At 39.3% G+C, this 51,336-nt stretch overlaps 2 protein-coding genes across 2 annotated transcripts; one reads left to right on the top strand and one right to left on the bottom strand.

Moving 5' to 3' along the window:
- Window positions 1-15,622: 15,622 nt before the first annotated feature.
- LOC148850932 (outer envelope pore protein 24A, chloroplastic-like) lies at window positions 15,623-23,582 on the top strand. The gene is made up of 3 exons (XM_088944130.1): window positions 15,623-16,227; window positions 16,327-16,686; window positions 23,307-23,582. Exons 1-3 carry the CDS (start codon window positions 16,030-16,032, stop codon window positions 23,385-23,387), a joined length of 639 nt encoding a protein of 212 aa, XP_088800256.1. The 5' UTR covers window positions 15,623-16,029; the 3' UTR covers window positions 23,388-23,582.
- Window positions 23,583-41,791: 18,209 nt separating this feature from the next.
- On the bottom strand, window positions 41,792-44,878 carry LOC148850933 (putative indole-3-pyruvate monooxygenase YUCCA9). Its single transcript, XM_088943177.1, has 4 exons — window positions 43,674-44,878; window positions 43,060-43,308; window positions 42,487-42,609; window positions 41,792-42,118 (listed from the first exon to the last, which is right to left on the bottom strand). The coding sequence occupies exons 1-4, from the start codon at window positions 44,286-44,288 to the stop codon at window positions 41,921-41,923; spliced, it is 1,185 nt and encodes a 394-aa protein (XP_088799303.1). The 5' UTR covers window positions 44,289-44,878; the 3' UTR covers window positions 41,792-41,920.
- Between the last annotated feature and the right edge of the window lie 6,458 nt (window positions 44,879-51,336).

Below are 51,336 nucleotides of genomic sequence, written 5' to 3' on the forward strand. Positions count from 1 at the left end.
GCCCCCCGACAACGGAGGTATGCAAACTTTGCGCTATCTGGTATTACCTTGCTTTTGAAGGATTCTAACTTGAGCTTCGGAGCCTCTACACCGGGTTCCCCCCGGAGCTTCCCCATCTCCTCCGTTTCAGGTTCCCTGCTACCCCATTCGGAAGCAAGGCCACGGACAGCTAAGACCGGCCGGATCGCGCTCCATCAGATAGACCAGCAACTACATTCCCCTCTTCTTCTCATACAGGTTAGGGTTCTACCCTACCCTTCAACTGGGATTCTTTTTCATTCTTCACCGGCGGTCGCCGGCCTGTGCATCTAATACCAGAAATTGAACTATTAATATTCAAAGTCCACATGTTCATTTTGGACTCTCCAACATTTAGTTTCTTCAGATTGGTCCAGCCAGAAATTTGTTCTGTTCAGATTGATTTCAACATTTTGCACAGGAGTTCATTTTGAGATGCCAATATATCGGTGCTGTTGGACAAAATGGCTGCAATTTTAGCTTGCTTAAAATGGCTGCAATTTGAAATGTATTTGTCATTTGATAAAAATAAAGTGATTGCATTCAAATGCATCAAATGTGTAGACGCTGCAACTAAGAATCGTTGATAGGCTGAGTTTTGTTGATCCCGACTTTGGATGTTAACCAGTGGTCGGTTGAGGGTAGGAAGAACCTTAACCTGACGAGGAAAAAGAACTAAGGTTAACCTTAACCTTAACATTGCCGCTTGCCGCTGCTTACCGCTTGCCGCTGGTTGCCACTGATTTAGAGTTAGGGTGCTGCTTGCCGCTAGTTGAATGATTCACCGCCGATGGTCGGTGAATCAGTGAGGATGCCGCCGGTTTCTGTGTTCTTGAAATAAGGCTCGGGTGACTTGAAAATGGGGGAGAGGAGTTGAAACGATGGGAAATATTCTCCCTCTCGATTGATTTTGTTTTCGTCCCCTCCTGTTCCTGCCCGGTTCACGGTTATTTAACCTAATGGCGACGAGGGATACTCTCAGTTTCGAAGGGGCGATGTGCACGCCTACTATTGGAGGGTTCACGTGCCCCGTAAACCTAGGGGTCCATTGAATATGGACTCGTGGTAGTTATTGACAGGTAATCCGTACTCTTAACACAATCATCAGCTGCGAGTTCAGATCTGTCCTCACAGAATGCGCCCAAAAAACGCCCCACATGCACATCTCAGTGTGCATTGAAAATATCTTACATATTTATCATTGGGAGAGGTGTTTTCAATAAACGGTTAAAATGTGCTGTGAGACGTTTTTTGGGGCAGATTTGAGCTCATCAGCTGCAGAATCGCAACTGAGATCACCAACATTGATCCAAGGTTGTTCTTTTAATTATTTTATCATTTGTGGCGTCAACACTCTGCCTCTCTGATCAAGAGATGTATACATCTTCTTTTATCAATTGAATACCACTAAAGAAAGCCAGACGTTTATAGAACACCAGAGCATGATACCCAAAACATGTAAAATGTCATTCCATTTGCTTTATCATGGATCAGAGCGAAGAGAGCATAGAGCTTATGCTTACATTAAATTCATACAACACATTAAGCTAGACTTCCATGATCTACATATTCTTTAGTATAGCATCACTTACATCAACCACAAATTTGTTCACTAGGTCTACGAAGAAACGGTTTCTGATCAAGGAATAACAAATTAAAACTTCCTTCAAATCGACAACTTGGTCCAACTCGCTTGATTCCATCTCAATTATCCTCCCCAAAGTCTCTGAGCAAGTTATCAACCTCACCTCTTTGCCTTCTACGTCTTCTTTGTCCTCTTTCTTGCTTTCTCCAATCACTACATCTTTCAGTTTTTGGTTCTGATTAGATGCATTCTGAGTGCTTTCAAGGCTTGCGGTTGCATTGACGACGATGTCGTCCACATGCTGACTACTATTATCTCTCTCAGCTTCCATCGATGCCGTTTCTTCGATATTATTGCTTCCTCTTTGGATAATCTTGGTAGGGTTTTCTTAGCGTTGCTTGTTCTGATTGTCGGCGTCCCTTTGGTCTTCCGCTCGCATGCATCGGTGGAAGCAATACAACCCAAGTTTATGAAGAGTATCCATAGAAACCTCTGTACACGCTTTTGATCTGCTTGCAGTTGCAGATAAGCTGGGGCTCTTGGACGGAATTTTCATTCTCGACATTGCTATCCTGTCTGTGTCTGTGCTTCTTCCCCTTTATAAAAGAAGGCTGGTGTGCATTCTTTATTGCCGTGGGGCTTGGAGTGAAACTCGACACTTTGTCTTCCACCATTCTTTAATCTTTTGAGCTGCTTTTGCTTTAGAAAAGGTAGTTGACTTCGCTGATTTCTGGTCTCAGGCGCGCTCTCAATTGGATTGAAGGTGAAAATGGGGGATTACATTAACCCTAAATCCGGGAAAAAAAGGTAGGCTTGTGGGGTTGACTACTCGAGTGAGTCATAATTCGGCGTTATGAGTAAAAGTAAGGGTGAACATTCGATTTATTTGATAAAAAATCGAAATGAATAAGCTGAAATTATAAAAAATTAAACTTAAAAAATGATAACTGAATCTAAATCGAATTATACAAAAAAAAAACTGAAGAATAATCGAAATCCGATTTTTTGATCAATTTTCAGTTATTTTGATTAAAACCAAATTTCAATAATATATACTATATTATATATATATATATATTATAACATATAATATGTATTATGAAATCAAATTTTGTTATATATTATATATTATGTAATAAAGATTGGTTAATTTATTTTTTTCGATTAATTGAATTTCTAATTCTAAAAAAACTAAAACTAATAATTGATTCCAGCTTGATCGGATTAACTCTTTAGGCATACTCTTTTTTTTTTTTTTTCGCTTGGGGCTATACAACAGGAGTGGTCTATTCTTTACCAAAAAAAGAGGCTTTTATTTCCACCAAAAATAAACCATAACCCCCTACCTTGGTGGGGGCAGGATTTGATCTTTAGTGAATTTCATGTATCCATACCAATGAAACAATGTAAACACCGTGCCAACTAGTTTAGTTGGTAAGGGTCTCATGCTGGTTGTAGCGGAGACTTAGGACAAATTTGGCTTGCACCTGGGATGGAGGTTATGGATTTGGGTTCCCCCTGCTGTGTCGTATCGGCTCATGTTAGAACTTATTTTATTGGGAGCATATCCCAATCCAGGAATCTGATGAATAACCACCTTGGTTGATTAGCATTTTAATGATACAAATAGTTACCATGTACATTGGGGGTAGTGACAGATAGGTGATCCGAACTTTCAATTGTAACACTTGATTACGCTAAACTCTCAAAAATGGACATTTGGGTTTATCCGATAGTATTCTGTTAATTAATCATTACATAATGTAAAAAAATACCCTTATTGTGTATTTCTGATATCATTCTCAAGTAACTGAATGTCTCTCCAATAATACGTTTTCACATCGACAGTAAATAATAAATTCAAAATTTTCGATGATGGCATTCTCTAGTGATGATTTTATTTTGTATACCGATTCCAAAAATATATGAGAATGGTATTTTTATATTATGTAATATTTAACTGACGGATCACTAACATATGGACCCAACTGTCTATTTTTAAGAGTTCAGGGTTCTCAAGTGTTCAATTGAAAGTTTATGGTACCTATCTGTCACTACCCGCAGATTATAGGGCACCTATTTGTAATTTACCTTTTTCAATATCATGTTTTTTCTTGTTTGGTATCATAGTCCAACCTAAATAAAATAAATCTTCATATTGGCATGTGCCTACGACATTTTGGTAGGTGGAAAATAACGTCCACCTTGAAAAAAGTAGTTTGTACCTACAACTGGGTAGGAGCCAAATATTTCACCAAGAAAATTCATTAGCTCTAGGTTCTTTGCAACACAATTTTTGCTATGGCTCAGTTTGGAAGGAGTACAAATGCAATTATGTGGAGTGCAAAACCTTGTATTTTCTATTATTTTACTTGTATTTGTGCTGTACAAATTTGCATTTGTACTCTTTCCAAACTGAGCCTCTAGTGTAAAAGTAGGACAATGCAAATGAGTTGAATGCATATTTTGTTTTGTCTTTTTTTTTTTTGTTTTAAATTTTACATTTTCTTGTTTATTTTGTAGCACAAGTGAAGTAGAATAAAAGCTAAAATAAAGTAAAATAAGTTAAAAATATATTAGAATTTAAGCCCTTTTGATTTGCACTCTCATGTACTTATGTTAATTAATAAAGTGTGCATGTGCTTTGCACATGCTGCTTTTTAATGATGATGATGATGATAGTAAATAATAAGTTTCCATTTTTTCATATTTATATATCTATAATTTTTTATTTGTCATACTGTTGTTTAATGTGATAAATATATGAGATTAGAAACGTCTCCAACTGTTTTCTTCATTTGTTGTATCTTTACACTTTTCGTGCCTTTTCATCTTTTATTATTTTTAGTACTATTATTTATTTTGACATAAAGGGTATACACATTTAACTCAAAAAATGTTGAATTATTGACTCACCACCAATTAGGAAAACAACTCAGATTTTGGATTGGTTTTGAATTTATATTTTATTTACTTCATTAATAAAAATAATAATTATTTTTATATGTATTTTTCTTTAATATGGTTTATTGATACAAAATATTAGAGGTATGTGCACATGTTTTCTACATAATTTATATATTTTTTGTGTTTTTACCTTTTCTATTTTTTTTAATTTAATTATGACTCTGAGGGTTGATACATTTGACCTGAAATGTTGAATTGTTGATTTATCGCCAAATACGAAAACAATCTCACTTTTGGATTAATTTTAAATCTCATATTTTATTTCCATCATCAATAAAAAGTTAAAAGCAATTCTTGTTTATTGAGTTTAAATTTTAATACAATTAATATAAAATATTAGAAACGTGTCAAATGTTTTTTTGTAAAGTTTTTATTGTCAATTTTTGTATTTTTATTTTTATTTTTATTTTTAAATTTTATTGTTTAATTGTGAAATTAAGGGTTGATACATATGATCTAAAAAGATTGAACTATTGAATTGCCACCTGAAAAACAATTTCATTTTTTGGTCAATTTTACATTTTAAATTTTATTTTCAACATCAATAAAAACAACTATTATTTATCACACTTGTTTTTCTTTAATATGGTTAATATAAAATACTAGACAAAATTACTAAATGTTTTTTTTTATACTTTTTTATTGTTACATAATGTTATTTGATGATGTGCGATCCGGCCGGTCTTAGCTGTCAACGACCTTGCTTCTGAACTGAATAGCAGGGAACCTGAAACGGAGGAGATGAGGAAGCTCCGGGGGGAACCCAGTGTAATGGCTCCGAAGCTTAAGTTAGAATCCTTCAAAGACAAGATAAAACCAGATAGCGCAAAGTTTGCATACCTTGTTTGTTGGGGGCAGGGGGCTCTTATAATCACTTCGCGCACTCGCTCCGAGGCCCTTGTCAGGTCGGGTTTGATTACCCTTGTGTTTGTCAATTCGGTCATCGTCCTTTCTACTGGGACAGAACCGTCACTGCCTAACCGTCTCTCTAATTGGAGATGGCGGTGTCAGTGGCGATGGCAGGTGGCCGTTTAGAGTGCGGCCGCCAAGCGTCAGATCCCAAGTCAGTCAGGTGCAGCGCCCTCGGGCACGGACTTCCTCAGTGTCAGGCATGGTACGACTTGTTTGGTTTTGGTGCCCAGAAGGTGATGCAGAGTGGTGAGTGAGGCGAAGTCTTGAGTTCGGAGGTATCTATAGGGCAGGTCAGTTCGACGAGGTGTATCCCGAACTGTTACAAGGCAGGCCAGTTCGGCGAGGTATATCCCGAGCTGTTACAAGGTTGGCCGGTTCGGCCCGAACTGTTACAAGGTTGGCCAATTCGGCGAGGTATATCCCGAACTGAGGTAGGCCAGTTCGGATTACTTTCTGGTTTTGGGCTAAGGGTGAGTTCGGGCCCCCAGTAGGGAGTTCGGTCCGCTGGTGTCTCCCCTTGGTGTTCACGCCTTAGGCTTGCTTTTTTGTCGAGCTGTTGCTTTTGCCACGTGTCGCATAACTGTGAGGTCGGGCCAAATCTTCCTTCATCAATTGCCCCCCCACTCCTCGTGCCAAGGGTCTTGCCCTGGTGCGGGGAGTTTCGCGAGGTGGTAGGTGGATTTGTCCCGTCCTTTGAATCTTGACTGCGCGAGTTGCTTTTGCCAGGGTTCTTCGGTTTTCCGAGAATGCGGGAAACGTGCCTACTACTCATAAATGTTGATGGTTGTGACAGCGCTCGTTTAAAATTTCAAAAATTCGCGCCGCTGGGACGTGATAGCGGGTCATTCAAACTTGAAAAAAGCGTGCCACTGCCGTACGTGCGCAGGCGGCTATTAGGGAGACGTGCGGCGCAGTCAGTTTCAGAAAGACGTGTATCGGCGCGACATCGGTTTCAAGAAGGCGTGGCGTTGTCGTTTCGCTCTTTTCGGAAAGGCGTGCGCCAATCACGTCTCGGCCTCATGGGACGTGTGGTCAGCACAAATGTGGGTCGTCGGATCGTCTTTGATATGCACGGTCGGTTCTTGGTTACTGTAGCTATAAATAGTGGGGGACCCCAGTCAATTTGACACTTCTGCGGTTTGCCTACTGAGCTCGCGTCCAACTTTTCAGCTCGCGTCCAAGTTTTTTCAGCTCGTGTCTAGGCTGGTTACATAGCCTCCAAGGTTTTTTTGGCTTGTTCCCATCTCCAAAGACTTACAAACTTTCTTCCGGTGAGTACCTTCCGGAATCCACCTCCTTTCCTCAATGTCTAGCTTTGATAGCTCAGACGTCTCTTCAAGTAGGACTGACGTAGGTTCTACAAACCGAGTCGTATCCCCCGACTGCCTCAGTGATCCTGAGGTGGAACTCGGGGACTATGAACCAGTAGGCCGAGCCGCTTCAGGCAGTTTGGCGTCTACCTCTCGCCGAGATCGGATGCTAGACAGGTTTGGTCCCTCGACCATGACGCCTGAGGGGCTTCAATCTATACTTATGTCTTACAATCTTCTTGGGGGGTATACATATTTTATTCCTCCGAGTAGCTTTCCTTGGGAACACGGTCCTGATGAGATCGTGATTTTTCGAGAGTAGCTCGCTGCGGGGTTGCGACTTCCTTTCCACCCCCTTCTCGTCTAAGTCATAAACCACTTCGGTGTCACCATTGGCTAACTTCATCCAAACTCTATTCGGAACCTGGTGGGGACAGTTTCCCTTTTTTGCGAGCAGAATTTCCCCTTAGACTTAGAGATATCCTCCTCCATCTTGATGCTTAAGAGACAGGCGGGTTCTCTTCCTGGGGGAAGACGGGCGTATTACCTTTCTCCTCGCCCGGGCTTTAAGCTTCTACACGATCTTCCTAATAAGGTCCCGGCATGGAATCGGGACTACTTCGATGTGCGAAGTGCACAAGGATGGCCCTTTCAGACCAGGTGGGGTGAGGTCGCTCCTGATTCAGGTGTTACTCTTGATAAAGAGACGGTGAAGGGCCTCCGGCAATGGGCACGGCAAGGTTTAAAGTGCCATCACTACTTAACGGAGGCCAGGCTTATTACGGCCGGCCTGAGTTCGGGTAGGTTTCTAGTTATGCGGTTTCTTGCTTGCTTTGTTCCTTCATTTTTTCTGATGTCGAACTCGTTTCTGCAGGTGTGATGGACGCGGAGAGAACTCGTGGGGGAGTCTGTTCCAAGGTATGAAGAGGAGGAAGCGGGTCGTCAAGTGAACTCGTACCGAGCTGCCCCCGGATGAGGAGCCTCAAGTTCCAGACCACACGCTGGAGGATCTGCCCAGGGAGCCCGAGGTGACTCCACCGATGCATGAAGCTGCTGGGGCGCCTTACGCTGAGACCACTTATATGGGCGCTCCTGCTCACTCTGGGTCCGCTCATACGCAGGCTGGGCCCTCGGGTTCGGGAGCTCAAGGGGAGTTCAAGAGTGTGTTGACGCCGAACTACGCTCTTCAGAAGAGTAGGGAGGCTACTTTCCCTGAGGAGATCGCGGCGTGGACCGATCTTCCTTTGAATCAGGTCGCCTGCCGCGCCATAACACATGCTATGGTGGTAAGTCATATTCCGTCAGCCTTTTTCATTTTCTGTCGCTTTTGCTGTTATTGCTCACTTGTTTCTTTTGGTAGGTGAATTCTTCAATTCATGCCTTAGCAGCCCAAGTGGAGAGGAGCTCGCGACAGGCGCGAGCTGCTGAGGCTGCCGCCCATGCTACTGAAGAGGCTTTTCGTGCTGCAGAGGCGAATACTCGAGCTGCCGAAGAGGATGCTCGCGTCGCAATGGCCAGGCAGACAAGGTCTCAGCGTGACGCCGAGGCCATGGGGGTAGTTGTCAAGCACATGGCGGACTTGAAGTTGGATTTGCAGCATCAAGTCGAATATCTTCAGGAGGACATCAGGGAGAAAACACAGATTTTTTCCCAAGGTATTGAAGATGCCAAGAAGAAGGCTGTTGAAGACTACATTGCCTCTCCGCATTTTGACGATCTGATGGTGGATTCTTACAGAAGGGGGTTCAAACTGAGCAGGTGGATGATCCAGAACACGTACCCTGACCTCGATGTTAGTGCCATATCCACTTCACGTATAACATAGGAGATGGCCAATGCTGCCGATGACGAGCCGAACTCTGAAGGAGAGGCAGGGCCTTCGGGTGTTGTTGAAGTGCCTTCTGATGGCAAAGAAGTAGCTCTGAGCATGTAAAGATTTTTTTTTGTACGTCCCTTCTGATAGCCAATGTACTCCTATTTCTTGCAACGGAATAGATAATCTTTTTGCCCAAGTGTTCCTTTTTCTCGAACTGATTCTTTGTCGAACTGAATATGCCACTTTCTTGTCCGGGTTATTATACTTCCGCGACCTGTTTTTCCACGAAGGCTTTTGCAGCGAACTGATTTTTTGCCGAGCTGATAATATGCCCGACTTTTCTTTGCTTGTTTATGCCGAGATTCCTCTTGGCTCTGCATCGTGACCCATAGGACTTGATTTCGTCCACTTCGCTTGGCGGTTTATAGGTAGTATCGCCTTAAGTTCACGATGTTCCACGCTCGAGGTACTTGTTTGCCTTCCAAGGTTTCGAGTTTGTATGCCCCCCCGAGTGCTCTCTTTACTTTATAGGGCCCTTCCCAGTTTGGTCCAAGTTTGCCCACGCCGGGTTCGGGCACCATAATCTTATGAAGGACCAGGTCGCCGACTCGGAAGCTTCGTTGCTTTACTCTAGCATTGTAGTAGCGAGCTACCTGCTGCTGGTATGCCGTTGTCCGGATGTGCGTGAGGTCCCTTACCTCGTCCAATAGGTCAAGGTTGGTACGTAACTCATCTCCGTTTGTCCGATCATCGTATGTTTCTAGTCACAATGTTGGTACTTTGATTTCCGCCGGAATCACTGCTTCAGTGCCGTAGGTGAGGTTGAAGGGGGTTTCTCCCGTGGCGGTTTTTTCTGTAGTTCGGTGAGCCCACAAGACACTTGGTAGCTCTTCGGCCCACAATCCCTTAGCTCGATGCAGACGTGCTTTCAGTTCGTGCAGGATGGCTCTGTTCATTACTTCCGTCTGACCATTTGCCTGCGGGTGCACGACTGATGTGAAGTTTTGCCGAATCCCCATGTTCTGGCACCACTCTTGGAACTTGATATCCTCGAACTGCTTGCCGTTGTCGGAAATTAGTACCCGAAGTAACCCGAAGCAACATACTATGTTCATCCAAAAGAAGTTCTGTATGTTTCGGGCCGTAACAATTGCTAGAGGTTCGGCTTCTATCCACTTCGTAAAGTAATCTACTGCAACGACTAGGAATTTTCTCCCACCTGTTGTTGGTGGGAATGGCCCTAGGAGGTCGATGCCCCATTGTGCAAAGGGCCACGGGCTGGTGAGGTATTTGAGGTCGGAGGCAGGTTGATGGTGGATATTGGCGTGCTTCTGACACTTGTCGCATTTTCTGATGAGCTCGACAACTTCTGCCTTCATAGTCTATTATGTCGTATTTGGCTGCCTGGCGTTGCACCCTCTTGGCCGCATTGCGTTCTGCAGGGAGGGTTCCGTCTATCAAGAAGCTCGCAAGTGGGTCGATCCTGCTCGGCTCTGCTTCCAGGACGGGAGCGACCTCCTCTGCCCCCCCGAGAATACTAGGCCGAGGTAAGTCCTCTATGTACACGGTTCTCATGTTGTTGTGACTTGTGCTGGCTAACCGGGACAGAGCGTCGGCCTCAGTGTTCTCTGACCTCGGGATTTGCTTGATGAAGTGTGACTGGAAGTTGAGCAGGGCCTCTTTTACTTTCGCCAAATATGCGATCATGGAGAGCTCGCATGCTTCATACTCGCCTGTAACTTGGTTGACCACGAGCTGGGAATCACTGCAGATGACCAAGTGCTTTGCCTTTACCTTTAGTGCTAGGTCCAACCCAGCTATCAGTGCTTCGTACTCTGCCTCGTTGTTGGATGCCGCGAACTCAAAGCGTAGTGCGTATTGTAATTTTGTGTCACCCGGGCCGCATAAGACTATTCCAGCCCCGCTGCCTTGCTGGTTCGAGGAACCATCCACGTGAAGGATCCAGGGCTCCTCATCCCAGTTCGCGTTTCGCCTGACCAGGAGAGATGCCACATTGGCTGCTACTTCACGGGGTTTAGACTCTATTGGCTTGGGAGCTCCGGGTTCGCCCAAACTGGGGACCTCAAGCTCGACCTGTAGGGCTTCGTGGCTGAAAGTGCACTCGGCGATAAAATCTGCCAAAGCTTGGGCCTTAATAGCAGTTCTTGGCTTGTACTGGAGGTCGTACTCGCTGAGTTTGATGGCATTTTGTCAGTCGACCGGAAACCTCGGGTTTGAGTAAAACTTGTCTCAGAGGTTTGTCAGTCAGGACGATGACTGTGTGAGCTTGGAAGTATGGGCGGAGTTTCCGAGCTGCTGTCACCAATGCGTATGCTAGCTTTTCTATCTGCGGGTACCTTGTCTCTGCTCCCTGCAAAATTTTACTAACATAATAGATGTGTCGCTGGACCCAATCTGTTTCTTTTATTAGTACCGAACTGACCACCTCGTCGCTTGCCGAGAGGTATAGTTCTAAGACCTCGCCCTCCTCGGACCGGGCTAAGGTCGGCACACTAGCGAGGTAGCCTTTTAACTCGTCAAACACGAGCTGGCAGTCCTGGGTCCACTCGAACCCTTTGCCTTTGATTGCTTTGAAGAAAGGTAGGCAGCGGGGGGGGGGGGGGGGAGGGGCAGAGGAGGAAGTGGTGGTTGGTTCAGTGGTAGTTGGGGGAACTGCTGTTGATAGTGATACTGGGAGATGTTGTGCAGCATTTGGTGCTGGTGAAACTGGTGCTGCTGGAACTGTTGCATTTGGACTTGCATTGCTCGCATTCACTGCATCAGGTCGTCCAACCGGTTTTGGCTGGCTGCCAGGGGGATGGCAGTCGGTTCAGTAAATGTTGTCTCAATAGGGGGAGGAAATGGGATGCTTGTGGCAAGAAGGTTTACGGGCGCCACTGCTTGTGGCGCATTCAAGCCGGGGATCCCATCCACCGAAAGGGGGATGGTGAACTGTCCAACGCACACCACGGGGACTTGAAGTTGTTCCCCGGTGGTGTTTGTCTCCGTGCCATGTCCGGCGTTGCTGGAGGAAGCCATGAGTGTTGGGTTTTTTGAAGAAAAGGGGTTATGAAAGTTTGGAGGGAGGCTTTTTGAAGCGTTCCCACATATGGCGCCAATTGATGATGCGCAATCCGGCCGGTCTTAGCTGTCAACGACCTTGCTTCTAAACTGAATAGCAGGGAACCTGAAACGGAGGAGATGAGGAAGCTCCGGGGGGAACTCGGTGTAACGGCTCTGAAGCTTAAGTTAGAATCCTTCAAAGACAAGATAAAACTAGATAGCGCAAAGTTTGCATACCTTGTTTGTTGGGGGCAGGGGCTCTTATAATCACTTCGCGCACTCGCTCTGAGGCCCTTGTCAGGTCGGGTATGATTACCCTTGCGTTTGTCAATTCGGTTGTCGTCCTTTCTGCTGGGACAGAACCGTCACTGCCTAACCGTCTCTCTAATTGGAGATGGCGGTGTCAGTGGCGATGGCAGGTGTCCGTTTAGAGTGCGGCCGCCAAGCGTCAGATCCCAAGTCAGTCAGGTGCAGCGCCCTCGGGCACGGACTTCCCCAGTGTCAGGCATGGTACGACTTGTTTGGTTTTGGTGCCCAGAAGGTGATGCGGAGTGGTGAGCGAGGCGAAGTCTTGAGTTCGGAGGTATCTATAGGGCATGTCAGTTCGGCGAGGTGTATCCTGAACTGTTACAAGGCAGGCCAGTTCGGCGAGGTATATCCCGAGCTGTTACAAGGTTGGCTGGTTCGGCGAGGTATATCCTGAACTGTTACAAGGTTGGCCAGTTCGGCGAGGTATATCCCGAACTGTGGTAGGCCAGTTCGGATTACTTTTTGGTTTTGGGCCAAGGGTGAGTTCGGGCCCCCAGTAGGGAGTTCGGTCCGCTGGTGTCTTCCCTTGGTGTTCACGCCTTAGGCTTGCTTTTTTGCCGAGCTGTTGTTTTTGCCACGTGTCGCATAACTGTGAGGTCGGGCCAAATCTTCCTTCATCATTATTGTATTTTTTTATATTTTATATTCTTTTATTTAATTATGATATCAAGGGTTGGCACATTTAACTAAAAAATTGAATTGTTAACCTGATATCATGAAAAATAATTTTTAATTTTGGACAAATGTTAAATTTATATTTCATTTCAACATTAATATGATTAATTACTATTTATCATACTCATTTTTCTTTAATATATTTAATATAAAACATTAGAGGTAGATATAGATTTAATAGGGTAATTGAATCAAACAAAAATTCTACATCCTCGTTCACTATTTTACTAATATTATATAATATATAGATAAATAGATATAGATATAATTTTAATAATATTATTGTTGATGCTCAGATTGGCCAAGGACAACAAGGTAATTTTGCTCCCGAGCTTTGGTGGAGATGGCCGAGGGCTTCGAAGGTCCAAAGGAGGGGAAGCTGAGGCCGAGGACTATGTCCGAGGTAGAAGGTCTTTTCAGATACTATAGGAGCCGAAGGTTGGTACCGAGTGCGGTGTGCGAGGGGTCCAAAGTAGGTCCTAGGATAGAGGTGTCAAAGGCCTCGGGTGGGTACCTGAGGTGAGGACACCGATGATCAAGTTAGTACGAGCATAAAGTGAGTCAAAGGTCTAGAGCCGAAGGAACCAGACGAGGACTTAAATAGCACTTAAGTTCTCCAGAGGGAAGTAGTGCTTAGAGATTACTCAAGCTCCAAATCTAGTCCAAAGAGTCTAGCCTCCTACCTTGTGGGGTGGGGGGTGGGGGGTGCTTCGTATTTATAGCTGGAGTCGCCTGGTAGTAGTTGGACCTGGATGGTCCAGATATGAGCTGTACAAGGGCTTGGCGAGATCCTTTGCCAGAGTCATCCAACGCTCTTTGATTGGGTCCGTTCGGTCTGTGCCTGAGCCCCAAGTGTCCCCATGGTACGCTTGGGCTGGCGCCCTCTGATTCGACACGCATCAGCCCCGTACAGGCCAGCCAAATACACCTACATCAATTATAAATATAAATATAGATATAAATAATAAAATTTCATTGCCAGCAAACAAGCTTAACCAACATTTTTGGAGCAAAATATAAAACGGGGGAAATCAATAATAGGGAATGCTTGTGAATAACATGTCTTTGGAAAAAATAATCGTGGTTTTTTTCGGCCTACTATATAGATAATATGGGACCCGTGATAAAACATGTTTAACGTTGTCTTGTACAAAGTTGCACAAATTCTTTCTTTCTCTCCCCAAGTCATCATTGGGCTTTATTTCTTTATTAGCAGAAAATGTTCAGCCCAAATCTGGGTCTGGTTCAGCCATTGGATCTACATCTTCAGTCCGAGCCTAAAGTTTATCTACATAAAAAAGTACTACTTATTGTACAATTTAATAAATTAATATATATATATATATATATTAGTATTATTATATATAATATTATCATGTTAGGGTTGTTTAGTAAAGCTCAAGTTTAGTCCTAAAAATAGTTAGGCATAGAATTATTCATGGGCCGGGTTTGGGTTTGGTTTTACGCTTTTGTTCTCAAGCTTCGGGCCAAGCTTTGTCAAAAGCTCCAAGCTAAGTTTGTTTTTGTTTCCTTTGTTTTTTTTTGGTTCAATTTGGAAAGAGTACAAATATAAATACATATATTATAAATATATGCAAAATAATATAAAATACAAGGTTTTTATACTCATTTTAAAAGGAGCCGTTGGTTTTTTATATTTAATCGCCTGAATCCCCAATTGGTGATGTGGTTTTTTTATTCTTTTGAAAATATCCCAGCATCATACTCAACCATTTTGTGCTCTGCGTATTATTAGAAACTAATATGCCTCAACCCTCCCCAGCGGGTATGGTGAAAAAAATCATGAGAGGATACATTAAGGTTATGTTTGGTTTAAAGGAAAAGTTAGAAAAAATAAGGTTTTCTTACCTTTCCTTTTTCTCTTTTCATCAAACCAAATACAGCCTAAGGCTTAGTTTGGAAGGAGTATAAATACAAATATGTATAGTGTAAAACTTTATATTTTGTATGTATTTACACCATATATATTTGTATTTGTAGTCTTTTCAAACTGAGCCAACGGTCAATCAGTCATTTAAAGAGCTGTTTGTTTCAGCTTATTTCAACAGCTTATTCAGAGTGTTTCAAGATAGCTGAACTTGTTTAATTGAATCGGCTGAATTGCAGCAGTTTTGTCTGTTATAGGGTGAGTCCTACACAGACGCCTTAAGTTATATTTGGTGAAAAAATCGGAAAAACCCTAATTAGCTACTCAATCATCTTTTGACTGTCCGCTTCAACATCTTTTAAGCCTCAAAAATGTTACAGCTCAACCCTTCCAAACGGCACTTAATTGCGTTTTTCAGCTGGCGCCTACTCCATTCTTAATTAAGAATTAAGATGGGTTTAATTTATTCTTATTTGTTAATCAAGTTGGGTTTTATATTAGAACCATTTTTTTTCTTTTCTTTTTTTTTTCGCTAGATAGGTATATTGAAGCTAGACCTGTTCATGGGTCGGGCTCGGGCCGGGCTTTCACTCTGCATTAACAAGTTTTTCTACGGCCTGAGTTCGAGCCTGGCCCGACATCGGGCCTACAACTTGGGCCCGAGCTTGGCCCTCGTAAAAAACCCAAAGGCCCAAGCCCAAAGTCTAGCTCATGCCGCTGCTATTGCTGAAGCGACTGAAGAGAGAGAGAGAGAGAGAAATTATAAAGAAAAAAATGTATATATTAAATTATTAATATATATATTCTAATAAATATTATATATTTTAGAAAATATATAATGCTGAATTGGGCTGGACTTTTTTGACAAATCCCAAGTCCAACCCGAAACACAGTCAGACTTGCTGGGTCAGACCCGCGGGTCTAATTATATGTCCAAGCCCGACCGGGGTGCGGGCTGGGCCGGGCCGGATAGCCCGTCGGCCCATGAACAGGTATAATTGAAGCCACGATTTGCGCCTGCTAATTAATTTAGGTCATGGTTGACAAAAGTTTGATAATTTATTATTTTTCGTGGTCAGAAACAGAAGGAAAGCTGGTGGCTGCTGCAGAATTCACCTACCCAACTGTGACAACTGTAGTCGCTGGATGGTGGATGCGAATATAAAAGCTATCAATCTACGTTTTACTCATTCGTACATCTGTAGATCCACAATCACCAAATAAATCCCCATGTTTCAGATGTTCGAATCCAATGGGTATCAGTCCTAGGAGTACAGATAATTTGTTGCACACCTTTGTTGTAATCCCTTGAAAATTCCGTCCACCCATGACCCAACGTATATTGGAAAGAGCATAACCGGGTGAGGGAGAGAAGAACCAGAGACAGAGAGGGAAGATACTCGTTCCCTTTCCGAACTCAGTCTCGGATTATATAGTACCTGTTTACCTTTTCATACCCTCTCTCCCTCTCTCTCTCTCTCACGAGATGAAGACTTCTCTGAAGGCGAGATACGAAACTGACAAGAGCAGTGCCGCTGCAACTCTAGCCATTAATGCCGGCAATGTGAAGCTCCGAGCTTCTATGACGGATGCCACCGTCGTCAATGGTCCCAGCTTAAATGGTCTCTCTCTCGCCGTGGAGAAGCCTGGCTTCTTCATTGTTGACTACAACGTACCTAGACAGGTAATCCTATTCCTAAAATTCTAGTAACTGGAATCTCTATTATAGAAATACTAGGGTTTTTAGAACCATCTTACTGTTTCTCCTTTCCATTTTGCCCAGGATGTTAGGTTTCAGTTCATGAACACAATTAGAGTTGCAGACAAACCACTGAATCTGACTTACATTCATGGGCGCGGCGATAACCGGACTGTTTTGGACGGAACTCTCGTTCTTGATTCGGCTAACAAGGTCTCAGCTAATTACGTGTTTGGTTCTGGGAACTGCAAGTTGAAGTACGCTTATGTCCATGGAGGCGTGAGGACATTTGAGCCCTGCTACGACCTCACCAAGAATTCCTGGGACTTTGCTGTGTCTCAGAGGGTTTATGGGGAAGACGTGTTTAGGGCTTCATACCAGACGTCGAGCAAGCTCTTGGGGCTGGAGTGGTCGAGGGATTCGAAATTAAATGGGACCTTCAAGGTAAAGAATATTGTTTGTCGCATTGGTTGGAAGATTGCATCTGATGTATTTTGTTGCGTGGCTAGAAGGAAATGTTAGCTGCATACATGATTGAAAACAAGGTGGAAATAATTATTTCTGTTTTGCATTAAAATTAATGTATTTTCTTAATTTAAATACTCAAAGAAACCTTGTAGCTTGTGTTTTTACGCGGTCTGCAACAACTGATGTCACGCATGGGTACCCCCTATACGAATAGAAATATTGATTTTGATCATGACCCAATTATAGATTTTAAGTTATGAATTTATAGAAATCTAATGAAAACAAGTTGGATAATATCAGCATAATGAGATTGCTAGTCCAAATGGATCTTCAAAACATAACTTATCTTCTTCTTCTTTCTTTTCTTTTTTTTTTTTCTTGTGTTTAAATAGTGTTTCCTTCACTTGTTTTTTGCTGGGGAAGGTGACTATAATGGATGTGGAGTTTCTGGACTATGTTTTTGTCCTCTCAAATGCATGCAATTTGACATTAAATAATTCTTTGAGCAACTTAATCTCCTCATATGCTGCCTAGAGTTTTGTGCTTTGAGTCGATGTTCAACAGTCACCCTGCCAACTCCATTCTATCTTGTAATTCACCAATGAGTAAACTACTTTTACTAAGGCTCTCCACTTTCCTGTACTGATCAAAAAAAAAAAAAAAAGAGAAAAAGAAAAAGGAAAAAGGCTCTCCACTTTCCTGAGGAGCTGTCAAGCTGAACCATTTTTTGATCATGATCCTTAACATAACCGGAAGTGTTTTTATTGAAGAAGATGTCACAATTGCTGACAATTCGCCATCCCATGCTCTCTTGGCTTCCCTTGTAAGTGCATCTGATGGATCATTTACTGTTCAAGGTACCCATCTCAAGGTGTTTGCTTCCCCTCAGCAGAGAATTCTAAGCATCCATGATCCATCAACTACTGCTAAAATCCATTCTATTAGGATATGGTAGTCTCTGTCTATTACAAGATTGATCTGAATAGAAATATGAACTTGCTTGAGGCCTTGTAAATTGTAATAGATCAAGAAGTTCTGCTCTCATCTGTGAAGATTGTTTTCCAAGAAGAAGAAGAAGAGAAGAGAAGAAGAGAAGAAGAGAAGAAGAGAAGAAGAGAAGAAGAGAAGAGAGAAAAGATATGAGAGAGGCAAAAAGTAGCTGGTGGTGCCAGCCATTCTATTATATACTAGGGCAATTGAAAAATAAAAGAGAAAAATTACAACAATGCCCTAGTAGTCGACTATGGGAAATCTCTTCATCAAGTAAGCGATTACTAGGACCAGTATACTGATAGTAGTCGACTACTAAGAAAACTCTGTGTGAAGTAGTCAATTACTAGCAACAGAGTATTGCTTTCGGGTACAAGTTTAAGATATTACATCAAAGATGAATAATGGATATTTCTTAGGGAATCCAGGGCTGTCACAACTCAGGAGCTGCAAGAGAAAGCAACAATGGGGAGATAATAGTAGTTTATTCTTTTTTCTTCTAGAAAAGGTAAATTGTGATGTATTTAAAACTGTAAATGAGGAAGAATAATTGTAGTTCATTCTCTGAAAATTTTGGACTATATTCTCAACTGAACTCACAAAACCTAATTCCAACTATTCGTTTGGAAGATATTTGGAACTTTAATCATAAGAGAAACATCTACTTATATATCATTATATATATTTATTTATTTATTTTTATTAGCTTCAGTTAAATTTTGCCCAGAAAAAAGTTATTAGTAGGTATAAAGGGTAGAGTTGTCATTATGGTGCGGTGAAGAGTGCAACTTTGACTATTTGATATGATTGGCAATTTCCTAGCAGCATATTACTGATTGGAAGAAGACACTAAAAACTGCTTGACTGTTATTCTTTGTCTTATGCCCTGTTACTATTTTATATGCCACTATGCAACCACATGCCATCACAAATTCTTAAAGTAACTAGTGTCCTTATATGCTGCTTAGTCTTTTGTTGTTTGACATGACATTGAATGGATATGTTTGTCTCTTGACAACCCTTAGAACCTTACAACTCTGAAACTATTCTTGAGGCCTTTCTCGCTACCCCATATAATATGTCCAGAACGAAGCACATCCTATTTCTCCTATCTTGTAATCCACCAGCGGATAGAAAACTATTTTATAATGCCTCTTCCATCTCAAGGAGATCTCAAGCTGAATTTTGGAGTAATATACCTCAGGAGTCTGTGGCTATCAGGATCTGAAGGAATATTTAGAAGACATGGTGGGGACTGGGGAGACACTGGTGGTTTATTAAGAGCCTATTGTCAAAGGAGAATAATAGTACACAAATAGGAAGGAGTAAACCTTAATGGGGCTTTGACAGAGGAGTGATGTTTTGCTACTGGATTGTAGGATTTAGGAATGATGTGATGTTGATTCACAGGGTATAACAAGCTGCTCTGGGAGTGATTTAGGGATTTGAGAATGACCCTAAACTAAATAATAGCAAATATAAGGTCTAGGTCTCTCCTAGAGTTTTATTTCACACAATCCCTGGGCCTCTAGTAATGGACTTTTGTACCTAGGAATGGCAGAAGGACCTTTTCGTTCCTTAACCTTTTGACAAGGGTGGGGCAGTAAGCTCTCTGCTCCTCCTTAACTTTTTGCATACCTGTGTACATTCTCTCCTGTGGTTGGGATCAGAGTTTAAAATAATTTTTTATCTAAGTAATATATTTTAGGTGGGACTCATCAAATGTTCAATGCTTGTGCACTTGTGCCACATGCAGAGTATTTTCTAAGTCAATGGTATATCATCTAGATGGGACCCCTTCAGTTAAAGGTTAATTCATCAAAATGTAGCAACAAATCATGTGAGGCACATCCCACCAAATGAACCTTGCTCGTGAACCTACCTAAACATCATGAGCCACTCCTTTTACGACAGTGGTCTTTATTTGCACAATTGTTGGAATTCAGAAGATATCCCGTTGCAACTCTAATCATTCTTTTATCTTGTTGTATGACACCTAACAATAATCTAGTTCAAGCCCTGTCCCTATATTGATGTGTCATTCCTTTATTTCTATCTTTTCTCTTTTTTCTTCTTGGATCAATGCCAAGATCAAATGCATATTATGGATAGAGAGGTATCAAAGATGAAGGAAATCATCCTTCATTGCAGCTCAAAGGAAGAAAGATGATATCAAAGACAAAATAGCCACCAAGACTAGCCTCCAAAAGCATGTAATGTGTATATGACTTGGCTTGTCCATGTAAATATGTAATGTTGGGTGCCAGACTTGGAAAATGGCCTAGTAGCCTTATCGAGATTCATTTGTTTTAAAAATTAGAATGTTAGAATCTATGTTTTGAATAATCAAATTGAACCATAGGAAGCACAGTTCTAAATGTCTAAAACAATAGGGGTAGTATACTGCTAAAAAGAGTGAAGATTCCAATCATGAATCTTAATTTTAAATTTTAATCACAAAATGGGGTTGAATCATCTGTTTTTCAATGCCCCACTCTTTCTTTTAAGAGAAAATTGACCTACATGGGTCAGGGATGTGAGGTTCATCTGTTACCAAATGAAGAAGGCTTTCACCATCTTTCCCTTTCTAATAATTTGATTTCTTTGCAATCAAGGAATGTTCATTCTTTTGAACCTTCAGAAAAGGAACTTAAATTAATTGCTCAGTACATGCAGACACCCCTTTATGGAGTAAAGGTCCATAAAGCACTGGCCCTTGCCTAATTACACAATTTGCACAAGGAGGGGAAGCCGAAGGTAGCTTGATGGAGTGGAAGTCCATTTTATGTTTTAAGTGGTGTTTGGGGATATGACTTCTGCTCTCTGGTTATTGTGTTTGGCTGGTTGTTGATAAACATTGTAACAGGGTGGTGCATTGTGGGTTTCATGATCTTCCAATTTAGGTTGCAGTTTTGAATTTTTTAAGTAGGTGATGTTTGTACATGTGTAATGTATTGGGCTGGCGTTGGCAGGATGTGCCTAACTTTATTGTAACCACTTTTTTTGAAGGCGATTCCTTTTCTTTTGTTCCTTTTTTATTTGGTTAGGCCATACTACTAGTATGCATCTTGTATACTCTTCTTTTAATGAACAGTATATTTCTATAAAATTTCTTCTTAAACCTTCTATGATATCCATTTGATTGATGGAATGCTTTGGGCATGCCTTTTTTTTTTTTTTTTTTTTTTTTTTTTTATAAAGGAGGTGCTCCCCTAATCATTAGTCAAAGTAGAGATCTCATGAATTCAAATTATTTAATTCATAGTCAGATTCATATTGGTCGGTCTTTCAAGTTGCAAGGAAGTTGCTTTGATTGAATTGATGTTTCAGCTTTCAAAGAATTGAACAGTGAAATTGATGCCTGGTTGCTTTGATTGAATTGTTCTGATCATGTAAGAATATCAACATCTTTTGTAGTATATCAATTATTAAAGAATATCTTGGGTATTAGGAGGGGTGGACTGGATATAGGCCTAACCTTTGGCATTTCTATTATCACTTATAGAAAAGATGATTGGGTGATGCAACAGGTAGCAGACCTGATTGTTTTGTCATGGTTTGGTTGGTTATTCAGACCAATATTTCCCCAGTAAAGCCATCTGGGGAGCATCAAAAGTCAATTTTTTTGTGTGGGTAGTAGCATGGCAGAAGTGTCTGACCAAGGAAATGCTTCCTAGAGGGGGAGTAAGTTTACCTAACTACCTTTGCCCTCTATGTAACAGGGAGACAATCTCTGAATCACCCATTCCTCTTTTGTGACTATTCTTCCAGAATTTGGCACCACTTTTGCATGGCAATTCCTGTATTCTGGTGTTGCCAGCTTTAGTTCAGAATCTTTTGGCAGGTTGACAAGTTCAAGGCTTTTCTAAGAAAAGGAGAGCTTGCTGGGCGGTTGTGCCTCTAGCAGTGGGCCCTATGGCAGGAGAGGAATGGTTGAATATTTGACCATAAGTCTAACCCTAGGGAGATGGTAACAATAAGGATGGTAATTTGGGTCGTAGAAGCAAATATCCTTAATGAGAATTTGTTGTCACAAACTGGCAAAGATAAGGATGATGATGCTGGCTGTGTGCCTCTCCAGAAATTAGTGGAAAGAGAGGTCGCAATTGGTAAGAGTCTGGGTTTATTTTTTTGGGGGTGGTGAGGAGTTTGCTAGAAGGGCTTTTGAGGAGTTTGAGAGGAGGAAAAGGGATGAGAAGTTGAAAAGAAAAGTTCGGTCAGAAGGAGGTAATGATTGGAATGAAGATGACTCAGGGCAGGAAGATGCAATCATGGATGAAGAATGAATCCTGTCTGTTACGCAAGCTGAGATTTGTTGGATTAGGTGTATAGCTGGTGGTCATCTCAGTTCAAGGGGTTTCTTTTTATTTTCTGGGTTCTTGTGTTGTTCTCCGGCTGATTTGTGAGCCGTAAGGTCTTTCATCTGAGTGTTTTTAGGTCTTATTATGGTTTTTTGTTGTCTCAGTTGGAGTCCTTTGGCTGTGTGTCCATTTCGGGTGATTCCTTATCACCTTTCTATTGTATTTCTTTTTCTTTTTAATGAATTTTCCCTTTATTCTTCAAGAAAAAAGAGTCACGTAATAAAGGAAGCTGCACCTGTCAAGGAATAAAGCTAACTGGCCATAAGAATACAAAGAAACTTTGGTGATTAAAATGTCTTTTAGGTTGCACTTGACCTCTAACTTTGCCACACTAATGGAAAGAGAATCCTGAAGACCATGTATATGTCATGTTCTCCATTCCAGTTTAGTTACTATCCACCTTCATACAGGACAAAACATTGTTTTATCTTTGATCTGCCAAGAGTAATGAGCTTAGATGTTGAGACATAACCCTACCTTTATAGATACTAGATCGAGAAGCACAGTATGCAACTCAAATTATAATTATCTTGGTAGCCCAAGGATGAATTTACTATCCTCAAATTCCATCCTGTTCCTTGCTTCCCAAATAGCCCGAGGAATGATGGACACAAAGGAACATTTACACAATAGTTAGCGTCTTTAATCCAGAAGGAACAAGCATCACAAGCATCCAATTTCTCATAAGGTCCTATTATCAACAGGGAATGCTAACATGATCCCCAAATAAGTGAAAAACTCCAGGGAGAATAACACCATTGTCTGTAAATTGTGGACTACTGGGAGATAACGTTGTTATATAATGGGGCCTTGTAGGATTTCAGCATATTAGATTTATTTATTTTTTGATAAATTTTCAGCATATTAGATTTATAGTAATTGCTTTAGGTTGTCAGGATATTATTTCAGCATATTATGTGATTTTAAATCTAAGAAATTGATTTATGTAGTGCACAAGGGTGTACTTTCTTATCTGCTTCGATTTTGTATAATTAGCGATTCAGTAGCCACTTTTACTTCATGCAAATTGTCTTTGTTGGAAACAAATGTGTCTATCAAGTATCAAAGTAGTATTGGACTTGATGAACATCTTGTCACACATCAACCAATTAACCGACTCCACTCAGGCAGGTCAAATATATGTCATTTCTCTAACAGGGGTTCAAGTTTTTTATTATTTTCAGGGATTTGTATATATTTCCTTCTCGGTAAGATTTTAACCTTTGAATCTTTTGTTTTTCTCAGATTTCAGCATCTCTAAATCTGGCAGAGGAAGTAAAAATGCCAAAAGTAACTGCTGAGAGTACGTGGAATTTTGAGATGTGATTTTTCTATTGAAATTCCTGCAAAGCAAGCAATTTCTATTGGTTGTATTTCAATGCCCCTTAGTGGGCTGCTTCCATTTTTGCTCAATACTGCAAATTATTTATGCTCAATAACCAGATCAGTGGCAGCTAATTAGTTTTTGCTGTGAAATGGAGAATTAAGTTTCTAATTGAGATATGATTGCTTTAGTCCTCATTTTCTGCTCCCTTCTCTATTACTGGTTCAAGAGATGCAATAGAGTGCTTGTGGGATTTAGCCAGTGTTTGGAACCAATGGAGTTTTCTTGAAAAATGGTGCACGTCAGCATCACATCTGAATTTCGTTTTTTCAGACCGTGGCTGATGTTTGGTTACACATTTTTTAGAATATTTTCTCAGACCATACCTGGAAATCAGGAAAGGTATGGTTTGAGAAAACATTCTTTTGGTGTTTTCTTGCTTTTTTACTGTTGCTGGTAACATTATGCTGATGTAACATTAAAAATGCCCATGTGGCAGCAACTAGCATGATCTAAAAAAAAGCCATTTTCAACAGACCAAGATTCCCTAGAATCTTCAATCTCTCCACTGGTCAAGATTCAATTGTTTCCTCTTATATCCCAGTTTTACCTGTCGATAATAACTTGACCCTGAACCTGAGAAGACCTCTAAGGGACACTGAGATCTCAGACCTCTCTTCCTCACCTTAAAAGAAGTCTACACCTCCCCTCATTCCAATGACACCCGAATTTGGACCCTCAACCAAAATGGTGATTTCTCTTCCAAATCTATGTTTAAGGTTCCAATTCCAGGTGATCAAAATTCCTCTTTCCCTTTCAAGAGGGTTTGGAGTAGTCATATTCCTCCAAGAGTTTGCTTCTTTGTCTGGGAAGCATGTCTACAGAGAATAAACAGGTGTGATCTTCTTCAGAAAAAAAAAAGCCTGGGAAGGTCATATATTCCTCCTCATGCATGTGTGCTCTGCCTAAGAGAAGGGGAATCTACAGATCGTCTACTCATTCATTGCACTTTTTCTCAAAATATTTGGTGGCATTTCTTAAACCTGACTGGATATAGTCGGGTTTCTCCAAAGCATATTCAGGAGTTCCGCAATCAGGGGCATGGGTCAGGCTTGAGCAGAAGAGGTAAAGTGTATTGGCAAACTGTGGTACATGCAGTATTGTGGGGAATTTGGGAGGAAAGAAACAGGCGCATATTTGAAACAAAATCAGATCTCTAGAAGAATTAATTTCAGATATATTCTTTTGTTGTAATTTTTGGGCTGTTAATTCTGAGAGGTTTCAAGGCCTCTCTCTCAATGATCTTAACAGAAATATCTATATGATCTTGCTTCTCCCAACTTACCCTCAACCAACCCAAAGATTACAGATACCGCATATTGAAGAAGGGATGATTCTAAACTTCGATGGAAGTGCCAGCAGGCAATCTGGGAAAGCTGGGATAGGTGGTATTTTGAGGGATAAACAGGGGATTATCTGTTGGGCTTTCAGTGGCCCAATAGGTAACACAGACTCAACAAAGGCTGAAGTGATGGCAGCGCTCACTGCAACCAGAATAATAAAAAGTTTGGGCATTCAGAAATTATCCATTGGAGATTCTGCTAATACTATCAAATGGCTGAAAAGACAAGGAGGGGGGATGGGGGAGGGGGGGTCCTTCGAGGTTGAGTCATTATTTGACTGAGGCAAGAGACTCCTTGGAAAATTTAAATGTAAATCTGTTGCAAATCTGGTTAACTTTTTTCTCAAAAAAAAAAGCCATTTTCTGAAAAATCAGTATATCAATGCAGCATCGTTTTTTCAAAAAACGGCATTGGTTCCAAACATGGCTACTAATTTGATCCATCCCAGGGGCAAGATTTTCTAAGTGGAGATTCCCCTAGTCCATATATTAATGGTTAGCCTTGTGATTGGCAATAAAATCAAATAGTAAATTATTTAGAATCCATACTTGGATACGGAGAGGGAAGAGTCATAATTATTTAGAATCCATATTTATTTGAACGGTATGAGCATGGGCTTGCACTGACCAAAGCCGATTTCTTGGGGAGTTTGGCTTCATTCAGTGCAACACCTGTTCGAATAGCCTTTACAGCCTTGCATTGGGAACTTCTCTATACTCATGTGTTTTATTTTATGGGGAGATATTTCCAATGCAAGGTTGCACGAGGTTATTTGAACGGTGTGAGCATAGGCTTGTACTAACCAAAGTCGATCTCTTGTATTTGCTAAGTGCTATCATGAGTTTACTGTTAAATTATCCCCTTCTTAATTCCCTAAGCTTAAAAAAAGAAACAAAAAAGAACTATTAAGGCCATGTTTTGGAGTGCTTAAAAACAAGTGCTTATTTGAATAAGCACTTATTAGCATTTGGCATCCAATTTTTTCAAGTGCTTATTTTTTAAAATAAGCACTTATTTCATATTAGGCGTTTGATGGTCATTTTCCCTAATTAGCATTTAAATAAGCATTTCTGACTATTTTGTCCATTTTCTTTCAAATTTTCAAAATATACTTTTTGAAAGCACTTTTAATAAATTATTTTTATAAAAACACTTCATAAAAGTACTTTCTGAAAAGCATTTTTATAAAATCACTTTTATGAAAGTACTTTTTATAAAAGTAATTTTATGAAAGTACTTCTATGAAAGCACTTTTATGAAAGAATTTTTATAAAAGCACTTTTATGAAAGTACTTTTATGAAAGTAATTTTATGAAAGCACTTTTATAAAAGTACTTTGTGCTTTCATAGAAGTGATTTTGTAGAAGTACTTTTATAAAAATGCTTTTGTAAGGGTATTTTCTTAAAAGTGTTTTTGTAAAAGTACTTTTATAAGTGTATTTGTAAATTTTTTTTATAAAAGTGCTTTTGTAAAAGTGATTTCATAAAAGTATTTTTATATAAAAGTGTTTCATAAAAGTACTTTTATAAAATTCAACTAGGGATAATTTTATAAGTGATTTTTTAAAATTCAACTAGGGATAAATTTGAAAGAAAAAATTGAATAAGTGCTTATTATATAAGCACATAAAAATACTGGAAATTTGAACTTAAAAATAAGTTTTTATTTTTAAAATAAGCACTTATTTCGGATTTATTTCTCAAATACCAATAAATGCTTAATAATCCAAATAAGTACTTATTTTTAAGCACTCCCAAACATGGCCTAATTCCCCCGCCCCACCCCAGCCTAGTCGAGATGGAGGAGGCCTGTAACAAGGCTGTTAACTTGCCTCAAGGGAGTACGGTTAGCGATTGAGTGTTGGTTTGTTAATAGTTATTTCCAATACCCTATAGCACTGGGTCTTGGCTCAGCTGGATGTGTGATCCAAATTCAGCATTGCCCTCTAAAAACATTTTAGTTTTGTAGTTGGCAGTTAGGATGATTCTTAGAGGTGTAAAGTGGGCCGGGCCGGGTCGGCACAACACGGTCCGTGGGGGGGCCGTGTCGTCCTCTTCGGTGGAAATTTTGGGGGTTGACCCGGCACGACCCATGGCCTAGGCCCAAGCGGGCCCATGCCGTGCGTGCCGGCACGTGGGCCTGGGTTGGGCCATAGCGTGGGCCTTGGGCCTAGGCTGAATCGGGCTGCACTATTATTATTTTTTTTGAAAATTTTGATTTCTTTTCTAAGTAAAGTTGTAACACTAAAATATTTAACTTTCTTATGAACTTTGGGAATTAGGAACTATTTAAAAAATTAAGAAATGAAAATATAAGTTATTTAATACATAAATGAAAAAAAAAACTTAACCAAATTGAAATAAGAATGATGGAATAACAAATTGGAAGAAAAATAGGAATTTTATTTCATTTAAATTTGAATGGTACAAATTAGTGAATTACAAATACAATGATTGGATCATTGCATACTTCTTCGATGAATGAAATATAAAAATGGAATAAATTAATAAAATAAAAAAAATACAATATGGTTACAAATTGAAAATACAAAGTTACATTATTAAAAAATAAAAAAAAGACATCAAATAAATTAAATAAAATTCAAAACTTTTACAATAATTTGAAAAAAATGAAAAATTCTACAAGTAGTTAAATTCACGAACCATCATTCATGACTTTCATCATCTGCTTTGGGTGAAATGTCCAATGTTGTATCTTGCCCTCCCTTGTCTTGTAATCAATCTTCTGCGTCTAGCCAATCCTTGAAGTAGATGCACATCTCTATGCTCTCACCATGCATGCAGCTTCTTTTGTCATCCAACACCCTGGTATCTGCACTAAAATAAGACTCCGATGGAATTGTAGACACCGGAGGGGTTAGTAGATCACGTGCCATAGCGGCGAGAACTAGATAATTTTTCGAGTGTTTACTCCACCGGGCTAAAATATCAAAATTATTTGATACTTCACCTAAAAATTTGCTTGCAAATAAAAATAAAGTTCAGTAAATGAACTTGTTGTAGAATTAGCAGATTTCTGCCTTCTACATATTAAATAAAAAAGCTTTTCTCTTCTACTATTGGGCTCAAAGTCAGAAGGAGAAAAAGAAGAAGATGAACAAGTTGTAGGAATACAAACTATACATTTAAAATAATAAATTATTAATTTCTTCTTTTTTATTTCCTATATCAATATTCATATTTTCATAATATATTTCAAGTAAAATATCTAAATCATCTTTCCTAATCCTAGGGTCTAATATTGTAGCTAAACAATAAAGGGGAAAATTGTTCTCCCAATATTTTTTAAATTTATTTTTCATATTTCAGTAAATACATTGAAATTGTAGATTATTTCTATATTTGGAAAAAAATCACTAATTACCATTAATTGATACGATAAATTATAACTAGTTGGATAATGAATTCCAAATAATTCATTTGTTGCATCATAAAAATGTTTTAAAAAATCTCTTATACAGATTGCCATTTCCCAATCTTTCTCAAATATCATATCATTAGGCATTTTTAAATTATAAAAATCTGAAAATATTTGTTTATGAGATATACAACTTTCTAACATAGCATAGGTAGAATTCCACCTATGCTTTACATCTAATATAAAGTGTTTATATTTTAAACCACAATTTTGGCATAAATATTTAAAATCTTGTTTTCTTGCTCCTGAATATATATATAATTTCTAATTTTTGAAATATGATTTGAAATAATATTCAAAGAATCTTGAATACAAAAATCTAATATGAAACAATTTACCATTTAAGCATGGTTTTAATTGAGATTTTAAAATATTTATTGCAGAATCATTATTGCTAGCATTATCAAAACTATTTGTTTTCTATTCCATAAGCATGCAAAGTATTTAAAATACTTGCAGCAATAGCTGGGTCACTATGTGGCCATTCAAGCCTAGTAAAACTTAGAATTCTTTTGTTCAAAAGCCAATTTTCATCAATGAAATGATCAGTAACACAAATATAACTAATATTAAATTTGGATGTCCAAACATCCGAAGTAATTGCAACTTTAGAATTAAGATTTGCTGACAAAGAAATTAAATTTTGTTTATATAAATAAAAAATTTTTAAAGCCTTAGTTCTTATACTATTTCTAGAAACTTTTTTATATTGTGGGTTTACAGAACTATGCAACCATTTTTCTAGCTTTGGATCTTCAGCTAACATAAATGGTTGTTCTACATGTACAATATACTTAGGAAGTTCTTGTCTCATTTTCTCTCCCTTCATCTTCTTCTTGCTCATGTGTGAGCAGATGTCTGCTCAAATGACCCATACCACCCTTGCTACAATAATTAAAGTCTTTCCTACATTTTTGGCAAATGGCCATTTCCCCCTTCCCCTCAATATTCTCTACTTTGAAAACTTTCCAAACTGGGCTACTCAACTTGAAGCCCTCATTTTTTCCCTAATATCACAACTACTAGGGGTGAAAGTTCCACTTCCATCAACATCAAATGCATCGGCATCAGTGTTAACACTAATACTATCGTGATGCGATTGAATGCCATCCAAGGTGAACATGTTGGGGAATCGGTTTTGAGAAGGCCGACCATTTTTTTTTAATTCTAAAAAGATAAAAATTAATCTAATTCGACTTACCCGAATTGTTGGTTTAAAATCCCAACTTGATTTCAACGATTAAAGCCTTTCAACGTCCAAGCCTCCCAAATTGAGATACTTGAGCTGGTTGAGCAAGCATTCTTCTTGTTGAAAGTCAAAACTTCGATAAAGTTGAGACTTGAGAATTAGAAAATGTAGAACGAAACAATCGCTAATCAGAATTTCTCATATTGCAAATAATTGAGAATGTATGAGTATGAGAGAGAGAGAGAGAGAGAGAGAGAGAGAGTTAAGAGAATTGTTGAATTGGTATGATGAGAATAGTGGAGGATACAACTATTTATAGGAAGTGAACATAATTCAATTGTCCAAAATACCTAAAAAACGATGTTATTTAGTTGTTAGAAGGGGTATTTTGGTCATTGTAAAGTTACTTATAACTTTACCCAAAATGCCCCCTTAAACTAGTTATATAACTGTTGGAGTGGCATTTATGTCATTTTTTCAACCCTCCATAAGCAAAATATAGAAATACCCCCCTAATATGCTATTTATAGCTGTTGGGGGGAGGGGTATTTCTGTAACCACCCCCCTAAAGATGAAACTAGCCGTTGGGCCCCTTTGGGAGGGGGGCCTAACAGCTATATTCCCGGATGGGCCAAGCGCGGCCCATTACGGGCCTGGCGGGCCATCCTTCATGTCGTGCTATACCGGCCCATGAACCTCGAACCCCTGACTGAGCACGGCATGGACCTCCATATTGGACCTGGCACAACCCGTTGGCCGTCATGCCATATAGTGCCAAGCCAATCCAAAATCGTGCCAGGGGACAGCCCGACCCGATTTACACCTTTAAATTGATTCTTGACTAACTCGCCATGTTTGAATGTAATCTTACAAGCCAAGTCTGCTGGGAAATGAATCTTAGAAGACAAAAGATAATGCATTTATTAGATCAGCTGAACAGAGTAGAGTTTCATGTTTCACGTGGGGCGGTTTATGCGGTATCGACAGGCTAGTCTCTAGTCTGGAGCCTGGAAGACTTCACGTTAAATTGGAATATGTATAATAAATTGGTAGCCATTGTTGAACTGCTGGCATCCAAAATGGTGGATAATATTTGGAGACTTTTCTTTCAAGACATTCAGAAATTGATGGAACACAAAAATCTCTCTCTCTATGTGGCTCAAATGGTGGGGTTCTTCCAATTAATTAATATGGCTGGTAAATGTGCTGAACGTTGACGAATCTGGGATTATATAGTAATGTTTTGGGCTTTATTTTTTGTTTTGCTTTGTCTGTTTTATCCGTCTGGTTTTCTTTGTCTGCATATTCTCTATTTTGTAAGATCTATTACTATGTATGTATAGTTGTACAGTATTGGTTACAGTAGTTCCACCAAAAAATCTTTATTCGTAATCATTCCACTTGTTCACAATGGAAGAATCCAATTCAATAATACTGGATATGGGCTTGCACGTGGTCATTTCGAGGATGATGCCGCAGTGGTAATTAATGCGAGTGGATAGTGACCATATATGACGATTTAAGTATTTTTGTTTGATGGATTCATCTTATGGCGGGGGCCAAAGGCTGAAATTAGAAATGGTGGTGCGTGCTTTTGTTCGTAGGACGACTGGATGATGATGCAGTCTGCTGGGCCATGGTACGTACTGAGAAATGGAGATCGACAGAAAAAGGAAGCAAATTTCTTTGTTTCAGATCATCCCTCCAGATAAGAAATTAAAGACTGATTTTAGAAAAGGACGGATTTATTTGACGACAGACCAGCATTCTGCAATCTATAGAAAAAAAGAAGAAGAAGATGGGAATCTCTCATCGCTAGAAACTGACGCTAACCAGCAATGATTGAGGGGGGCTTCTTTTGACTCCGGAGCTCTTGAGCTTTGTGGAGAAGCCTACGATGGAGATCAATGGAAATTAGAATCTCAGAGATATGAAGAATGTGCCTGTGCTGACTGCTGAAAACAACCGGACCATTGCACTTGTAAGTTGCTGAGCCATCTCATCTGCTACGGAGTCCGGACATTCCATCATTGCTGTTTGCTTTGTTTTCTGGTTGTACTGGACGCGTGGTCCAAACCGTGTCACTGATCACTGATTAACACACACTAACTGAACCATCAACCAACAGATCCTCATCAAATCAATTTCTTTCTTTCTCCAATGGACGTAAGAGCTGATTGATTTTGTGCTCTTCGCCTGAACGAAGGAATAAAAGATTGATATGTATAAATGTTTGAGACCGTTTAGGCGGTCAGTGTTACATCGGAAAAATCGGTGTTTGAGAAAATGGTAATATGTTTGGATCTGTTTTTTTACAAAAAAAAGAAAAAGAAAAAATGTGCTTTAAATCACGTTTTTTAAATCGAGAAGGTATAGTATGAAAAAACGTTAAATTTGACATTTTCTCAATTTGGAGCTTGTTGCTGTTAACGAATACATAATGTTGCAGTGACGTGGACTTCTTCTTATAATGGGTACTAGTGTTGAAAATAGATATGGAGCACTAGTACCAAAAGAAAGGTATTGCTGTTGCCCTAGGAAATATCCTATCTGGCAGCAACGTTTCAGTGCCACATTGGAAAAATCGGTGCTCCAGGAAACGTCAATATGTTTGAAACCGTTTTTCATAAAAAACGGTGCTCTAAGCCATGCCTTGGAAATCGAGAAGGCATGATTTGGAGTAACGTCGAATTTGATGTTTCTTCGGATTAGAACTCATTGGTGCCAATGAGGATATTATGTGACAATGATGTTAACTTCCTATAATGGGTACCCATGCTGAAAACAGATAAAGAACATTGGTACCAAACAGAAGGTATTGTTGTTACTCTAGGAAATGTCCTACCTGGCAGCAATGCTTTCAAACAAAAAAGGCATTGTTTTCTCATAAAATGATGCTTCCAACCCACACATGTACAACATTGTTTGATTTGAAGGAAAAAGTAGGGAAAGTAGGGAAAAGGTAAGGAAACCTTTACAAATTTTGTATGGGTTTCCGTACCTTTTCCTTCAAATCAAGCATAACCTTAATGGTTTCAAAATATTTATGTATTAATGTATCCAAACATATCTGAATACAAGCTGAATATCATTAGCTATGAACACTAAAGGGTATTCTTTTTTTGGATTTTGAGAGGGGGGAAGTTGGACAATGGGATTTTGGTTCTCATTGATCAACGATACCATTTTTTTTTTAAATTAATGTGAGGATTAGGGAAAATTTATTTTTCTGAGTCCTACGTGAATAAATAACTTTCCCACATTGGGGAAAAGACTCCAACACTTAAATGTGACAAAAATGTCTACTTAATAATAGATTTTTATGGATAAAACGATTATTTTCGTTTTTATTTGAAAAATAAAAAAACATGAATAAATACATTTACCTGTGTTTTCCAAGAAAAACATATCCAATTAAATACATTTACCTTGCTAAATAACTTATCAAAAAGCCAACGGGGTCTATGCATTGATTCTATTCTGATTGTGTATTGACCCTACTCGATTGCTTATAAGGTTTATCTTTGACTCAGCTGACATGACTTTCTTATGACTTTCTTAGGGCTCCGGAATTCTCTTGGGTAAAGCCTGTATGACTGTCTGCTGAATTGTGATTAACTGATTATACAGTTCTACTCAGTGATACTTCAGCTCCATGCACATGGGTTTCACATGTCAGGTTGACGTGGAATTCCATGATTGGGTAGGCAAATATTCATACACGCTTCTTCTTCTTTGTTCTGCTACTGTGACAGGTCGACCCACGTAAGTAGTTTCATACTGTTACTTTGTTGAATTCTTCACAGAGTTTTTGGATATATTTTGCTTAAACTTTATTGAGTCATTAGTGATGACTGATGAGCTTGACCCCTTTTCCAGAAAACAGACAGAAAGAATGACAATAATGTGAAAATAATGAAAGATATCTAGACTCTAGAGTTGAGGCCCCTTCCAAGAAGGCTCCTAATCTGTGGGTGAATATGCTGATGGTTTGTGACAGAATGTTCCCCAACATGACTTTAATTGAGTTCTAAAGACAGAGAGCGCATACCTAATTTCATCCTCATCCTCCACTTCATCATCATTATCATTTATACCTGTCTCACTCCCCTATTCTGTTTTTGAGTACATGTCCATGTCCATTGTTATATAATGGGCATTAAATTTAAAATCATTTCGTATTAGTCCCATCTTATTCCTTTTCGGTCTGTCACTAATTCTTTCAGTTTCTTCGTGTGCTCATGATCAAATCATCTTAATTTATTCTCTCATTTTATCATCTATTTTTATTATCGAAATAATAGCGGTACTGCTCATTTGAAAAAATATATACCAAAATGTTAGATGTCCAACATAAGAAATTTTAATATTTTATCATGTGCTTTCCGCTAAGGCATGTGATCTGCTAAATCCTCTAATGTCCATAGTAGCATTTAAATCTTATTTTAATGCAAGAAACAAGGTGATAGATGGAAGAGTAATTGGACGACAAATGAAACATTGGATATGTGAACTTGTCTTAAAGATTGGTTGGATAGAAAAAATAGATTACAAGATAAATGAGGATACAAGTCATATAACACATAATCAAATGTATCATCAAAAGAAGAGGAAAATGAGACTTGAAGAAAAAATTTAGATTATTATAAATTTTGAGATTTTAATTTTATGTGTGCCTTGTAAGTTATTTAAAACATTTTTCAATTACATTGTAAATTTTTTATTTTCAATTTTTTATAGCATTCTTTCAATTTCATTTAATCATTTAATAATTTTATTGTTTGAATTGATTATTCATATGGAATAAAATTATAAGATAATTTTTTTTTTTCGAATTGATGTTGCAATAATTGAATTTATCATTTTTTTCCTTCAAATTTTCATTATTTTTGAGTTTTTGATATTTTTTGTAGTGAAAACAAAAAGAAAGAAAATGAAATAATACTGGTTGTCCCAACCGGCCCAAGATCCGCAAGCCATAGGCCCAGGCCGTGCCAGCACGGCCCGCTACAGTGTAAGTGGCACGAAAATGTGGGCATGACATACATTACACAACTAATGCGGTTTAACACTTTTCTTCATTTGGAAAACACATTTTTATTTTATTGTTGATTGCTGATGTGACATTTCTCAAAAACAAGATAAACAAAAGAATCCATGTTGGATAATACCCCCTAAGGCTTAGTTTGGAAGGAGTGTAGAGTGCAAAACCTTGTATTTTGTATGTATTTGCACTGTATATATTTGTATCTATAAACTCTGATCCTTTCTTACTTTAGGCCATATTTGAGAATGCTTAAAAATAAATACTTATTTGTAAAATGAGAATATGACATTAAAGTATCATTTGGAACGATAGTCCTTATCATAGTTGCTAAGCACGGCCCGGCCTGGCCCCTGAACATCCCTTGGCTCTGGTTCAGATGGTTCATGGCTGTACATAGATGACCTGACCCCACCATGTGGCACACGAATGGAGATGCTCATGGGCAGGGACCTTAATTATCAATGCATGGATAACTCTAACCCATTGATTAATTAGAAGGTTTTCTTGTGAGCTACTGCCTTTTAATTTCATTGAACAAACAAATAGGACAGATGGGTTTCTTCTCAGAATGTCATTTTCCCAAGACAGCGAGGGCTGTCTTTCTCAGACCAAAGCTGTTGGGCTGGACCCATCTGCCTTGGGAATTGATCGGATAGATTAAGGATCGATATATTGATCTACAACCAAGGTTGCAGAGATTAGAAATTCAATGAATAATTTCATGTACAATTTGGTCTTTTAGGTCTAATTACAGTCTGATGTCTTGGCATAAAAGGTTTCCTTTCCATGATTCCAAAGTTTGGATGAAAGCTGTCTATTAAGATCCCAACTTTGGTTCTTGATAAATAATACATATTACACAGACCACCTAAAGGATGGAAACAGTCATTTCTATCATCTCCTTGTTTTTCTATCCACCAAACAGACGGTTTGCCTTTTGGATCCTGTACTTTTTTAGGCTTGTCACTGTAGCTGCATTCCTTTTCAAGTGTGTCCATCATTCCATCTTAAATTCCTACGGATTAAGAGAATGCGTTTTTCAAATTTCTTTCTGTTTACGTCTATACCATGCTCAGTTTCAGCATAGTAATTAAAGGACAACACAGAACAAAGAGTATGGAGAATGAGAAATGGCGTGGGACTTCTACTGCTAAAAGTGATAAAGCTAATATACAAAAGCCTAGAGTCTGGTACTCACATGGACCCTGCAATAATATGAAGCAAGTTATTGAATGGACCAGAGAGTTTGGGATGATATAAAGAGGATCTTTTTCTACATTTCTTTCTGAGTGACTGACTTAGCTAGGGTGGGAGGGGACCAAGGCTAGTTGCTAGTGGGATCTCAAGTCTCAACCATGATTGAGACATAGAGACTAACTGTGATATGATTTGCATTGCTGTCATCCAAGGAGAATCATCTCGGCAAGAAGTGACTTGTGGATCTGATATTATGTGGATAATAGAATATTGATGAGAAAGAAGTGAAAGACTACACAAATTGTTGTCTCCTAGTCTCTTACTGACTCTCCAATGTTACATCTAATTGGCATATGATATGGGATTGATCTTGTAGTTTAATTGGATGGGCCTAAGTTAAAACTTGAAGTTGGGAATTCAAAGCCCAGCTCAATTACCTACTACCTATCAAAAACCCTTACATGGGTTAATGTCCTGAATTGCAGCAAAGACCCTCAAGGCAGCATGTGTTCAGCTAGCTTATCCATCAAATGAAAAAAAAGAATATGACTGGTTTCCACTTTTGAGTGTTGAAATTAGAAATGGAGAAATAAATCGAAAGAACTAAAAAGGAAGTTTGAATTTTGAGGTGGTTATGGAGCTCTAAGGGCTGATAGTTCTAGGGGGCCCCCTTGGGACCCTCAACTTTTGGGTTGGAGACAGTTGCCTAATTATATGATGAGGACACTTCAATAGTGAAAACACTGGCTTGAAAAATATTATGTTTGTGCCTTAAATTCTTTGTGGCAACTCGCTTTATGAATCTGCTATGAATTAATTTGAGAAAAATCTGAAGGCAAAATTTTAATATTGGTTTGTGGTAGAAGTGATCCATATTCAACTTATAGGTCTGAACCAAATATGATGAGTTTTGTATTTCTTCTCTCTTATATACTTTGTTTCTATCTTGTGAGAGATCGAAGAGTGAGACATTTGATGTATTTGGGGTTTAGGGTTTTTTGTGAGTGAGGTTGTGATAGTACAGACTTTGTATTTCTTCTCCATTACTGACTACATAGTGGATTTCTGCTCCTTTGCCCGTGGATATAGGCTATAAGACGTATTAGATAACATAACATCCAACTTACATATCTATCCAATGCATGATAACATCCAACTCTTGCTTATTCTTATCTACTCAACATTGAAGTGTTATGATAGAACTCAATCACTTGTACCTATATATGTAACTCAATCACTTTAATAAAGTCGTCCATCATCTTTTCTCTTATATTATCTTTTATGGTATCAGAGCTCAGTTATCATGGCCATTAACACTAGCTCTACTTCGACCTCCTCTGCTTTAACCCTTCAAACCCAAACCAGATAACTCTAGATCGGAAGCATGTTCACCACAAAGCTTGGTCAGCTCGTCACTATGAAGCTAGATTGACATAACTACATGCTTTGGAGATCACAAGTCCTTTTGGCGTTAGATGGTTCAGATCTGATCGGATTTGCTTATGGATCCTTACCATGCCTACCTCAAATCATTGAAGAAGATGGGCAAAGGATCTCCAACCCAGAATACACCCAGTGGCGGAAACAAGAATAACTACTTCTCAGTTGGATGTTGTCCACACTCATTGAGAGTGTCATCGGCTGCACCAAAATCAGAGCCGTTTGGAGCACTCTGGAAAGATTATTTGCCTCCCAATCCAGGGTCAGAGTCATGCAGTTTCATGCAGAACTGATGCACCTGCGAAAAGGCATCATGCCAATGACTAAATATCTACAAAAGGCCAAGAATATTTCGGATAGCCTTTCCATGGCTGGACAACCCATCACTGATCAAGACTTGGTTAATAAAACCTTAACTGGTCGGATCAGATTATGAAGCCTTCGTGACATCTGTGAGTACTTTAACCATAAACTCAGACTGGAAGCTCTAAGGGCAAGCACAAATCATACTATACCAAGTGTCCATGTTACTCAATGTGGACATCAGCAAGGAGGGTCTAGATTCAATCATAACAAGAACAAAGGTCAAGAGAATCGATCCAGAAAAACTAACAGACCATGGTGAAAATAAAAAGATGAATACTAATCTTGGACCTTGTCAAATCTGTAAAAATAAAAACCATACCACAAAGAACTGTTATTTTAGGTATCACAAAGATGGTGATTTAGACTGAGCAGCAAACTCAACATCAAACTCAATCAATTTTGCTTCCATAGATAATGATGGGAGTTGGTATCCAGATTCCGGAGCCACAAACCATCTAACTTCAGAGCTCGGTAACTTGAAACTTCACTCCTCTTACAGTGGGACAGATCAGATTTGAACTACAAATGGAGCATGTTTGAAAAGTAAGAATGTTGGTTCTTCTTGTATACAGTCTTCTTCACGACCTCTCATTCTTAGAAATGCGTTCCATGTTCCTGAAATTACCAAAAATCTATTATCAGTTGCTCAGTTTTCTGTAGACAATGATGCATTTTTTAAGTTTCATCCTCATTTCTTTGTTGTGAATGATTGACAAACGAAGAAGATCCTACTGGAAGGATCAATTAGCAATGGTCTCTATAAACTGCCAAATGATCAAAAATCCCAAAGTACAAAAAACCTTGCTCTCGTAGGAGAAAGAACTTCAACGGATCTTTGGTATCGGTGTTTTGGACATCCAACACCAACATTGTTAGACAAGTAGTATTCAAAAATAAATTGCCAGTTAACTCTAGTAAATCATTAAGCTTTGTTCTTCCTGTCCCATGGGTAAAAGTCACAAGTTACCCTTTTCAGCTAGTTCACCTACTGTTACTGTACCATTACAGTTGATATTTGCAGACATTTGAGGACCTGCCCCCATTGCTTCTCATGGTGGTTTTAAATATTATATAAGTTTTGTTGATTCTTTTAGTAAGTACTTGTGGATTTTTCCTCTCAAACTAAAGTCTAAAGCCCTAAATGCTTTTATCAAGTTCAAGACCAATGTTGAAAATATACTTGGTTGTTCTATTAAGGCCCTACAAACTGATGGCAGGAAGGAGTTCTCCTCTTTTCGTCCCATGCTTGAGCAGTGTGGTATATCACATCGGCTAAGTTGCCCTCACACCTCTGAACAAAATGGTTGTGTTGAAAGAAGACATAGGCATATAACTGAGACTGGTTTAACTCTGCTAGCACAGGCATCTGTACCCATGCGTTTCTAGTGGGAATCATTATATACTACTGCTTATTTATACAATAGAATGCCTAGTAAAGTCATTGGATATGTCTCACCATGGGAGATACTTTTTCACACCAAACCAAATTATTCCTTTCTCAAGGCTTTTGGCTATGAATGTTTTCCCTACTTGAGACTTTACAATCAACATAAGATGGATTTTAGATCCACCCCCTACATTTTCATGGGCTATAGCCTAGAACACCATGGCTACAGATGTCTTCATCTTGCAACTGGACAACGGTACATATCTCGCCATGTATTGTTTAATGAAACACACCCCAAACCCGGTTTCACAATTAACACACCATCAACTATCTCTGATAGTTCTCCCACTTCGACCAATAATGAAACCTCTCCTCCCCCTTCCCTTCCTTCATCTCCTACTGTTGACCATGCTCCATTATCTTCTCCACCTCACTTACCTTCATTACCTATATCAGCACCACCTAACACCTCTATCATTCAACAACTTCCACCACCCTCCAACACACATCCCATGACCACTCGAGCTAAGAGTGGTGTTTACAAACCCAAGACCTTCATTGCAACTAAGTACCTTCCTCTCTCACTTGAATCTGAACCTTCCTCAATAACCCAAGCCCTCTCTATTCCTCATTGGCGCTCTGCCATGCAAGATGAATTCGATGCCCTCCAATGCAATCGAACCTGGGAGCTTGTACCTAAAGACAAGGGCCATAACATTATCACCTGCAAATGGGTGTTACGTATTAAATGGGGTCCTGATGGGCGTGTGTCTCGTTACAAGGCTCGTCTTGTTGCACGTGGTTTCTCTCAATAGTTAGGGGTGGACTTTCATGATACATTCAGTCCAGTGATTAAGCCAACAACTGTTCGACTTCTACTCTCTGTTGCTATTTCTAAGGGTTGGCATGCTCATAAAGTTGATTTGCAAAATGCATTTCTGCACGGGGATCTCACAGAAACTATATATATGTATCAACCACAGGGCTTCAAGGATCCCCAACTTCCAAATCATGTATGCTCCTTGAAACACTCCTTATACGGCCTACGCCAAGCTCCTCGTGCATGGTACAATAAGCTTGCTAATTTCTTAATTGGTCTTGACTTCAAACTTTCACAAGTTGATTACTCACTCTTTTATAAGCATTGCACTACTGGCTCTTTGTTTATCTTGGTATATGTTGATGACATTATCATCACTGGATCATTCCCCCAATTGATTTCTTCCACTATAGCTCTTATGAGCTCCAAGTTTGCTTTGAAAGACCTCGGTCCACTTCATTACATTCTAGGAATTGAGGTCACTCGGCTACACAACGACATGTTTCTGTCTCAACATAAATATGTTTATGAGTTGCTTACTAAAGTGGGTATGCTCGAGGGTAAACCAGCCAAGACACCTCTCCCTTTAGGTTCTACTCTGTGTTATTGGTGATCCCTTTGCCAATGCTCAGCTTTACAAACAAACAGTTTGGGCTCTACAATATCTATCTTTTACTCATCCTGATATGGCATTTGCAGTCAGCAAGGTTTGCTAGTATATGCATGCCCTCACTACTCTCCATTGGGCTGCTGTCAAGCGTATATTGCGCTATCTTAAGGGTACTATGCATCGTGGCCTATGTCTCACTCCTTCTACTAATCTACTCTCCACTTTCTCTGATGCTGACTGGGCAGGAAACCCTGATGATCGAAAATCCCAAAGCGGTTTTTGTGTTTTTCTTGGAAACAATCTAGTGTCTTGGTGCTCGAAGAAGCAACAAACAATTGCCCGCTCAAGCACGGAATCTGAATACGGGTCTCTTGCAACTGCTACCTCTGCCACCTTCCTTGCTACCAATCCAGTGCTCCATTCTCGCTCGAAGCACATCGAAATTGACATTCACTTTGTGCGGGACTATGTCAACAAATGACATCTTAGAGTTCAGCTTGTTGCCTCTGTTGATCAACTAGCAGATGGCCTTACTAAGGCATTGAGTCATCCTCGCTTTGCAGTATTATGTTCCAAGTTAAACGTGGTCAATCCATGTATCACTTGAGGGGGAATATTAGATAATGTAACATCTAGCTTATGTATCTATCCAATGCATGATAACATCCAACTCTTCCTTATCCTCGTCTACTCAACATTGAAGTATTCTGATAGAACTCAATCACTTGTACCTATATATGTAACTCAATCACTTTAATAAAGTTGTCCATCATCTTCTCTCTTATATTATTTTTAAGCTGAACCACGTAAATTTGTGTTCTTTGCTTCTCTTTATGTCTTTTTCTTTCAATTATGAGTGCTATTCCAATCTGTTTTTCTTGGGTTTTCCGCAACAAAAACTGTTGCAGCTGGAGAGTCTGATATGGAACATCGATTTCATAGATCCTGAGATAAGAAAGAAGGGTAAAAGCGTGATCGAGGCTGATTGGAAAAGAATAGTTTTGGTTATTTGTTGTTAGTTAATTGGCTTAACAGGCTAAAAAAGAACTAAAGAAGAGAAATGGCAATCAGTCCTCGCTGAAAATTCGTAAGAGGTGGGCTCTACCTTTGGAAATAGTTGGCTTGGCCACAAGAAGATCACCCTCCATTTTGATAATTCACAATAACAACGTGCATTTCGTGAAGCTTACCATGTTTTTATGTCAAAGTTCATTTCTCTCTCTCTCTCTCTCTCTCTCTCTCTCTCTCTCTCTCTAAGTTCGTGAACATGATATTTAGTCAAGGTGATATTTAATGTGAATGGCAATAGATATAATCCGATCATCACTAGTGCTTTTACATATAAGGGTGTGTCTTTTCGGAAAGGGGTGATTTATAATTACACCACACAGAGACTCATTTTCAATTGAAATTGATATTTTCAAGGGTATAGATCTCTAATTCTACTCGAGAGAGTAGGATTAACATTCCTACTTTTAATTGAAATTGATATTGTCTATAACAAATGATTTAATAAACTCCAAACTTGAGATTAATTGGCATGATTAATATGAACAATTATGGATATGGAAACCACATAAGATGCACTAGTTCTGTATTGATATATTACATTTTTTTTCTGGTGTAAGTTGTTCAGTTTACAATTCAAAGCACAAATGCTTTGTTTCTGAATTCCATTGTCGTGATATGTCTTCGGCAACTCTCCGAGCATCTGCAGAAACTCCTAACAGGCCTCGCTTGGTGAAGCCGACACTGTAGAGTCCATTGCTACCTTTCCAACTGCCTGGGAATGGCGTTTTTGGATACCCATCTTGCTTGTTAAAGAATTCTCCCTCCTTATTAAAAGAGAAAAGAAAAGAAAGGAAAGGGTTAGGAATGAGATTATTGATTGTTCTAGTGTTTTCTCTGTTCAAATGTCCCTAATTTTTCTGTTTAGCGTTCATGATTGAAATGATAAAATTCTTCTGTGTAATGGTGACTACTTCAGACATTTGAATTGGAGAGACAAAAGAGAATTCAAATAGCACAAACTCTATTAGCCTGTTGATGACCTTGTTCCTTTTCCATTTTTTAGCTATATATATATCTCCGAGTTATAGGATCAAGTATAATGAACCCTGATAGCTCTTCCTTGTCATCATTTAACTATAAAGGATTCTATATTTGCATCCTTTTTCTCATTTAGACAAGCCTTCAGATTTACCTTGAGCCATGAAGGTACATTGCTTCTGTACCCAGTTGCTAGAATCACTGAATCGAATTCCAAAACTCTTCCATCAACAAACTCTGCACCTTCCCTGGTGAATCTCTGGATACCAGGAACTACCTGAAAACACCAAAAAGATTTAGACATAAATGATGTAAATGTTTATACAACATAAAAAGTTCAAACTCGGTTGTTGGATGACCAAAAGCTTTGGACAACCTTTCAACAATAAAAAAATATTAAGTATTAATTGTTCTTCTTGATCTCTCTCTTCATTTCTATATAGGAACTTAAGCTCTACTAGATGCCAAAAATTGGTCATGGTGTCCCTCTGAACATTACCTTGGTTTTCTTTTGGTACAGTCAACAATGAACTACATCTAGTACTTGATAATATAGGCTTAAATTTTGATTTGCTTCAGTCGAATGCATGTTTTCATGCAACTCCATTTTCAGAGCACAAAACCGAGTTAGTGAGAAGCTTTTCTTTTCCCTCGTCTATATTCAGTAATGTTTTGCATCAGCACCAAAATTCAAGAAAATTTTAAGTAGAAGAAAGCTAATAGAGACCTTGATTTTTCCGGTCTTGATTTTGGCTAGGGTACCGACATCTAAAACTGGAGTCTTTCCAGTAGTTTTCTTCAGCTCTAGGGGACCAATTTTGGGTCTTGTAAGCCCAAATTTCTGGATATCTCCAAGGATCAACCATGAACATAAGAGAAGAAACCAATCGACCAGTTTTGTGGGAAGACACTTGAGTAACCACATTGAAAGACCAAAGGTCGACAGCCCAAGCATTTCCCTGGGCAAAACATGTAACTGCAAAAAATATAAAACGCAAATCAGTAACTATAAACTGAGAAAGAAACTCACACCAGGAAAAAAAAAAAACTTCTACTACTACATCCCATATATCTCTTTCTTTGGTATTACTTTACTGATATCATTTATGTGTATGATGTAGAAAGAAAAAGAAAAGAAAACAAGACATCGATCAGAATATTTGCAAGGGGGCAGATGTAGAGATAGAGAGAGAAAGTAATATCAGACTATCAGTAGATAACAAAAGCTTTAACTGATAGCAGACCAACAGTAGAAAAGAGGTTGTTAAGCAAATAAAAGAAAAAGGAAGCAGGAGTCAATTAACTACAAAACAAGAATAGGAACCAAAATAACCATATTACCTTGTCTCTTACTACTAATGAAGTCTGAGCGCAATTGTTACATAAATCCAAGCTAATCTCCATGCCGGAGTTTCCACATCCCACGACTAAAACCTTCTTTCCGTTATAACCAGCTCCATGTCCATACATACTAGTATGCAGGAGCCTACCCCGGAAATCTGACATCCCAGCAATCTCCGGCATCACAGCTTCTGCATTCTCCCCTGTGGCTACAACTAACCACCGGCAGACAAACTCAGACTCATTCGTTCGCACTCTCCAGAAACCCAAGGTTGAATCATAATCAGCATGTCGAACCTCTTTGCCGAACATGGGCTCAATTGAGAAGTGCTTAGCGTAAGCTTCTATGTAGCTCAGGAACTGTAGCTTTGTTGGGTAGATGGGAAACTCTGGTGGGAAGGCCATATTTGGGAGCTCGCAGAATTGTCTAGGGAGATGAAGTCTTAGTCGATCGTAAGCTTTCAGTTTCCACAAGGAGGCTAAACAGTTCTCTCTCTCGAGTATCAGTGAGGGAACTCCTTTCTCTTTGAGGCAAGCAGCAGTGGCGAGCCCCGAAGGCCCACCACCCACAATCACAGGCCCCGGAACCCAGACGCACTTCAATTCTGTTTCCATTCTTTTGATCACTTGTATAGATCTTGAATTCAGTAATTCAAACAAACCTTATTCAATTCCCCGTTCCGGTGAACTATCTCCTGCAGTTCTCTGGAGTTTTCTGAACAGGGAAACGACACTAACAAAATGGAAAGAAACGCTGACAGTAGAAGCTAACAAATTAGCACCTTGCATAGAAATGATCAAGGATAGCTTAAAACGAGATAACCCAGCACCCATCAAGGTTGGCAGAATATAGAAATTAAGAAAGAGAATTTATCAAACAGTGAAGGAGCAACTCCAAGGTTCATGGTCAAATATGGATTTTTCCCACGCCAGGAAAAAGGAACTTATGACTGTGTGGGAAGCATGGTTTGGTGAGCACCGAGAAAAGGAAAAAGAACTAGCGGAAGAAACTGAATCCTACTAATGAGAATAATGTTTTTTTTTTGTGTGTGTGTGTGTTCTCGTCGTGCGTCTGAATGCAGTTCAATATCGTAACTCGTAAGTATAAATAGAGAAACTGAGTTCGAATTTGATTTCTTTCTTGCAGGTAAGGCTACAAAAGGGAAAAGGGAAAATGAGAATAGAAGGATACCAACTTCGCTGTGAGCAAATGCACTAGTTTTCTTGAGAAATATAGAAAAATAACTGATGACATGAGAGGCGGAGTTTGGAAGTGCTTATTTAAAAAACAATTGCACTGTTTTGGTGAAAAAGCAATTATTTCAAACAGGGTAACATAGTTATTTTTAAAAATGACATGAAGGGTCAAGACAGGCCAAAAAATAAATAAACACTTACTGAACACTCAAAAATAAATCCAAAATTTAAGCTTTTCAACTATATAGAATAATTATTTACTTAAGCTTATTTCCCAAACACAAATAAGTGTTTATTTATATGGGCCTGCCCAAATATATACTTATTTGAATAAACATTTATTTTTAATTACTCCCAAACTAAGCCTAAGAGCAAGGCTTTTAATTATAAGAGAGAGAGAGTCAAGGCGCCTGACTGTCTATGAGTTTGAAGCTTTTAATTAAAAACAGTAAATTTCCTCACGAATTTATCTCCTTTTTGAAGTTAAAATACCGATATGAACAGTTATGATCCGGTTTCAATATACTGAAGGTCTAAAATTTGCTCGGGATGAGTATAATTCACATGGTAGGTAGGTGTCTGTTTACAAAACTTCCACTGATCGCTGGCACATCACTTAGCTTACCTCATGCTTTCGCCGTAGACTTTGTGACCACATGGACTCTTTGTTATGCACAGAGCACATTTGACATGACGCATACATGTAAAGCGGTTCTAGAGGTGCAAGTCGGCCGGGCCGGTTAGTTAGGATTGAGTTTAACCTTAACCCAACTAGGGTTGTTAAATCAGTAGGTTTGGATCGGGTCGGCTCAATTTCTTTATTTCTTAGACTTAGAGATTACCCAAAGAAGATTTGCTGTTAATTAAACTGAAAAAACTTTGCTTTTAAACTGAGAATTATCGATATGCATTCTAATTGGTTCAGGTTGTCCAAGGTCCCAACCCTAATTCAACCCAATTTTTTTTTAGTTGGGTTTGGACTAATCTGGCCCAAACTGCATTCTTATTTGTTGAAATTTGAGAGCAGATTTCGTTCTCACAAAAGCAATCCTTATGAATAGAAACATACAAATAAGGAGATGTCTCTATGTACGGCTGTAAGGTCTGTGAGAATGGATTTTGTGCGGACAAAGTCTGAATTATATTCATTAAAAAAAGGGATAAAAACAAAACCAGATTTCGAACAACTTAAAAATTTAAGTATAAGAGCATAAACTAACAAACCATCACCGACCCAGTTTAATATGAGTTGAGGGGGCTGAAACCTCTCCACATGGGAACGGGATCCTTACACAGGGGCGCCTCATATATACATTCAGCTTGTCTTAGGAATATCTTCCCTGAATAATAATTTATAAATATGAGAGACGTTCTTAATACATGGTAGGATGTACATATAAAGTGCATATAAGGCGCCCAGTGTGAAGAATAGATCCACTCTCTTCCGCATTATGAAGTTTGGATATTCTTGCCATATATTAGAAATATCTCCTGGTCAAAACCATTAAATAATTCAAACAGATTAACGGTTCAATCCTTCAAATCAACAGATCATTAACTAATTCAAGGATGTTTTGTCAGGAATCAAATTTGAAGTAAAATAAATTTTTTTGTCTGAACAGTTCTCAGACTAAATGGTCCGATCGTCTAAATCAACGGTGGTTTGAAAACATTGGTCTGTAATTCCACTGTTTGATTTGACCATTTTACACCTCAAATTTTAGAGTAACACCAATTGATACCTCAACTATTAGGTCTTCAACAACTTTCCTTCATCTATAAGAAAGGCTGTTCATTAGGCTCTATTTGTTAAGACTAAAGACTACCAATGGGAATATGCATATCTCATAGGCTTCATTTGTATTTGCACTCTTCCTAAATCGAGCCTTTAGAGGGATACTACTCAGTAATCAGAATGGGTAGGGTAGATTCAAGGTCAGCATTGATTATTATGCCCATTAGTCAGTTGGGTTTATCTTGAGGAGATTAAATTCATAATAAACTCAAGACTAAGGCGGTGTTCGGCACCTTGTTTATCTCATGGACCATGGGATGAACACTCGTTCTGCACGTTGTGGATGGGACTGGTCCACGCTATATCATGGAGTGGTCAAGTCCACACCCCAATTTCTCATTTATGGCAAAATCTCATGGTTATGGACCATTCATATTTGATTTTTGATCCCCTACTTCACACTTCCCCTCAAAGGCTGAAACCCTATTGTTTGTTTCACATTTTAATATTTTTGTTAATAAAATATTAATTTTTTTACTTATTTTTTTAAATGTTAATATTTTATTAATAAAATAATATTTAAAATATAATTTTTTTAAAAGTTTAATTATTTTACTATTATTTTTATAAAAAATAATATTTATTAGTTAATATTAATTCATTGATGCATTTTTCAATATATTTATCATATAAGATGCAAAAATTAGATAATTATGATTAACTATATAGATCAAGGTTTTTGAACTGCCATTAACCCATATGGTTGGACCGTTCGGCTCGGGAACCATCCAGACAAGTGGTTCGGTTTTACCCCAAACCAGGCTTTTGGCCAAAAACCATTGAAAAAGTCAACAACCCATTGACCCGAGCGATCAAATTGTCAACTCATAGACCCGTCTAACGGTTTTTTACCATTTTTTATTTTTTTTATTTGTTTGTTAAAATGAACCATCCGTTCAAACCGAATGATCAGACAGTCGACCCAGAAACTGGTGGCCAGAATGGTTTCGTTTCCGGGTTTTTTTTTTTTAAATGTTAGTGTAGATCATTTATAAATGTATATGAGATACATGGAATAAAAAAAAAAAGTGTAGTGTGGACTAGTCCAATCCACACAAAACGCCACCGTGGATGTGGACTAGTCCAATCCACAATTCAGAGCAACTGTGGATTATGGTGTAGTGTGGATTAATCCCTGGCACAGGATGTAGTGTGGATCAATCCACACTCACCAATTTCTCATCCACACTATAGAATACCCCTAAAACTCGTTCTTCTCATATTTTTAGTACTTCAAAGGACTGAAACTGTTTATAATGAACACTTTCGTAGTTAGGGTGCAACCCAATAATACCCCACTAGATTTTGAATTATGTAACAAAACGAAAGGCTCTGTCCTCTGTGAAACAAATCCGGTACTCTTGTGAAATATGCCACAACTTCTAACTTTAAGCACTTGATTGGTGTATGACAAAGGTTGTATTTTTGGTAATAGCTTTTTGCATGGTGAGGTGAAGGGGAATAGTTCAAATCAACTAATTAAGATAGGAAACCTGAGCTTTCAGCATCAGCTCATAGTGGAAAGAGAAATGAATCACGTAGCCAAAAAAGCCTATCCACACCATTCAAACGGGCTGGTGACGAAGCTGCAAACTGGAAAGGTAAATCACTGAACACCCATATTCATCAGTGTGATTAAGCCAAACAACAAACCCAACTTGTGAACCCCTTGATAGCGCCTCAAGTGGCCAACCCAAGCTGAATCGTGGCTTATATTACTTTATTTTTTAGTGAACAAGTCGTCAGGTAGGTTGTGAGATGGCTAATAGACTGTTGGGTTGATTTATATCTCATGACCATTGTTCAGCCACCTCAGCTTTATCAAATCAAATGGCGTTGGATATTTAGATCGAGGATTCTTGTTTGGTAGGGACTTCTTTCTTTCGTTCCACATATAACATACTAACAGTAAAAGTATAACCTCCTACTTTAAATAAAGCAGAAGTTACTTCATTAGTCTTCTTTAGAAATGCCCTTTAAATACTTTTTCCTAAAAGCAGTAACGCCAAACTGACCTAATCCCATTACATGTCTTTTCCCTATTCCACCCAATTCTTTTTCACTCTTAAAAAGAAACTTCTAAGTCCTATCCTTTCAAAAATTGAGTTCGGCTTTAATGAGGGCAAATTCTGTTCAAGCAACCTTTACTGCCTTGCATTAAGAATATCTTTGACAATGATGGATTTGGCCCTCCAATCACATCGTGACACATGGCATCTTGGAACAGTTGGATGACATATGGACACCACCTAAGCAATGGTTTATGTTTCATGGAAGTTGGCCCATGTACAAAGTGTTCTGGAGGATGGTCAACGTGTGTGGCGGTTACCTCTAGGGATCTTGGATCGATTACGCGACCTCCTGAAAATCTCGGATGCGGTGTGTGAAGCTCTCGCCAAACAAAGTCTATATAAAGGCACCAACCCCAATGACACGAGAGGGTACATGCGATAAAGTACATTCTAGTTCTCATACTTTCTGATTTTTAGCTCGCAATCTACTATAAGAGTATTAACTTAAGCATCGGAGCAACTTCGCCAGGTTAGCCACCCCGGGTCCTCTGACACTGTTACCTTACAAGTCTCTTCGAAGAGCTACCCAGCTCGGCACCCGAGCAGCCTCCTAATTCAATCCAGTTAGTTCGACATCCAAGCCTTTATTCAGTAGAAATACTCCAGCTCAACCTTTGAGTCATCAAACACCAGAAAGTAGTTAGAACAACAAGGTGTTGTCAAAACACCCTTCATCAATTGGCGTTGTATATGGAAAATGCTATAAGAATTTTCTCACCTTCTAAAAGGTTAAGTCCTCTTCTTCTATAAAGCTAAGATCTCACATTTTAAAAATTTAAGTTCTCACTCCCTAATTTTCATTTTTTATTAACTCAAAGGCATTTTTAAGTAGCACCAATATCGAGAACAAAGAATTAATTACCGGGGAGTCAAGAACATGAGAACCCTCCTCCATCATGATAATTAAGAAACTAGGTGCATTCGAGCAATCAGCTATAGAATGACCTTAATAACCAATAGCCTGGTGACAAGCACCTCGGAGTAAGGCCGCTCCTATAGGTTGAGCCATTCATGGTTCCCGCAGGAGTTGATGGCCAACCAATTAAGCAGCTTTGCCAACCTCATTTCAGCCTGAACGAGCCTCGTTAGCCTTCTTCGTAAGGTCTCCCCTATAGGTTGAACCCTTCATGGCTCCCGCGGGAGTTAACAACCTACGGACTATGCGGACGCCCTTGCCGGTCGAGCCTTTCAAGGCTCCCACGCGAGTTGGCAACCTACAGCTAGTCGAGTTGCTCTCGCAAGTCAAGCTCCCTGTGGCTTCTTGTAGGAGTTGACAACCAACGTCTCTAAGGGATGATGCAGTGCAACCATGGCATCAACTTATCATCTGACATTGAAAGTAATGGCAAAACCTACAAACAGAACAGAAACAAATAACCAGCCCGAGTGAACCTTAGTGATCTTACCCAGACTATCTCCAGCCTGAATTGTGAAGCCTCACTATAGATTAAGCTTTTATGCCCCCCTGAGAATTGGAAGCAAGCTGAAAGCATGGTTCAAGTATCGATACGCTCGATACAGGGCATATCGTATCGTATCTTTTGAAAAAGATACGGTCCGAAATGCCTGTTTCCATGTGTTTTGGACCCCCACTTTTTTTTAAATAAAAAATATCTTATAAGCTTCCCAAAAAACTAAAATTTGAAAAAAAAACTAAAAAAAAGTATGTATCGACCGTTTTTAAGTACCAATACGATACGACTGAAACTCGTATCGTATCGATACTTTGAACCTTGGCTGAAAGTGGAACCGCCCTCATAGGTCGAGGCCCTTATGGTTCCCATAAGAGTAGGCGACCCGCAGACAACAGAGCTGCCATGATCTTGCAAGCACCTTCCCGAGGAGGCCAATCTCAAGTGGTGATGTAGAAGTAGCCACATCTATGTGTACAACAGAATGACCACCCGTTTAAGCGAACTGGTTAGGCCACACGTTGACTAAATAATATTATGGAGAGTGGACTATGAGTCGCTCCCAAAGCCTAAGGGCTATGGTGTCGAGCTGACAAAAGACCTTGGCACCACATGAGACTCCGTCACCTCTTCGGCACGGGAAAAATTAAGGATAAGGAGAGTGGACCGCAAGTCGCTCCCAGAGCCTAAGGGCTAAGGTGCCGAGCTTATAAAAGACCTCAGTACCACATGAGGCAAGTCGCCTCTTTTGCATGGGCAAAATAAAAAGTAGCTCGCATTCAGCACAAGAAAAAGAACAAATGAAAGACTAGTTCGCTATCAGCACCATAGCGGATGCAAAATTGGCTGATCTCTTCACTTCGGTTTTAGGCTTTGCGTCGAACTCACTGGCTACTCTTTTGAGAACCACTTCGAGTGACTCTGTGTCGATGTCTACCTAGGTGGAGCGACCTAATAAAGCAATCACGCAGTTAGAACCCCTTCTTGAGGACGACATGATGAGCTTCGTTCTTGAGGTACTTAGCCCGATTGCATAACCCCTTGATGGTCAAATCCCTAATAAGGTAGATGTCCTTGGGTACCTGCTCCACCTCTCCTCGAGCAGATGAATTCACTATCGTGCCCCTAAAATCAAGACGACAAGGTCCTGCATAAGGCTGTAAACACTCAAACTCTTCCGACCTGAG

This window comes from Nelumbo lutea, chromosome 5, assembly GCF_056320005.1.
Source record: "Nelumbo lutea isolate HS-2025 chromosome 5, American lotus-T2T, whole genome shotgun sequence".
Classification (NCBI taxonomy): domain Eukaryota; kingdom Viridiplantae; phylum Streptophyta; class Magnoliopsida; order Proteales; family Nelumbonaceae; genus Nelumbo; species Nelumbo lutea.

Bases quoted from the DNA above. Each gene is read 5' to 3' on its own strand.
- LOC148850933 (XM_088943177.1), bottom strand. From the start codon at position 44,288: ATGGAAACAGAATTGAAGTGCGTCTGGGTTCCGGGGCCTGTGATTGTG. The intron at 43,309-43,673 runs GTAATATGGTTA...TATTTTTTGCAG, and splicing joins CATTAGTAGTAAGAGACAAG to TTACATGTTTTGCCCAGGGA. The intron at 42,610-43,059 runs GTCTCTATTAGC...TGGTGTTTTCAG, and splicing joins TCAAGACCGGAAAAATCAAG to GTAGTTCCTGGTATCCAGAG.
- LOC148850932 (XM_088944130.1), top strand. From the start codon at position 16,030: ATGAAGACTTCTCTGAAGGCGAGATACGAAACTGACAAGAGCAGTGCC. The intron at 16,228-16,326 runs GTAATCCTATTC...CATTTTGCCCAG, and splicing joins ACTACAACGTACCTAGACAG to GATGTTAGGTTTCAGTTCAT. The intron at 16,687-23,306 runs GTAAAGAATATT...TGTTTTTCTCAG, and splicing joins AATTAAATGGGACCTTCAAG to ATTTCAGCATCTCTAAATCT.